The 71,640-nt window shown below is 42.5% G+C and overlaps 3 protein-coding genes across 5 annotated transcripts in view; 1 reads left to right on the forward strand and 2 right to left on the reverse strand.

Annotated features, from left to right (window-relative positions):
* Positions 1-677: 677 nt before the first annotated feature.
* Positions 678-10,631, reverse strand: NUP42 (nucleoporin 42). The gene is made up of 7 exons (XM_056857673.1): positions 10,508-10,631; positions 8,036-8,258; positions 6,696-6,790; positions 5,466-5,542; positions 5,163-5,249; positions 1,489-1,573; positions 678-1,373 (listed from the first exon to the last, which is right to left on the reverse strand). The coding sequence occupies exons 1-7, from the start codon at positions 10,629-10,631 to the stop codon at positions 796-798; spliced, it is 1,269 nt and encodes a 422-aa protein (XP_056713651.1). The 3' UTR covers positions 678-795.
* A 4,951-nt stretch (positions 10,632-15,582) lies between these two features.
* KLHL7 (kelch like family member 7) lies at positions 15,583-32,154 on the reverse strand. 2 transcript variants are annotated; one of them, XM_056857299.1, is made up of 11 exons: positions 32,035-32,154; positions 28,929-29,031; positions 27,757-27,850; positions 26,722-26,846; positions 25,769-25,944; positions 25,053-25,227; positions 23,322-23,464; positions 20,594-20,834; positions 18,947-19,148; positions 17,962-18,059; positions 15,583-15,888 (listed from the first exon to the last, which is right to left on the reverse strand). In XM_056857299.1, the coding sequence occupies exons 1-11, from the start codon at positions 32,152-32,154 to the stop codon at positions 15,605-15,607; spliced, it is 1,761 nt and encodes a 586-aa protein (XP_056713277.1). In that variant the 3' UTR covers positions 15,583-15,604. The 2 variants fall into 2 exon arrangements, with proteins under 2 accessions (XP_056713277.1, XP_056713278.1); XM_056857300.1 differs by lacking the exon at positions 32,035-32,154 and having other exon boundaries at positions 27,757-27,900.
* A 34,166-nt stretch (positions 32,155-66,320) lies between these two features.
* Positions 66,321-71,640, forward strand: part of HYCC1 (hyccin PI4KA lipid kinase complex subunit 1) — a 19,684-nt gene continuing 14,364 nt past the window's right edge. Inside the window, exons 1-4 of one of the 2 annotated variants that reach the window (XM_056857316.1) lie at positions 66,321-66,402; positions 67,856-67,957; positions 69,842-70,021; positions 71,320-71,400. In XM_056857316.1, the coding sequence (XP_056713294.1) occupies positions 66,352-66,402; positions 67,856-67,957; positions 69,842-70,021; positions 71,320-71,400 (414 nt within the window). In that variant the 5' untranslated portion in view covers positions 66,321-66,351. The remainder of the gene's footprint in view (positions 66,403-67,855; positions 67,958-69,841; positions 70,022-71,319; positions 71,401-71,640) is intronic. The other variant, XM_056857317.1, reaches the window with a different exon arrangement.

The following is a 71,640-nucleotide window of genomic DNA, read 5'->3' on the forward strand; positions in this document are numbered from 1 at the left end:
CTCTGTACATGGAAAATGTCTTACACAAGCGGTATTCTGAGTGCACCATAAGAATAGCCGAATAAGTCAGATGAGGTCCATCTAGCTCAGCTTCCTATATCCAGGCAGAGCTAGACAAGGGTCTTAGGAAGGCACACAAGCAGGGTGGGATGGGGATATTTATTTCCTGTTATCAGCAGCATCTCATCTCAAACCATGGCACAGTGTTTCATAACATGGAGGACACATTTTGGCTAGTAAGAGAATGATAGACCTGTGTTTACCTAAAACGAAGCCTTTACTGTTGTAAACATAGGGCGTAACCAAAGTTAAAAACTAACCCAATGCAACTGGAAATGCGAAGGCTGAGGACTTGTGGAGTTATACTGGAGCTCAAGGCCAAAACTATACAAAACAGTAATAAGGGACGGAAGGAGGGAGTTTGTAGGTCACATTGCAACTAGTACAATGGGAAAGGGGAACTGGCATAATTTTAGCAGAGCTAGGACATGTTTTGGATGAAATTGTTGGCAAATGGTTCATGACCGTAAGGGTATGGAAGCCAAGGCGACCAATGAGTAGAGCTTGGGTTTGTTCATTTTCAAATGATTGCCAAAGCTTTATTTTACAGTGCACTGTTCTCAACTATGTCCATTTGGGAATCCCCCAAGTTATAACAGATCACTTGTTAGTATAAATGAAAATAACTTTCCTGAAGCAATGGTGGTATGCCAGAACAAACTTCTAAATTATGAAGATATACAACTGAATAACAGGCACTGGGAACTGAAGTAATAAAGACATCCTCCAAATATTTTACACGCTTAGAAGTTCCATTGGTGGTGGCTTCAAAGGAATCTTTCCTAGTGTAAATTTCTTTGCTTCAAATTGCTTCAGCTCGTCTGCAGATAGTTCAGTCTTTGGGGTAAACAATGTTTCGGAAGTGCTGTTGGTTTGGCTTACCGATGACGCAAATGCACCACTACTCCCAACGGCAATTGCGGGGGGCTGTCCAAACAGGGTGTTCCTTGAATCCAAAGTTGGAGCAGCAGCAGCTGCTGTACTGCTAACACCAAACACTGGAGCAGACATGTTATCTGAAGAACCTGTAGGAAGTGATTGTCCAAACCCTGAAAATCCAGAAGTCCCAAAGCCTCCAGGAGAGGCAGCACTTTTAAATGAAAAGGAAGCTGCAGATGAAGCGGGTTGGTACCCAAAGCCAACTGAATGGGTAGCAGTAGTAGTAGATGAAGATGTTGCACCCAGTGTTGGATTATTCTGAACACCAGGAAGGCTCCCGAAGGCAGGTAGGCTTCCGGATGGGACGCTAGCGAGTTCTGAAGGTGGTTTGAAAGAAAGGATCCCTTGTCTGCTTTGTTCATTCGCAGGAAAGGCTGCAAAAGTAGCACACAGAAACAGCATTTATAAAAGATATGTTTACTGCATTATGCCTGAAGAAAGATCAGTAGAAAAATATAGGTAAGATTGAGTTAAGCATAAAATACTTACTTGATGCCCCGAAAGCTGCCGACGGCTGTCCACCAAACCCAAATGCAGGTGGTGGTTGATTAGCCACATTCTTGAGCTCAGAAATCTTAAAAAAAAAACAAAAAAATTAAAAAGCTGTTATCTCCTAGAAAAATAGGTTCCACAGAATATGGTTGACTGTTGTGCAGAATAACCAGATATAAACAAATGTTTGTTCAACAGAATACTACTGAAATTACCAAGGGGTAACGGTGCTAGCCAGCCGCAGCAAAATTAGAAAGGACTCCAGTGTTACCTCAGGCTAACAAAACCTATTCCCACCTGTGGAACACGGGCAGGATGGTGCTGCTGCAGTTGTCTTGTTTGGGGGCTTCCTAGAGGCACCTGGTTGGCCACTGTGTGAACAGACAGCTGGACTTGATGGGCCTTGGTCTGATCCAGCATGACTTTTCTTCTGTTCTTATCTGACAAAGTGAGTTCTGACTCACAACAGCTTGTGCCGAAATAATTTTTGTTAAGCTTTATGGTGCCACTGAATTCCTGTTCAACTGAAATTATCATCACTCTCCCAATGTTTATTTTGCCATCACAGGATGCTACGCACTGGACTCATCATGGGGAACTGACATGGTCAGACAACTTAAAAACGTCCATCAGACCAGTGATGGTTAACCCATCTGTCGGGACCCCACCTGCTTGGTCTCGAACCCCACTAGAACTGAGATTCTTTTTCTGCTTTGTGGAAGCACCTGCAGCAAGAGTGGAAGTGCAGAGGGCAAGGGCGCTGTTCCACCTGCCTCCCTTTGCACCCACAATGAGAGGAGAAGCAGGGCGGGGCATTGAGGATACTCAGCAGTACACAGGATTCCTTGTCATCACAGGCAGGTTCAGAGACAACCTTCCTTTAAAAAGCTCTCACTTGACTTCCCCCCCCCCAGTCTTTCCTCAGTCAGCTGGTTCTCCAATGCACCACATGTAGCTGCAGTATGGACCCCCCCGAGTCCATAATGTTGACTTCCTGCCTTTCTGTCATGTGAGTCAGATTATGTGACTTCCTGTCATGAGGCCCAGCTCACAGTAGGTCTCATATTGCTGCCTGAGTGTTAAAGGTTGACCTTGGGGCTGGAAAAGCTGGAAACCACTGCGGCAGATCAACAAGAAAGTGAAGGAAGGGTAGGGAACAATGATAGAGAATGGATGAATCTGATATCAACAGAGATACTGACTAGGTGAGCCACTGTGATTCCAACAACATTTTAGTGAATACCGTATATACCCATGTATAAGCCGACCCGCGTATAAGCCGAGGTGCCTAATTTCTCCCCAAAAATGGGGGGAAATTAGGCACCCGCGTATAAGCCGAGGGTCGGCTTATAACCCCTCCCCCGCCCGCAGGCTTACCTGACAGGGCTCTCCAGCGGCGAGGGTCCGGCGGCGGCGCGGCCGGGGGGGCCTGGGCAGCCTTCCTGCGGCTGCAGGAGTCTGCCCCAGGCCGCTCCCGGCGGGAGGAAGCGGCGGCGAGGCCCAGGGGGACCCGGAGCAGCCTTCCTGCGGCTGCAGGAGGCTGCCCAAGGCCCGTCCCGCCCGAAACAAATGGCGGCGGGGGGCGGGGGGGCCTTGGGCAGCCATCCTGCGGCTGCAGGAGGCTGCCCAAGGCCCCTCCCGCCCGGGAAAAATGGCGGTGGGGGGCGGGAAGGGCCGGGGCAGCCTTCCTGCGGCTGCAGGAGGCTGCCCAAGGCCCCTCCCGCCCGGGAAAAATGGCGGCGGGGGGCGGGGGGGGCCTTGGGCAGCCATCCTGCGGCTGCAGGAGGCTGCCCAAGGCCCGTCCCGCCCGAAACAAATGGCGGCGGGGGGCGGGGGGGCCTTGGGCAGCCATCCTGCGGCTGCAGGAGGCTGCCCAAGGCCCCTCCCGCCCGGGAAAAATGGCGGTGGGGGGCGGGAAGGGCCGGGGCAGCCTTCCTGCGGCTGCAGGAGGCTGCCCAAGGCCCCTCCCGCCAGAAAAAAATGGCGGCGGGGGGCGGGGGGGGCCTTGGGCAGCCATCCTGCGGCTGCAGGAGGCTGCCCAAGGCCCCTCCTGCCTGGGAAAAATGGCGGGGGGGCCGGGAAGGGCCGGGGCTGCCCAAGGCTGCCCAAGGCCCCTCCCGCCTGAAAAAATGGCGGGGGGGGCGGGAAGGGCCGGGGCAGCCTTCCTGCGGCTGCAGGAGGCTGCCCAAGGCCCCTCCCGCCAGAAACAAATGGCGGCGGGGGGCGGGGGGGGCCTTGGGCAGCCATCCTGCGGCTGCAGGAGGCTTCCCATGGCCCCTCCCGCCCGGGAAAAATGGCGGCGGGGGGTGGGAAGGGCCGGGGCAGCCATCCTGCGGCTGCAGGAGGCTGCCCAAGGCCCCTCCAACCCGGGAAAAATGGCGGCGGAGGCCGGGGGGGCCGGGGCAGCCTTCCTGCGGCTGCAGGAGGCTGCCCCAGGCCGCTCCCGGCGGCAGGAAGCGGCACGGGCCCGGCGGCGGCGGTAAGTTTCCCCCCTCCCTCCTCCCTCCCTCCCCCCGTATTGACCCGCGTATAAGCCGAGGCCGGCTTTTTCAGCCCATTTTTGGGGCTGAAAAACTCGGCTTATACGCGAATATATACGGTAAGTGGGATTTGAGAAGGTATGTGATATAAAGAAGTGATTCCGCAAACAGACATATAGGGAAGGAAGGAGCTCTGAGTCTTGGAAGCAATGTGACAGAGGGCAAGGAGACAAAGGTAGGAGCAACAGAGGGCCATCTGCAATTGAACTACTGCAAAGTAGAGACACTGAGAAGGGGAATTAGGGAAGATCAGAGAGGAACTATATTCAGGAGCAAAAAAGGGGAATACCGTAGGATCCCCCTGGCTCAGTTGGCTGCTTCTAAGAAGCAAGGGTGACCATAACAGAGAAAATGCATGATTTATAAAAGTCTCTCTTACTAGCTTAGATAACACACACTCAGCAACGGCCAACTTGCTCCAACCAGTGAGAAGGGAGGGACTGACCAAACCATTCCCTGGCCAAGCTGCTAAAGAGGGCGGGGGCACATCCACGACCATGATATGATCGTTCCCGCTACTGCTTCCCACTAGTACAGTGAGGTAGAACGGACAGAACTACATTCTGAGAAAGGCACTAGCTGGGCCAAAGACACCATATGTGGGGTTCTGCTTCACACCTAGTCAGCACCCCATACAAACTGAAAGCACACCATCTAGGGGGTCGCAGCACCATCCCTACAAAGCTGCAGCTTTCGCCCTGGAGGCCTAACATCAGAACAAGACCTGTGCTTGGTTATCATTGACCTAATCCAATAGCAGTTACTCCACGGCTCAGAGCGCAGCCAAAAGAGCCACATCCCTGGCATGAAGCCTGCACCTCAGGGAGGCTTCTAGCTTATTTACTCCCCAATGGCAGCGGTGTCGAGGGAGGAAACACTTGCCAGCTACAAGCCCCACCAAACAAGGACCTTGCCCACTTCCCTAAAACATGAGGCAAGTTCTCTACTGAGGAGCTGTGCTCAGAAGAGCCACAGGCAGTATGTCAAAGAGCCACTGGTGGCTCTCGAGCCCCTGAGTATCTCTGCTCTAATTTATTCTTCTTCCTTTTTTCCCCACAAAGAGGTCATGCCAGACCTTCACAATGAACATGTACATAGGTGTAATTCAAGCAAAGATCTTCTTTAACTCACCAATGCAGTTTTAGTAGACGCATTTATATTCTTCAACTCAAGTAATCTACTTCTCCACTGAGCGACTAACTGCTGGATTGAGTTGATCTGAAGGGGCAAAAAAGGTGTGGGAGGGGTTAGAATTTGGTAGGTCTCCACCAATCAAGGTAAGAATGAACAGAGTTTCTGAACAACGGAAATTCAAATGAGTGGACGTTTTCTTAATAAAGGAATTTCATTACTTCTCTACAATTCAAACATATTATTCTGAAAAACTTTCCCCATCTGATAGCTATTTACTCCAAACAACATGTAGAGACTTACATAATTCTGAATATTATTATTTGCACTGCAGTTATAGTATTCAAGACGTAGCTCTTCAGGAGAAAAGGCCGGAAAACCTGCAAGGAAACATTAAAAACCCTGAGACACAGAAAGAATACTGTTTCTTTTCCTAGCTATGAAAGAACAGTAAACACGTCTCGCTATAACACCTTACAAGTCAGATTTATTGCAGACAAACTATGCCTAAGAAAACTCAGAACTGCAAGCTATAACAGAATTAACTCTCTTGTCTTTCTCTTTGTTGCTTAAAACTTACTAAAGTTGTTTCAGGGAGTGTGTTGTTTTACATCAGGGCTGTAAGCTTGCAAATTCAACAATGCTCCAATAACTAGATGTTATTTCACCAAGTGTGCAATTTCATCTTCATGTTCACCAGTGTGGTGTAGTGGTTAAGAATGTTGGACTAGCATCTGGAAGACCCAGATTCAAAACTCCACTCGTGCCATGGAAGCTTGGTGGGTGACCGTCTCTCTCAGCCTGATCTACCTCACAGGATTGCTGTGAGGATAAAATGGAGAAGAGAATGATGCAAGCTGCTTTGGGTCCCACTGGGGAGAAAGATGGGGTATAAACAAATTAAATAAATGAATAAAATACAAGAAGGGGGTGGGGAGACCTAGTGGACACTCTCCAATCCCTCCTGCACCCACTGAATCTCTCCTATAAATAACCCTTGAAAACTGCCCCTTTTCTTTTTGGAGCAGAGGGTGGGGACATTTCCCAGAGAAAATCAGCATGTGAGAGGAAAAGTTACAAACCTCCAATCAGTTTTTAATCCTTCCCCCCTATCCACGTACACCCCCCACACCTGTACATTAGCATTATAAAGGAAAAATAGGCTCAGGATCCCTGCATTTCACCATGCCCCTCAACAATGCAATAACAGCAGATTAGGCCTGGCTAAACTGCCAAAAGAAGGCCTAGTCAGCAAGAAAAGCTTGAAGGACTGTATGAAGCACACCACTACTGTCTGCCTGATAAAGATGTTAGATCCAAGTATAATTCCATAATAAATGCAATTATACTCACAGCTACACTAAATGGAAATCTTAGAAGCACAGTCCACTTCAAACGCTCGTTAAAAAAAGAGACTCCTTGTATGTATTTGTATAATATACGTTTTATCATTTAATACCCATAAAGTGAGAAAGAAGTCTAAACAGTTGGGAAAAAATTAAAATAGAGAAACAACACTAGGGAAAGTTTTACCTGAAATATTAGGCTTGTCTTTCAATGGTGAATAGGAGGAAAACATCCACTGGCTTGAGGATTCCCAAACCTCCATGTCTTTCATTATAATTTCACTGGATAATATAAAGAAGTCACAAACCAAATTAATTTGGATTAGCAAAGCAAAAACCAATTTAAACCTAGATAAAAAAAACAACACTGGTAGGTCTAAAGCCTGCTGAAAGGGATATGAAGGAAAAATAAGTTATAGAATTAGCACAGCAACTTATTTCAGAAACAAAAATATGAAAATGCAGGCAACTAGAGAGTAGAGTATAGCAGGAGTCCCCAACTTTTTGAGCCTGTGGGCACATTTGGAATTCTGGCACGGCATGGGGAGCACAGGAACAAAATGGCTGCCACAGGAGGTGGAGTTTGCCACAAAATGATTGTTGCAGCTTAACCTGAGTAATACAGTGTAGATCCTTGTGCTGTGGTGGCAGCTGATGCCAAAGCAACATTATAAAAAATCTGCACAACCAATCAAATCACTAATAGTCAATCAGAATCCTTGATGGGGAAAAGCCCTACCTGGCCCCGCCCACTTCCTAAAAACACTTGCCAGGTGCCAGAAAAGGTGTCGGCGGGCCCCATGGTGCCCACAGGCCCCATGTAGGAGACCCTTGGAGTTCAGGATCAAACAGGCACACAAAGTACTTGGATAAATGTAAAGGTTTCATTTGAAATACCATTTCTCCAAGTTTTACTGCATTTTCTTTTTTAAAATATTTTATTAAATTTTTCAAAATAGTACAGAATAAGAAGGGGAAGAGGGAATGGGAACAATTGTGTTATATGTGGTTGACATTTGGAACAGGTCTTACATTTATTACCTCTATTGTTATATTCTTTTTCATTGTCTTTCAGTCTATTATCTATCTTACTAAAACTTCTCTATTATCTGTATTATAGATCACTATTATTTAATAATTAAACATTTACTCCATCATTTCTTATTCCATTTGTCTAACTCAGTTGTAATCTTAACTCTATTTACATATGTGTTTATCTTTAGTTTACAGCATATCTGTCATAAAATGCTTGCCATCTTTGTTTGTACTCTTCTGATAGTTTTTCTTTCATCCAGTTGGTTAATCTTGCCATGTCTGCATATTCATACATTTTTGTAATCCATTGTTCTAATGTTGGTGTCCTTTTTTCTTTCCAATGCATTTTCATATTCCTATAGTCACACTGGTATGGAAAGTCTAACTGCATGTAGGACTGCAACCACAGATGTTAAGAATGCAAGTTTTTTTTTTACATTTAACTAATTTTAAACCAGTTAAAAATTCAAAAGATAAACTACTGCAACTTACAGAAGCTTCTCATCCTCATTTTTAATGCCATCGCTGCTCACATCTTCATTAGAGTTTAAGGCAGCAAACCTATTTTGGGAAAAGCCCAAGTCAGCTTGGGACCCAGGGAATGTCCTTCCATGATCTCTGTTGTTGTGCCAGTTTGATGTTTTAGAAAAACTGGATGCCTGGACAATAGGGTATCTCTGATTATGGCCATCCCAGCCACCTCTTCTGCCAGAACCTTAAATTGAAAGACAAAAAGAGGACATTTATCTTCTATGAAATAAGTTTAACCTTTTAAGAAAAAAATAGCTATAATGTACAAAATCTGCTTGATATTTGCAAAAGGATAAGTGAAAGGGCATAAACAAAATAAGAACATATACATCATTACCTAATATGGAATGGTTCTAAGGCTGAGGGTTCATAAGGTTTATTTATGTTATTTATAGTCGGCCTTTCTCACTGGGACTCATGGCAGATTACATAAAGTCCATAAATCAACAAAACAGAACATCCAATAAACAATGCAATATAATTTGTATTGTAGAACTCTGGAATCAACCAGAAATCTGAACCACAGCTGATGCAAAGCATAAGTATTAACATGACATGTTAAACTATGCTAAAAATGATAGTAAGATCCTACTTACAACAACAGACAGTGCAGGCAATACACAGTCCCTAACTCTTTACCCAAGCCTCTTTCTTAACTGTTTTGTTATAGTTCGGCCCTATTACCTGTGTAAAAAAGCCCTCTTAAATAATACAGTTTTGCACAGTTTGTGGAAAGCCAGAAGGGAGCAACCAAATGTCTCACTGAAACTAGTGGGTCTTAACTGCCAAACAAAATGGTGCTACACTATCTGTTTCTTAAGCAGTATTAGAAAGTAAAAGGCCTGAAAGGGATCAGAAGCAAAACAATACAATGCCCTGAAAGCTGAAGAAGAGTTAAATTTGTTATTGAGCCATCTCTACCTCCTATTTTGAAATAGGAAAGCCCACATTTATAGCAGCAATCGTCACTTTTTCAGACCGAAGACCCACACCGCATGGGACCAACTGAGCTACGAGCATGTGACATGAAGTCACTTGACATCACAGCCATATGACAGGATAATGAGGAGTCAGAATTATGACCTCGCCAGTGCCAAGGCCAGCACTGTGGGCAGCAGGTCAAGAAAGCCACCAGCAAAAAACAGCTGAGCCCACCAGCAAAAAACAGTACATCACAGTGATGAAGTTCAAGTGTCAGAGTCACGGAGATATCCTCTGAATGGCTGAGTGCCTTGACCTTACATTCCTGCTGCTTGTCCCAACATTTGTGTGAACAGATGCATTCCTCGGGCGGGGGTGGGGTGGAGGGGGCTAACAGCCCAGCAGGTGGGTCTCAGGCTGAAAGTCCACTGTTCTTAAAAATTCAACAAGACTTTGATTACCTTCTCTTATGCCAAAAGCATTTTTAGTGTGAAAGGAATTTTGCCCATTACAGAAAAAGAGAGAAAGAACAACAGATGTAAACAGGTAACCCTATCACGGCGAAATACACCAGCATTCACACCATTTACTACACGGTGTGCAAGTATCAACAGAGTGAACTGTTCATTTCAAATACACTTTTATTATACATAGAAGCGGGAGGGATCCAAGCAAACTATGGCAAGCAGAACTGGCTCCCCAAGCAATCCATACAGAAAACTGACCCAATACAACGGACATTAAAATGCAGTGAAACATTTCTTTCGGGAGAGAATTTGCAGCTGAACTGAACCCATACATTAAAACATCTCTTAGAGATGGGAGTCTCTGCTGAGCTGGATCCAGATACTAAAATACAGTAGATTTCAGTGTGTGTGTGTGTGTAGGGGGCGGGGAGCCCTGTAGGGAGGGGATTGTCGGGTGAGCTGGAGCCAGGATCGATCCCGGGGTGTCGAGGCACTCAGCCTAGCCTAGTTACCGCAGCCACACCGGGGAGTGGTGGGTATTAAGAGTACTTTAAATTACTGTAATTTTTACTGTAACAAATATTCAAAATATTTAAAATAATTGTATGTGCTCTTGCATTTTGTATTTTTGTTATTTTTCCTTTTTTGTATTTTTTTGTTTTTATATATTATAAAAAATAATAAAAATTTATACTTATATATATATATATAATTTTTTATTATTTTTTATAATATAAAAAACAAAAAAAATACAAAAAAGGAAAAATAACTATAACAACTATATATATATATATATAACTATATATATAACTATAACTATATATAACTATATAACTATAAATATATATATATAAAACTATAACTATATGTAAAACTATAACTATATATATAACTATAACTATATCTATCTATCTATCTATCTATAAATATATAAATAAATAAAGGAAACGGGAGACCGGACGGGCAGAAAACCGCCCACCCCGCACCGAACCCGCGCCGACTGCGGAGCAGCGCGAGACGCTCCTCGCTCCGCCCGCCGCATTACCGGAGCTCGGAGAAGAAGGCTGGTTGGATCCGTCCCTGTGGCGCGGGTGCAGGTTCCAGCATTTCTCGCCAAAGAGGCAGGTGCCCCGCAGGTAGTACTGGCACACCTTGCCGGCGGAGGCCATGGCTGCCTTCTGAGGGCTAACGCAGCAAGCACACCTGGTTCTTGAGAAAACTCCCCCAGCCAGTCAGAGGCTCTTCGGCGAGACCGTTGCTAGGGCGCGTGTCGATGACGCACCGACAGTAGCGGCTCAATGAGGGCGGAAGAGAAAGGAGCGGGCGGTTGACGCCGAGGGGCTGTAGGCTTCCTGGTCCTCTCGTGTAACTTCCGGTATGCGTTGGCAGAGAGAGAACTTGACGTGAACTGTGACAATATGTGCTAAGGGGCGTTGAGCGCTGCTTTCAGTGCACGCGCGCGCTCGTTCAAACGAGGCAGGCCGTCGTAGAGATAAGCTCCCTTTTGTTAAAGCGCATCGCCAGCATGATCAACTGTCCCTCCTAGTTCGCAAACAGTTTCGAAACACAGTGGGTCGCCGTGTTAGTCTGTCTGCAGTAGTAGAAAAGAGCAAGAGTCCAGTAGCACCTTAAAGACTAACAAACATATTTTCTGGCAGGGTATGAACTTTCGTGAGCCGCAGCTCACTTCTTCAGCTCATTCATCTGAAGAAGTGAGCTGTGGCTCACGAAAGCTCCTACCCTGCCAGAAAATATTTTTGTTAGTCTTTAAGGTGCTACTGGTCTCTTGCTCTTTTCTACTACTGCAGACAGACTTTTCTACAGTTACGAAACAGTTTGTGCCTTCAAGCAAATGTCAGTGGATGCAAGCCCTCAACAAGCAGGGTTGACTTTGTCACGCCATTAATTCCCAGGGGCTCAGTTCAAACCCAACCACTGCCTGCATAGTGGCACAGGAATAAATACAGAAGCAGGCCCCACCTAAAATTTTTTTTAAACTCTAGGTTTATCTAAATGCCTCCACGTTATGACCCAGGCAGGTCTCTCTTTAGCCAGGTGCCCCCTTCTTGGTCAGATACTGTCATCTCTGGCCATAGCCCAAGAATCCCAGTTGCGTCAGAGCTTACTACATACACGGGCTAAAGGATAAAGAAAATGCCTCAGGAGCTGCTTTAAAAGTTCTCTATTACCTGGGGTGTCCGAAGGATTCCAAAGAACTATGCACTCTTTTCAGCTCCAGGAGGGAGCTGGCAGGAATGGCCACCAGGAACTGCACAAAGGACTGGTTTCAGGCAGCTGAGCCTAAACAGGTACTTAATGAAATCCAGATTGGGAGAACAATAATGACTATTCCTGAAAACACCTTTCTTGGATTAAGAGCAAAGCAGGACAAGAGGTTTCGGCCTAGAACAAAATGAATGTGGTGAGGAGGCAGACTAAGGCAGATGCCACTGACAGTATTCCAGGTGTTGAATGACTAATCCAGTGCACATCACTGTCGTGTTCCATCCAACCTGCATCTCAGCTCATACCCCTTCTCTGATGAGTAAGCCCAGTACCTGGGAGAGGATATTTTCCCGTCTGGGCCCTCCCCCTCAGCACAGTGAGATGAAATGGGGTTATTGCTCTAGGTTTAGGGGTGAAGGCTTGTTTTTTTCCCTGCCAATAGGAAATACTTCATTTTCTCCTTTCAGTGCAGGTATTTGGGAAACTTTTATGTCACCTCTTCCGAGTCCTGCTCATGACAGCTACACTTCCAACAGAGCATGATTCTCACATACATTCCTGATAGTTGTGCAAACACCCTTATAAACCTGCCTCCAGTATCTCTGCTGTATCTAAGCAACTGTATACATTTGCATCCTTTGTAGAGTGATGTTGTCCAGAATTCATTGACTTTTGGGGCAGTTTCTGTAGCAAAATGTAGCCTTGATTGGGGAGTTGGAACAGGGGAGGAGCAACTAACAGGAAACCGGAAGTTAAAAGGAGACTGAGAAAGAGCAAGCAGGCACTAGGGGGGAACTGTTGATTTTCCTTTGTGTTATAGAAGTTCAATAAACACCTTGATATACAAATACCTGAAGTCCCTGGCATTAATAAGACAGTTTCTACATGTACTAAGGCTGTCAAAGATAGGACAAGGCTGTCAAAGATAGGACATTTTGGAGGACTTTCATTCATAGGGTCGCCATGAGTCGGAAGTGACTTGACAGCACTTAACACACACACACACATGTACTAACTATACTAAAGTCCAGTAGCACCTTGAAGACCCACAAGATTACCAAGGTATAAGCTTTCAAGAATCCAAGCTTCCTTTGTCAGAACAGATGGGATTTTAAAAATATTTTAATATAGAATCTTGCCTTCACCTAGTTTCCCCTCCCCTGGAGAGGTAGACTGGTAGAAAGGTATCCTCTAACAGTGAAAGCTCAGCAGGGCACAGGCAAGAACACATTCAGCACTTAGTTTATCTTGCTTCACACAGGCACACCCTCTGGCTCTTTCACAATTCTGAAGGTATGTCCAGAACATTTACATGACCATGCTGCTCAAGTCATATTTTTATAAGCCATATGATAGTATGGAACAGCACAGATCACCTTTCATGAAAAAGAGCTTTACTACAATACCCAAAAGTAAGTAAGTGTCCCACTTATGTTTGTCTGAACTAAGCCATTAATACTGTGAATTAGAATCTCTGTTCTCTTAGAATGGTGCTTAGCATGTTTAGAATTAACTCATGTGGGTTAAGCAGCCCTGAAGCTTATGGTAATGTTTTTGTCGCTTAAACTATGGAGCCTCTGAGGCTGAAGGACTTCATGTCACAGTCACAGGTTACAAGTAGACTACCATTCCAAATGCATGTGTAATACTACAGATAGCAAGAAAGAAAACACCATTAGCTGGGTCCAGAGCCAGCACAAGACAGTTTGCCACCCCAGCCCTCTGCACTGCATATGATCCAAGAGCTACAACCTACACCTACGGGTTCTGGAGCATATTTTTACATTGCTTTGTTGGAATATTAAATGAACACTTAATGACAACCATAAGAAAAACAAATATCTTTAATTAAAAGTTCACTGACCCACAAGCCTCACTGAGGTATTTGTTTCACTTCCAAAAAGTCTGCTAATACTGAAAGTATTCAGTAATTAATAATCCATACATTTTTCAATACACAAAACAGTCCAAGAAAACATTTTTGCACAGTATTCATATACTAAGAACCAACAATAAAATGTGATTTTACATATTAGCTAGATATGTAACATGGAGAAATCTTGAACCAAGGAAAGTAATGAAAAACTACTTTCATACTAGATTGTGCATGGTTGGATTCACTGAAGATGAAAATGATCTAAAAATTCAATCCCACCTGTAGCATAGCTTAATTTTTTAAAGGAAGATTGAAACTAGAATCTTTTAGTATTGGCATTGGCATACAAAAAGGTGAGCTTTACATTTCTTCATGATGACTTCCCAGTTATTCCACTCTTGGTAAATCAATTCAGCTAGAAAAATGTGCTTCAGAATTGGTTTAATAATCCCACACTATAAAATTAAGAGCAGTCTTTAAAATATTGGATTTCTATGCCGCTATGCAGACATACACATAATTGTTTAAATTTCTACTAAACTATTAATTACAGGAATTCTAAAAGACAATAAGAAAGTACATAGAAGCAAATTTTGAACATCATAAACTATTTTAATTTAGAAAGGTGTGGGGGATGTTTCGAACTCTTAGCAGATAATCTGAAGAAAAAAATTGTGAACAGAATTTAATGCCCTCAAACATGTTTTATACTTGTGAAAAGTTATTTACCTCCTCATACGCAAGCTTTTTTTTTTTTTTTTTTACACACAATCCAGGTCATTGTCTAGGGATTCTGAAACTGCAGTTGCAAAGTACAACAGGCATATAAGGAATGTAAATGAATCACATGATTCACTCCAAGGCAAACAAGGAATTGTAAGGAATGGATATTTAGATATAAGCCACTTCCTAGATTCCATTTTTATATTCACTGATATAATCAAGAAACTAAACCAGATCAGGGACTATGCAGGTAAGGAAGGCTTGATCCACATTAACTTTCTGAATGAAAAAAGTAATGGACTGCAATGGATAATAATGCTGGGACAATTAAATTCTCCCCCCTCCCAGAAACTGGGGTTGACAGGGACAGGTTTACCCCAAGTGTACACTTGTGTTCTCATATGTAATAGCCAGCTGCCCCCTCTACTCTCTTTTGGTGTCCCAAATGAAAATAAATACTCCCATGAGGAGTAGGAGAAGCGCAATGTGTGGTCTCATTCGTTCAATGCTTATTTAAGGGAACAGGTATGTTCCTGACAGATCAGGGAAGCATACAACCCCTACAAGTATGCATTTAATGGCAGACTTCTATTATGCACACAATTGACATGAGATAGTAGAAGCAGCATGGAGTATATTGTTTTGGGCAGCTGGCATCCTGGTGTCAGTATGGGAATGTCTGGGAAGAAAAGTATCTTCCTATTGCTAGGTATGATTCCAGTAGTGTGATAAAGCACCAAAGAAAAGGGGCATATGCCCTTCGTTTGCTGAGCTAGCTCAGTACAGACACAAACCCTGTAAGTAGTTAAAGTATTCTGCTCAACAGCTTTTTCAGTTGGATACTAGGAAACATACCTCTCATCTTGTGGTGAAGCTACGCAGCAGTAAAAAAGCATATTTTTCTGAAGAACAGCAGGTTGGGCAAGCTCGCACTAGAAACATTTTTTACCCACCTTTGCTATATGAATAATCTCACCAGTTTAACTGTTCAAAATAAGAACAAAGCTTTCTTCAAATATTTGCCAATATATTATAGGCAGGGCTGGGTTTGTTTTTTTTGGCAACACTGCACATATATTTTTAAAAGACTGTTTTAATGTGTCTTCCTTTCAAGCTGGCAAAAATACTTCCAATCTTCAGACAGAAAACGGAAAAAAAATTTGCACAAGCAATTTCACATTATATACATAATGGCGACAAAATGGCATCTCAGCTCTTCCGTAGTATTCACTCTGACAAAGACATAACTAAAAATGCAGAAGCAACACGGGTGCAGAATCATTCATCCGAGAGCACCTTATGCTTTCCCCAAAGTCTTTATGTTTCTAAGGTCTCCTCATTTGCTCCACAAGTATCGACTACGCAGATTAAACAGCTTGTTACTGGGAAAGCACGGACTTTGGAATTAGCTATCCACTTATCCATTTCAGTGTTGTATTCAAGGATGTGTCCTAATCGACCTACACCCTGAAATCCAGCTAAGACATAGACGATAGAACCCACAGCGGCACATTTCACTGTTACACCTTTCCATGGCATAGGAGACACCATCTTCCACTCATTCATTTTAATGTCATAATACTCAACGTTGTCTAGACCCCCTAAAAAAACAAAACAAAACTCAAATAAGTATTAAGCAGACGTTCTTAAACTTTAACACAGCTGCAAGTCAAGGAACTTTTTAAATTTCCCCACATGTAACTGACAGAATACGCTTAATTCACCACCATAGAGATACAAGCTATGAGTGGGAATACAGGTGTATTTAAATTTTTCAGCCTCATCAAGAATTCTGCTTTTAACTACTGATTTGTATCTACTTCAGGGGAGGGGATTTCAGATGATAAAGAGAAGGCCTCGGGGAAATTTGAAAGGACAACCATGTGTGTGGTGGTCATGGATTAATTTTCTTGCAAAAAGAATAATAATTATCTTTGTTTTGCTCCTTTACATTTTTCACCCTTTTTAATCACATCGAGCAACGTAAATGAATTCTGTTTTTGACTTCCAAAAGTTGGAATCAGAGTATCTCACAAGTTTGTGTTAACAACTGTTAATGTTATTCAAGTGTACCTAATCATGGATGAGGGTAAATGCACTGTACCTAATAATGAATGTGTGTACCGTATATACTCGCGTATAAGCCGAGTTTTTCAGCCCCAAAAATGGGCTGAAAAAGCCGGCCTCAGCTTATACGCGGGTCAATACGGGGGGAGGGAGGGAGGAGGGAGGGGGGAACTTACCGCCGCCGCCGGGCCCGTGCCGCTTCCTGCCGCCGGGAGCGGCCGGTGGCAGCCTCCTGCAGCTGCAGGATGGCTGCCCCGGCCCTTCCCGCCCCCATTTTTTCGGGCGGGAGGGGCCATGGGAAGCCTCCTGCAGCCGCAGGATGGCTGCCCCGGCCCTTCCCGCCCCCACCACCATTTTTCCCGGGCGGGAGGGGCCATGGGAAGCCTCCTGCAGCCGCAGGAAGGCTGCCCCGGCCCCCCGGCCCCCACCGCCATTTTTCCCGGGCGGGAGGGGCCATGGGAAGCCTCCTGCAGCCGCAGGATGGCTGCCCCGGCCCTTCCCGCCCCCGCCGCCATTTTTTTCGGGCGGGAGGGGCCATGGGAAGCCTCCTGCAGCCGCAGGAAGGCTGCCCCGGCCCTTCCCGCCCCCGCCGCAATTTTTTTCGGGCGGGAGGGGCCATGGGAAGCCTCCTGCAGCCGCAGGAAGGCTGCCCCGGCCCCCCGGCCCCCACCGCCATTTTTCCCGGGCGGGAGGGGCCATGGGAAGCCTCCTGCAGCCGCAGGAAGGCTGCCCCGGCCCTTCCCGCCCCCGCCGCCATTTTTTTCGGGCAGGAGGGGCCATGGGAAGCCTCCTGCAGCCGCAGGATGGCTGCCCAAGGCCCCCCCGCCCCCCCCGCCATTTTTTTCGGGCAGGAGGGGCCATGGGAAGCCTCCTGCAGCCGCAGGAAGGCTGCCCCGGCCCCCCGGCCCCCACCGCCATTTTTCCCGGGCGGGAGGGGCCATGGGAAGCCTCCTGCAGCCGCAGGATGGCTGCCCAAGGCCCCCCCCGCCCCCGCCGCCATTTTTTTCGGGCGGGAGGGGCCTTGGGCAGCCTCCTGCAGCCGCAGGAAGGCTGCTCCGGGTCCCCCTGGGCCTCGCCGCCGCTTCCTCCCGCCGGGAGCGGCCTGGGGCAGCCTCCTGCAGCCGCAGGAAGGCTGCCCAGGCCCCCTCGGGCCGCGCCGCCGCCGGACCCTCGCCGCTGGAGAGCCGTCAGGTAAGCCTGCGGGGGGGGGGGAGGGGTTATAAGCCGACCCTCGGCTTATACGCGGGTGCCTAATTTTTCCCCATTTTTGGGGAGAAATTAGGCACCTCGGCTTATACGCGGGTCGGCTTATACATGGGTATATACACTGTCAGCTGTGCTTGGTACATATTTATTTCAATAGCAAACCATATACATTAATTATTCTGATATCACTGGAATCTTACATCTGAAAAACTTCCCCCCAACATATACAAGCAGACAACTCATTCTACCATGACGCTGATAGCCCAATCTTTTGCATCAACAAGTGTGCCTGAGATAACACTGTCACACTCCCACAAAGCTTTGTTGTTTGGGCTCAACCATCACCATGTTATCCTAGGCATAACAGATCTTATGATCAGGAAACAGAATTTAATACATACCTAAGCCATTTTGTCCCCCCACAGCAAATATTTTGTCTTTCACAAATACCAGTCCATGATTCTTTCGAGCTTCAAGCATCGGACAGAGCTCTGTCCACCTGAAATTATTAAATGCATGTAGTTTACTCAATTGGTTGCTACAGGTTTCTCCTCTGGGTCACTAAGTGTGCGGAGGAAAGGGCTTCCTTACTCCTCCCCCTTTATTTTTCAAAAGAAAAGGTCAAAGACGCCTAACAGATACAAATAGTACATATATCTGGTGATAGCAGATCTATGGAAGTGAGTTGGCTGCCTCACCCTCTCCTGCAGAGTGGCTGACTGCTAACATAGTGCGAAAGGTGAGAGGCCAGGCAACACTTGGCCAGGTATGCAGATGGAAGGATGCTTACTTTCCCTCTCTCTTGCAGTGTGACTGGCTGCTGATGCAGTCTGAGACTGCCACCTTCAGTCTTCTCTTATTGATTTTTCCACCATCACAACAGAGAACAGAAGAGCTGCTACTCGATTTAAACTGAGCACACAAGCAACTAATTTTATGGTGCATTACATGTTTGTTCCATATAAAAATGAAATGGCAGACTTCAGGGAAATCCCTACCAGTTCTTCTGGGTTAAGGAAACAGTAAAGCACATGAACACATGAAGCTGCCTTGCACCGAATCAGACCCTTGGTCCATGAAAGACAGCATTGTCTACTCAGATCGGCAGCAGCTCCTCAGGGTCTCAGGTAGAGGTCTTTCACATTACCCACTTGCCTAGTCCCTTTAACCAGAGATGCTAGGGATTGAACCTGGGACCTTCTGCATGCCAAGCACATGCTCTACCACTAAGCCACGGCCTCTCCCCAAGAAAGCACTTGGGGAGTAGAAAGCACTATTTCCATGTACAGTTCAGGAGTTAAGCTTTTTTACTTTGCAGTTTAAGCATGTGAATATATAAAAATAAACACGAGACATTACTGATGGAATACTAAGATCTGTACATACGTTTCTGTTGCTGGATCATAAACTTCACAAGAACTCAAGACTCTTCCGGAAACATTGTTTCCCAAACTTCCTCCACATACATAAATCAGACCATTTGCCTCTACCATCCCATGACTGCACCGTTGAGTCAGCATGCTGGGCTTTGTGTGCCAGCTTTCTGTTCTTGTATCATAGCATTCAAACAAATATAAAGCAGAATTTCCTTTAAATAGAAAGGTACATGATTTCATTTAGACACCATTTAAAAAAACAAACACCATCCTAAACAGTAAAACCACTATTGCGCTATGTGTCTTACCCTACTACATTCGGCAGTCTGTAGTATTTCACAAAGTAATTACACACATAAAGCGATCATGTTGTAGGCTCCTTAACACAAAAACATATCTCTTTTGTAATGTGCAGCCACAATCGCTCCTAAAGTCTTAAGGCCTCAATGATACATTATGGTAAGAGATAGTCGACTAATGAAGTTTTAATTATTAAATGCATCACAGAGGTTAGGACATTTTACCCTTTTAAAAATCTAAATCCCTGTCCCCCCTTTACTATTAGGGATGTGTGTTGGGGGGAGGGAGAGCGAGACAGGCCTCCCAATACTGCTCTCTCCACAGCAGCCTCCTTCAATCTCTGAAGAATAATGCTTGATGAAAGTTGAAGGTATGCATCAACTCTTTATAGGGTCAAGACTTTGGATTCCAAAGCATGGGCTAATAACCAGTTTGAATAACTGGTTTAACAAATTTGGCAGGACACATCTTGCATTTGGGACTGTGCTGGCTGAGATATAAGAATTCAAGCCAAAATTACTGTAGACACTTATCATTGTTTGAGGGCACAGACTTCTGTGTTTATATCTCTGATAAAGCTGGTCTGCCCCCAGAAAACAAATGAATCTGACAACATTACAGAACTATCGGGGGGGGGGGGGGTTGACAGTTAAAACACTGACCTAGGCAGCTATTTCTCTGACAAGTTAATTCAGTGCTGACTAAAGTTTTTGGCATGTGCAATAAGTTAAATCCAAAGTACGTAATACTATAATATGTGCCACAGCACATATACAGTCCTACGTAACTCAGCATAGTTTCACCTCTAGTCTATTAAGTCAAGCAGCACAGCAGCAGAAGAAGAGTTGGTTTTTATACCCTGCTTTTTCTCTACCTTTAAGGAGTCTCAAAGTGGCTTACTATCGCCTTCCACTCCCAACAACAGGCACCTTGTGAGGTGGGTGGGGCTAAGAGAATTCGGAGAACTGTGACTGGTTCAAGGTCACCAAGCAAGCTTCACATGTAGGAGTCAGGTATCAAACTCGGTTCACGAGATTAGAGTTCGCCGCTCATGTGGAGGCGTAAAGAATCAAATCCAGTTCTCCAGGTTAGAGTCCACTGCTCCAAACCACTACACCATGCTGGCTGTTATAAAGGAGGCCAGAACATAGGTCCAATTCTCTACCACAATCATATACATTCCTAGGTTATATTGGTATAAATCAACAAGTCCTTAAGATCCACACTGATAAAAAAAGAAGACGACCTCCAATCCATTTAGTGCCTCTTTTAAACCAAAGGAATATTCAATACAGAGTAACATTAGAAGTTGCATGAGGCTTTAAGAGTCCCACCACCAGTCGTGAGACTGACTTACCTACTTCCGAACCACCAGATGTATAAATTTTACCCTCTGCTGCACATGCTGCAAGGCTATCACGAGGTGTTGGAGGCCCCAGTTTGGAATACCAGCTATCTTTTACAACATTGTAGCAGTCCATTCGCTTTATAGGAAACAGCTGGGAACCACCCAAAATATAAACTACATTGTCCCAAAAGACACAAGCTGCATCCCTCCGCTTTTCAAAGGGACATCGGATGTCTGTCCAGCTGTAATCCTGTATGGGGGGGGGGGGGAGAAGGAATGGTAGGCATTTTATAGATCATGCCGATATACACTGTACAGACTTCAAAATTCTTTACAAAGATTTTTTTGACAGTCTATTTACACATTCTTATTTAAAAACTCAAGAGTGCCCTAATATAGTTAATGAAAGCCCAGTGCAAGTTCCTTTCTGATAACTGTGGGCTGGTTTTGAACAGAATGGATATTCTGAGACATGAAGTGGACTAACTGCAACAAGAGTCTCTGGATAGATCTGCGGCAAAGCGGGGCTACCTTGGAATAAAACAAAACACGCAACAGATATCATTGCAATTCTGCTTTGATTTAAGACTGGCCTAGGTACTGGTCTACTTTTCTTGTTGGGGCAAGATCCATCTTGCAATTACCTACTTTGTGTTCATTTCTTGGGTTTAGTACCTTTCCACAGTAGGCCCAAGATAATTCGGCAGCTACTGAGAACACAAACAGTGATGCTGTTTATCATTAGAGGTGTGAGTTGTATTTGTGCTAAATATGAAGGTGATTTAGTATGGTAATGTCTTCTGTAACAATGAAGTACTTAAATTGAAAGATTATACCTTTGGCTTGCGTGATGGATTGTTTGCTGGAAATGCAAGTGACTTAAGGTTAGATTTTGGGCTGAAGTTTTGGATCACCTTTCCTCGAACACAAGCACTAAGTTGAACCTAGTTCTAGTTATGGATGTTATCATGTGGGAAACATTTTATGTAATGATGAAAAATTTATTTCACTGTGCTGTTAGCAGCAATTAGTTTTATCACTGTAGTTTCGCGGCTTCCTTAAATTTTATGCATTTAGTAACCAAAAGCAACGAACTCTGATCTCTGTCAATGATCAGACCATCAAAGATTGCTGATCTCTCTTCTCTACTTCTTTCCTTCCCTTGGAAATCAAGTCTTCTAGTTTTGTATGCTCAAGGGCAGGGCTGATGGGGGTCTTTATTTTTTAGATGCATAGCGCTTGCCACTAGGTTTATGCTTTGAATTTTAATTGATGCAAGCCACTTTTGGGAGATGGATTTTGTCTGAGACATGAGATAAAAATAAAATATAGAAATAGTGAGGATAGGTGACAGCCAATTTGACTCCATCCCCCCTCTATTTTACCACAAACATGGCATATTATTTCAGAAGTTAAATCGGTTTTTTAAAATGGGAACAGAAAAATGGTCAAGAAAGAATGCATTCTAGACTGAAAAGAGGAGGAGGAGTAATACAAAAGGAAGAAGATAGCAGCCCTTAAAAACTATAATTAGGTAAAGCAGAACTGGCAAAAACTTGTTGTCATGACAACCAAGAGCTCATCCTCTATGCCACAAATTATATATAATCTAACTACCATGGTTAGCACTAATAAAACTACAAATGGTGCTGCCAAAAATACCTGCAGCAATATTAGCAGAGGAAGAAAGTGTTCTCACATACGCACACACACCTACACAGCTGGATTCCCAACAGATGGGAGAACTGCTGGAGCAAGCCCAACAAATAAATGAGAGATGAGCACAATCCACCAAGCAGCTGTATTGCACTCACAACCAGGTGGTTACAAATGGTAGCCAAAAGCAACATCAGTTTAGTTATAGCCAAGTGAAAGTACAGGATAAAAACACAGGTTTGAACACTTATGCCTAGTTACTAAGATTTTCTCCTTGTACTCTCTCTAAAAGCATTCTGTGAATTTAGTAATTTAGGATGGTTGCATGCAAAGCTCCTAGGAACCTGAAGGGTGTGTTCTCATGGGTATGAGCCTCTACTTAATGTAAAGCCTATGCGCAGGACTGGACTCTGACCTCGTCACATCAAAGAGATAGTGCCTTGGGTCAAGGATCTGTTAAGCAATCCGGGAGCCAGTCCACCAGCAAAAGGAGTATTAGAGGAGGCACACTTGGGCTCAGGGGATGTGCTTCTTATAAGCATAACTTTTTCCACCTCCCTTCCATGGTAAATTTTCATACAGTCCCAATCTGTTCCTTTAATACTTATTATTTCTAGATATCAACGTACAATGATTATATAAGAACAGACATCTGTTCCAAGCAGTGAAGAAAACCCTTATGTACTTGTAAGCAGAACTGAAGTTGCTATAGAAACCTTAAAATAACCCCATACTCCAGAAAACTTCCTAATGTAATCTTGACATTCCTCATTAGCATTGTTGATTACTATGTACTACCCCCGCCTTCATTTAACAAAAATATCTTCATGTGTTCATGAGAAATCATAAGCGCTATATGGACTACAGCAAATGATGTAGCTGCCCCAGCTCTTTTACTTATTTGGATTTACAGCCAGTATAGTCCAAAGGGTGCAAGGTAAATATGGAAATTCCTGTAAAGTAAAAAAGAGCAAAAGAATCGTGACACATGCAACAATGCTTCAAATTACAGGAGGAGGGGGGAGATGATTTTTTTTAAAGCTGAAAACCATCTACTCAAATTCTGAAAGGTAAGAATTACCTTGGGATTAAAATATCGACACGACTGTGGCTGTGATCCTCCAAACAAGGCAATACGGTAATCATGCTTTTTCCTTCGTGGTCGAGTGCCATCCACTAGTTCTTCTCTGTCCTCTGGAGAAAGCAGATGGTATCTCATTCCACCTAAACCAAACAGAACACTGGCTGATTCTATGTCACTGAACGGTAATTTGTTTCCTGCAGAGGGTTCACATTAGTTCCAGGAGGAAAGCAAAAAGGTTTAGGCCAAATTTCCACCTAGTTAAAAATTTCTATATATACAACCTCTGTCAAATCCAGAAAAAATGACAGAAAACAATATATTTCCTTAATTTGCAAAATTAGGTTTCTCGTATGCAGGATTTACAGTGCAATCCTCAACAGACTTCAATGGACTCAAATGGTATAGTTCTGCTTAAGACTGTACTGTTAGTTATACAAGTCAAACAAGGAATTATCTGTACAGTTATAAAGAGTGGCTGCAATGGCATAAGGCTTGCAGATTATCAAACTACTAAATGCATATTAAACAAATATTTCGACATCCAACATGGCTTAGTGAGAGCTAAATACTTCCAACCATCCACAGAAGATGGGACCTAAAATGGTTTGACTTGAGATTGGCTCAATAAAGTTAACCGCTTTCACAATTTAACTCAAGTTTCTTCATAAAATGTATTTAATATTTCATCATTTACATTTCATGGAAATCCATTCAAATGAGGGAACTAATGCAGTTCCTTCCACATAGAAACATTTTCCTTGTCATAAACAGGAAAACTGCCTAAATTTTTTACCTAATATGTTTTAGTTTGTTTACACTTTAGTTGTAGCATCAGTTTGCTTTAAAGTCCCAGATGGTAGTGCGTAGGTTTACAGTTCTTAAATAGCTGAAAGAAATGTCATTACGGAGGCTATTGTGACATGGAGATTTTTGCTAATTCTGTTCTAAACGTGAGAAATTAAACATCTGAGCTACTTTTAAAGATGTGCTAATTCTTCCAGTTATACATAATTCTGGGGGATGGGTTTATGTAACAAATTAATATGGTATCCTCTGAGCAAACTCCTTCTGCTGTCGTATTATGTGCTTGCGTCCATTAAGTCTGTTGTCATAAACACCATATAAGTGTCAGCAGATGACCCCGTGTTCTAGTATTATGAGAGAGGGAGAAAAGCTCCTCCCTGTCCACTCTCTCCAAACCATGCATAATTTTATAGACCTCTATCATGTCTCTCCTTAGCCACCTACTTTCCAAGCTAAACAGCCCTAAGCGTCCTAAACCCTACACAAACTTATTTGGGAACATCCCACTGAACACAGGAGGACTCATTGCCACGGATACTCATAGCATTGGACTGTTAGTGGCCCTGCAGCCAAAGAGGAAGAACAAGCAGTTGCTGCCCTCCTCACTGTGGCTCTCACTCACCAATATTGTGTCAGCAGTACTACATGGCTCCATAATGGAAGCTGGGGGGGGGGGGGAGGGGACAGAACGTCAAAGAGGTGGGCTGCAGATTGATGGGGCTGCAGATTGAAGGGGCTGCATTCTACACATTAACTGTCAATCTTTGGCTCCAAAATTTCTAAATTCAGGGCCACCCATTAGCTTTAGTTCAGCTTCCCAGCACAAAAAAAAGAAGAAAAGCAAAGCAAATTAAATTTGCAATAGATAAGCAATAAAGAAAATTACCCAGAATGTTGAAAGCACACCTTAGAAGATAAACTTACTGATAACCATTTTAAGGCACTCAGGATTGTCCTGAATAAGTGGTTCAGCCTGCACAGTTTTACTGAGGAAATTCTTCGAAATTAAAGGAAACCTGACTTTAGCAAGAATGTCAACCATATATGGCTGGCGGTTTGGCTCATCATATTTTAGCCATCTGACTGCAGCATCATAAACCTGGGTAGAGGGGCAAAAAACACATCTGATTATACATACACATAGGAATATAAAGCAATCAAACCTGAAAGCAAGGTGTAAATAAACGAGCAATTCCAAATTATGTGCAAGATCCCTCACTTTTGCCACCACCTGCCAGCCAAGGCAGGTCATTCAATTTATATCCAGCTTTCTTGCCAACTCAAAATGGCTTATAGCATTTTTTTGTAAATGTAATATTCTTGTACCACAAGTGGCTCACAATCTAGGACATTACATGGTTTGGAGAACACAGTAAATAACAAACCAAGCCAGCCCTAAACACCCTACCATGCTGTAAGTAACCAGAACCCAAAGCCATTAAAACGGCAATATTTTCTGCAAGCAGCCCCATGGTAAATGGTTATTCATTGAAGAGGTGCTGTACAGCAGGCTGGGAGGGGAGCAGAGCTGTCCCAAGTGGCAGTGATGGTGTCCCAGTGCACAACATACCTGGTTTTAATTACTGTGTTGGTTAACTAAAAATTAAATGCTAAGTAAACAGATAACTGGACCCTCTCACCTGATCTTCTGCTCGTACAGTCAGTGTGTCTTGGTTCAGGAGATGTGTCACACGTTTAACATCCAACTGCAGAAATTCATCTGTCTTGTAAACTTCAGTGAAGTGCTGATGGATAAAGTCATCCGCAGTTGCTTTCAATTCTGGGCAGTCAAGACATTCTGCTAACACACTTATACCTAAAGACAAGTGGTATGACCATTATATAAAGCATATTGGAAGTCTGCAAGTAAATGAAATATTTAATATACAAAAATTATTAGTCATATATACATTGGCAAAATGAAGTACCAAAACACTGCTTTCTTGTGAAATTCCATAATTATATAATTGTTGTGATAGGATAGCCAATTGAGAGAAGGCGGTCATGCCATCTCCTAAATCTGCTAGCAAAGGCTTAACCCTAGAAACTTACAAGTTAAATGGTAGTCAGTTTCTGCAGAAAAAAACATAGTTCATCCCTGTTTACCTTAAGAAGAAGAATTGGTTTTTATATGCCAACTTTCTCTGCGACTTAAGGAAGAATCAAACCAGCTTACAATCGCCTTCCCTTCCCCTCCCCACAACAGACACCCTGTGAGGTAGGTGAGGCTGAGAGTGACTAGCCCAAGGTCACCCAGCTGGCTTCATGTTTAGAAGTGGGGAAACCAACCCTGTTCACCAGATTAGCATCCTCTGCTCATGTGGGGGAGTGGGGAATCAAACTCAGTTCTCCAGATTAGAGTCCACCGCTGCAAACCACCGCTCTTAACTACTACACCACCCTATATCACTGCATATGTCTGCAGGAAATTAATATGTTCCCAAATCTTCAATAATTTGGCACAAAATCTCCAATTAGGAATAATGTCCTGCAATCTAACAGCCAAAAATATTAATTACAAGCTGTTGTTCTCTTGGAAAATATAACTTCCTTCTTGAATCAATGTATCTATAACAAAATTACATCATCTTACCAAGACAATTCGAAGCATCAACTTGCTCTTTTAAAAAATCCACACACATTTTTTTCACAGGTTCAATCTGATACTGATTTGCCGCATCTAGCAATGACTGCACATTGTTGCTGTTTACAGAAATTCTGAAAAATGTATTAGATAACATTATCACAACAGAAGACTTTCAATAAGAAGTGGAAACAAATATGCACATACTTTTATCAAAATATACTTACTGTATTCCAACCAGATCTGTATCAAGTTTACTATACTATATTGTTCAGCCATAGAAGACTACCCACCTTAAAACAGAAAGTCATGAAAAGGAGAGGGGCAGCCAACTACTTCACCACATAGCTATTCCTAGTTCAACTGAACTAATCCCAAACCTATCACTTTAGCCATTTAAGATAAACTACGCTGTGATAGAAAAGGAGGGAGCAGACAGGTGAAGACACCATAAAATATCTGTCCCTGGTTCACCTGCCTTTTCTTGCACATACTCTCATTTGTGACAAGGTCTTGCTTGTTTATATTTTGTTTGCTTTTCTGTTTTGAGTTTTGTATTTTAAAATTATGCTTTATAATCTGTTCTCTCTTTAAACACCTACAAATCTTCTCATGGGTCCATTATTTTTATGCTTTTTAATTTTTAAATTGAGAGGTGTTTTTATGTTTTAGATGGAATGTTGCATTTAACAAATATTGTGAGCCACCTAAGCTCTGATCAAAAATTAGGATTTTTTCCTTATTGTACTTGCATAAAAAGAAGGAAACAACATATTTTCACGAATGTATTTGCTGTTGTTCAACCTAATTCAAAGACTTTCTGCATCAACAAACATATTTTTAGTTTAACAGGGAGTAAATACGTTCCAGAATATGTTGCAGGCAGTTATACTGTGGCTAACAGCTGGTAACAAGATGCCAGGTTTTAAGAACTACAATGAATAAAGTATTAAAATAGCATCATCCTTCTCAAACACTTAATTCTTTCTGGTCTTCACATGTAGCTATCTGATTAGCAGATATTTAGATGTTAAATAAAACTACCTTGCAGTATATGCAAATTCCACAAGCTGCTCGATAATATCTGGCTCTGCATCTTTTAATTCCACTTCAAATGACTTTGATTCAATCATATTTGCTGTAATTAGATAAGAAACACTGTCATTTTACTCTGATAGTTTTTAAATCCTACCTCTCAAAGAGATGAATAAATTTCACAGTAAAATCTCACAGGGTTCCAAGGAAAGGTAAGGAACAACAACATGATTTACCAGAAGTTACTGTCAGAATGGGCAAAAGAATTCAGATTAGCCAAGGCCCCATCTAACGTTCTATGTGCTAAAGATATTTTCCTAATTAATGCCAAAGTTTTGCTTAAAGTAAAACTTATCAAAAATAGGAGGAACATATTTTAAAATATCCAGAACGTTCAATTTCACAAAGTACGTTTTCAAGATTTAAGTACTTTTCACAGTATTTTTACTTTTGTTTAGCCTACCTAACACTTATAGCACTGCTTTAGTCACTCACAACATATACAATAGCTCGTGCTTTTAGCAGAAACTTCAAATCAAGTTAGTAAAGGAAACAAAGCTGTACAGTACTGTCTAGCTGCGAGAAAAATCCTCCCCCATGTCTGATCTCAGAAGCTAAGCAGCGTCAGCCCTGGTTAGTATTTGGACAGGAGACCACCAAGGAAGTCCAGGGTTGCTACAAAGAGGCAGGCAATGGCAAACCACCTCTGAACATCTATTGCCTTGAAAACCCTATGGGATCATCATAAGTCGGCTGTAACTTGACAGGACTTTCTACTGCCCCCACTCAAATGTCATCAGAAATATGAAACAAGTTCACAGTTGCACACACCAGTGTCTGCCCTAATGACATCTAAAGGTGAAAACTAGAGACAAGAAGATGTCACTTCTACTGAAGCAGTTTGATACAGGGACAATTTTGCATTGACTCTGCAGCTCATAAAGTTCCTTAAGAAATCACATACCGTAAAAGAACATTCAATGGATCCCATCTGGTACAGCAACACTGATAGAAGAGATTAAAAAATAGTATGCGGAACAGTGGAACAAGGCTCAAGAAGTTTTACTTATATATGACTAAGCCAACTATCCCCTTCTTTGTAGGCCAGACCAGGCCAGTACACAGCACAGAGATTAAAAAAAAAAACAACCTCTAGTAAAGCTGCATTGGAGAAGACTTACTAGTAAACATCAAGTTAAAGAAGTGACTGGCAGATGCAAGAACAACACGATGAGCTGGAATCTTCCTTTCCTGGACCATGAGAACGACATCGCAAAGAGTTTTCTAAGGAATAACAACATAACAGTATGGGCCAAAGGCAAGCAAGAACATTTCAAACATTCACTGTAATCTGTAGAAGTTATAATAGCCTTTGCTGAAACATCAATGACATAATGTAAGGGAAATACATTGCTAGCATTGCCAAAAAGAGAAACATGCACTTAATCTGTACTGGGCAATAGAACTAATCAGTTTCAACACCCATCTGCCACTCATGAGCTTCCAACACAACAAAATAGGGGGGAATAATTAGAAAAAGGAGGAGAAGGAACTAAGAAGAGTTTTCAAGATGCTGGTCTCATTTAAAAACAACTGAATTATCCTCTATCACAAGAGTCCGCAACCTTTTTGAGCCTGAGGATACCTTTGGCATTTGGATCCAGGGTGACGGGCACAACCACAAAATGGCTGCCATAGTAAAGGCAGAGCCAACCACAAAATGTTAGGGAGTTAGGGTATGCATAACTCTAATAGTAACTCTAACATTTCAGGTAGAACTGGTGTCCCCACCCTTTTTGAGGCTGTGGGTACCTTTGGAATTCTGACATGGCGGGCATAGCCACAAAAGGGCTACCACAGGAAGCTGAGACAGCCACAAAATTACCCTTCAGTCACGCAGTGAAGATCCTTTTGCTGTGGTGGCAGCTGCTGCCAAATAAATGTCTTTTTAAAATCTGCACAGCTAATCAAATCTCCAATGGTCAATCAGAAGCCTTGCTGATAAAATCCCCACCCACTATCTAAAAACACTTGGTGGGCACCAGGAAAGGTGTTAGTGGGCACCACGGTGTCAACAGGCACCACATTGGGGATCCCTGAGATAGAAGAGCTGTTTAACAGGATGCTTTTAAAAATGGATATACTGTGGTTTTTTCTTCTTCAAATATGCACAGCTTACTTTCAGTCAGACAATGAAGATTCAGGTGCTGCGATGGCAGCTGCTACCAAAGCAATATGTTTAAAGATCTGCACAATCCAATCAGAAACCTTGTTGGACAAAAGACCCATCTGGCCACTTTCTAAAAACACTTGGCAGGCGCCAAGAAAGGTGTCAGTGGGTGCCACGCTGCCCACAGGCACTACTTTGGGTACCCATGCTCTATCAGTATTTTACTTCAACTGCAGAAGTGATAATTGAATAACAAGAAAAAGGACCAGAATTTCCTGTTGTCTTCATTTAGACATCCTAAAAAAGCATTTGAAACAAATGAGTACCCCTTATAGTAATAGTTCACAGTTGTCAGAATGTCAATTCTACAGTTTGTGTAGTGTTTTGATTCCAAAATACATTTTTTAAAATCCCTCAGAGAAGAAAGCACAAGTTATAGAGCTAAAAAGTTTTCATACCCTAAATTGATTCCGTAACTATAGCAATTTACTACAACAGAACTGGAAAAACAGGTAGTAGAATCAGGGTATATTCAAGTGATCATCTATCACAGTTAACAGGTCCTTCACCGACCCGATTCCCATTTTACTCAGAACTTTAACAAGAGAAAAAGGAGGATCGGAAAAATATCACACCTTACAGCGATGCTACTTTCTATACATTGACCAGTAACATTAAGAGGTGTCCTGCTGGATCAGACCAGTGGTTCATCTAGTGTAACATCCTGTTTCACGCAGTGGCCAGCCAGTTACCCTCAAGGGCCAACCAACAGGGCACAGCCTCCTTTTGGTGTTGCCTTCTAGAACTGACATTTCACATGCTCCCTTTAGTCATTGGTGGACCTCTCCTCCATCAATCTGCCCAATCCCTGTTTAAAGGAATCTATGCTAGTGCCCACCACTACTTCCTATAACAATTAATTAACCCAAATATTCAATTCATCGTGCCCTATACTTAGTCAAATAGGTTACATTGACCAAATCATGCCAAATCTTAGAACATATAGCCAATATTTTTTTCTCTTTCTGATATGGTGGAGGTGGACTCCCTCGAACACAGCCTATCAACAGTGGACATGGCTGCTGAGAACAAGCAGAACCTACACATGGGCACCACCAAGAACTCATGCTCGTGGCATTTCTGTATCCCAGGAGTCATCCATAGAAAGACAATATACTAGACACCACTTAACATGAGTTAGTGACACTTAAGGCACCTTACAAAACACATAGTTAAACTGTGCTGGCGGTGTGGGAGTTCCTCCTCTTGTAGCCAGTGTATCCTTATAAGGATGACAGCTCCTTCTGAAAGCTAACAAGGTAAAGTAATGGCCTGGTTTGGCACTTAGCTGGTGTGGCACAATGGGTAAGAAACAAGAGTTTCCACCACAATCCCATTATATAGCCTCAGGATCCCAGCATCAACCCCCCCCAAACACTCTATTTAAAATACGGAGCGACAACACTGTCCCACCTTATAGGAGTAGAAAAGGACAAGAGTCCAGTAGCACCTTAAAGACTAACAAAAATATTTTCTGGTAGGGTAGAATAGGATCTGAAGAAGTGAGCTGTGGCTCACGAAAGCTCATACCCTACCAGAAAATATTTTTGTTAGTCTTTAAGGTGCTACTGGACTCGTGCCCTTTTCTACTACCGCAGACAGACTAACACGGCTACCCTCTGTGAATTATCACCTAGATAAGGTAATAGAAAAGAGCAAGAGTCCAGTAGCACCTTAAAGACTAACTAAGGTGCTACTGGACTCTTGCTCTTTTCTACTACTGCAGACAGACTAACACGGCTACCCACTGAAAAATATTTTCTGGCAGGGTATGAGCTTTCGTGAGCCACAGCTCACTTCTTCAGAAAGCTCATACCCTGCCAGAAAATATGTTTGTGAGTCTTTAAGGTGCTACTGGGCTCTTGCCCTTTTCTACTACCGCAGACAGACCAACAAGGCGACCCACTGTGAACCACCTTATAGGGTTGCTGTAAATGTCAATCTAGTTTAGCGGGCACCACTCAACGCTAGTGTAGGGGTGCTCCGATAGGACATCAGAAGAAAGAGGCCCTGCCGAACGGTCTCTCCTCAATTTAGGCCCTCTCTCAAGGTCTTACTTGTTTTCGCATGGCGTTCATGACTCCCATAAAACTGGCCAGCAACTTGGCCTCCTCCCGAGCCGCCAGTTTCTTCTCCGTTTTCTTCTTGTTGCTTTTTTCCGCCGCCGAGGCCGCCATGCTCCCCTCGCCCGCCGCCTCCCGCCGCCGAAGAAGCGAGGGCCGCTCGAGGGCCGGCGCGGGGAGGGTCACGCACGCCGCGGCGGCGAAGGAGCCGGCGGCAGGGGGCCCGCAGCGACTCTGGCCCCTCGCTTTGAAGGGGCGCCGGAGCCCCGCGGAGACAGCCCGGCCGCCCCTACACACACACCTCTCTCGCGACAGGCCCCGGCGGCCAATCAGAACACGGCTCGCCGCCCCGCACACCTGGAGGCAGCCCGCGGCATCGCCCCGCCGACGCAACGGCGCGCCCCTCTGCCAGGAACGCCGAGTTCTCGGAGGCGAGAGCGAGGCGCGGAGGTAAACAAAGGGCTGAGCCGGCAGGCGCGCGCACTGCCGTCACGGCGCAGGCGTGCGTGCCCATCACAAACAAAGAAGCGAGGAAAAGGGAACCTGGGCGAGCGCGCATGTGCAGCGATTCGGGACGTCGGGTCGGCTTTAAAGGCACTCTTGCGATGCAGTACCAGTGTAACCCTATAGACGCTGTCCTTCAGTGTGACTCCTCTGAAGGTGCCTGCCACAGCTGCTGGCGAAACGTCAGGAGAGAAAATACCAGGACCACGGTCACGCGGCCCGGATAACCTACAAGAACCTATGGAGGGTGCCCTTAGTCAATCACACCTGGGGGATTTCTCAAGAAAAAATGGATAAAGAGGATAGGGTCATTTGCCAATAGTTTTGCTGCTGCAAGAATTACAATAGCCAAAGTTTGGAAGCAAGTAAATAAACCTTTGATCAGCGACTGGAGAGAGAAATTATGGATTTATATAAGGATGGCCAAATTAACAGAATTCCTACATGGAAAAGATATGGAAGAATTAAAAAAAAAAACATGGATGAAGGCCGTCACATATTGGGATAAACTGGCAAAAATGGATTTTACTATATTAGTTAATGAGTTATAGAAATAAGTGTAACTTTTTTTTTTTTACTTTACTGTTAATAATGTAATTTTCAAACTGTCTAGACACTTCTCCGGAAGCCTGGCGATGGGTCACTTTTTTGGTGGGTGGTGGGTCAAAAGGATATTATGAATTTTGTAATTTTGATTATATTAAGTAGAATATATAACTGATATTCTTTTGTATTTTCTTTTTATTATTGTGTTTGTTTTTTGTGATATATATATATAAATAAATAAAAAGTAAATCACACCCGAAAAGGATTTACAGGGCAATCCTACACATGAAGCTGCCTTATACTGAATCAGACTCTTGGTCCATCAAAGTCAGTACAGACCGGCAGCGACTCTCCAGGGTCTCAGGCAGAGGTCTTTCACATCACCTACCTGCCTAGTCCCTTTAACTGGAGATGCTGGGGATTGAACCTGGGACCTTCTGCATGCCAAGCAGATGCTCTACCCCTAGAGCTACACCCCTTACCCCTCAAAATTATTGCTGAGCCAGCCAGGAGTCGAATCCGTAGTCAGATGTGTTATCCATTGCCCCACTGGCCCTGCTTAATCCTCAAAAGAGACACAACTGTCTAACACTATTGACTTCGGTGGATTCAGAATGGCTGGCACTGCATGTAGTCCAGTTCTAAGCGCTTCCTTCCTAGCAAGTATACTCGTCACTAGACTCCAACGTCATTTACTTGGAAATAAGAGTCTACTATATTAACTGGATTGACTTCCAAATAAGTGCATGTAGGATTGCAGCCATGCAGCCCGATTCTATGCATACTCAGTAGTAACACCCCCTGAGTCTAATTGGACTGTTGCTTCTTTCTAGAAGTAACAGAAGTTGGCTAAACTTTTGCTGGGAAAATCTGCCAAATATTTAATAAATATTTGAAATTAACATTGATAAGAGTAAGGCTTTGTTTAATTAATTATCTGCTTGTTCCCATGACTTTTGAGCCTGTTTAATTTAAAGCCCAACAGCTGCCGCCTGCTAAGCAAAGCTATATTTACATTCTATCAATAGATAGAATGTTTAAAGATAGAACAGTTCTGTTTTTTGGTTTAGAAGAACTACATCTTATTGGCTCAATTCTTAATCCTCATTAGGTTTGCCCAGCTATAAATACTCTCAAAATATGGATAACAGCTACACATGGCTGAGAGAGATTGAAGAGAGCTGTGACTAGCCCAAGGTCACCCAGCTGGCTTCATGTGTAGGAGTGGGGAAACAAATCCAATTCACCAGATTAGCCTCCGCCGCTCATGTGGAGTAGTGGGGAATCAAACCCGATTCTCCAGATCAGAGTCCACCGCTCTAAACCACCACCCCACACTGGGTACCCAGAGATACCTGCAGCATAGATTTCTCTCGTATAGTTTAAAAAGGTAAAGGTCCCCTGTGCAAGCACCAGGTCATGGGGTGACGTCACATCCCGACATTTACTAGGCAGACTGTTTACGGGGTGGTTTGCCAGTGCCTTCCTCAGTCATCTTCCCTTTACCCCCAGCAAGCTGGGTACTCATTTGACCGACCTCAGAAGGATGGAAGGCTGAGTCAACCTTGAGCCAGTTACCTGAAACCAGCTTCCGTTGGGATCGAACTCAGGTCGTGAGCAGAGCTTGGACTGCAGTACTGCAGCTTACCACTTTGCGCCACAGGGCTCCTCTCATGTAGTTTAGGGCCCTTATTATTGCCATTGCAAAATGGGAACGATCTGTGTCGCAACAGCTCCTGCATCACAACATAATTGGGAAAGGAGTCCTCCAGTAAATGGACTGTTCATTTCCCTCACAGAACCTGCAGTATTTATTGGATTTCTTTCCCTGAATTTTCACCCTGAGCAGCTAGTGCTGTGAAAAGCAGCCCTGAGGGCTTACAGCCCTCAGTTTGTCTCATGTTTCCCCATACTTCAACTACAGTCCTCAGGCTGCTATCTTCTGACTGTTCCTTCACTTCTTCATTGCAGCTCCTTGAATAAGCTCTTTGAAAGAAGAACATACAATATTTGAATTACAAGTAACAATGGTATTTACCGTATATACTCAAGTATAAGCCGAGTTTTTTAGCCATGATTTTTGGCTTAAAAAACTCACCTCAGCTTATACTCGGGTCAATAAGGTAATTCGCCTGCTGGGCCCTCTCCCAGCGCGCTCCCGCCAGCCAGCTGATGGGTGGGCTGTCCCGCCTTCTACCCCCCACCCCACCCGATTGTGCCTTCTGCGCGGCGGCTGCTTCTTACCCCACCCCACCCGATTGTGCCTTCTGCGCGATCGTGATCGCGCCTTTTGCGCGATCGTTGTGCCTTCTGCGCCGCGGCGGCGGTTTCTTTACCCCCACCCCCCACCTCACCCGGGCCGGTCCTCCCGCTTGCCAGCTGACCCTGCGGGGCCTCCTGCGCGCAGGGAGGGGGCCGTTGCCGCAGTCAGGTAAGCCTGCGGGGGGGGGTGCATTTCCCCCTCGGCTTATACGTGGGTGCCTAATTTTTCCCCATTTTTGGGGTGAAATTAGGCACCTCGGCTTATACTCGGGTCGGCTTATACCCGAGTATATACTACCTAAGCGTTTCAGAAGCAGGTGTGTATTAATGTGTACCAAAAATGAATAGCATTATAGATTTATACCAGAAAACAAATATTTTATTTTGATTAAATGTACACTTGAATATTATTTGTTCACTTGGGTTTATTATGTCATTACTATCCCATGTGTCAACAAATTTGTGAGGCAGCTCACAACATTTCCATAAAAATGCAATAAAACCATGTTGTTATAGTTAAAATCAGAGCGGAAAACACAACCTATTACCAATAGCAACAGCAACAATAGCTGCTTCCCAAAATGCAAGGACATAGACAACAACAATAAAAAGAAATAGAACTGCTTCATAATTACCTATTGCCATAGCACTAAGAAAATAAAAATGTCTTCACTAAACTCAGAAAACGCTTCACATCAAGTTTTACATATGGAAAGTAAATGCAACATCTTATCACATTTTCCCTGGTTGTATTCCTGGTTAATTTTTTAAAACCATTTACACTGTAGTTGGCATTTTGCTTTGATGTAGTTTAATGGCATTTGGAAACTTGTATGCTATATTTGACTCATACTATTTTAGTGTTGCCATGCCGTCGTTGTTTTTAATGAAAGCACTAAGGAGTAAGTCATTAGCAATAAATAGAGACTGGGCATTTTTAGAAAATGGCTAGTCTGGTAAAAATCCAGCCAGCTTGCAATCCTAACTCAGTTGCTTCCAGTCAATTTCATATCACCAAGAACTCTTTGAAACAAACTATGTATTCACATTAAAACAAAAGCATCGAGCCATATAAAGTACATATCTATTAATCCACCCATTGTTCCTTTTAAGTCTTATCATATTACAATGTCTATTCCAGTAAGAGACAAATAGATCCCGTATTTGATCAAAAGAGATATAGACTGAGAGTCTATTCCACTGTCAAAGTATAACCATTATTTTATCTATCTCTGACACATCAAAAGTTCTAAAAAAAATTATACGTCAATGGAAAGCTACCATAAACTCAGTTTAGACAGAACACAACACTATGGTTTAACTATGGTTAGTTTATGAACTCAGACTTTGGCTTGCAGATAATCAATCAGATCCTGCTTTCCCTGGCAAATGCTGGTTTCGCCACCTTTGGTTGCCCCCCCCCCAACCCGAACAATATTCCAGCCAGCATGTTGATGTTTGTACATCAAGCAAAATCAGAATAAAGACTAACTAATAACTAAGTGGTGTCAAGTCACAACCAATTTATGGCTACCCCTCTTGGGGTTTTCAAGGTAAGAGGTGAGCAGAGGTGGCTTGCCATTGATTTCCTCTGCATAGCAGCCCTTGTCCTCTAGTGGTCTCCAATCTAAATTCTAACCATGGCCAGCTGGTGAGTTGTGACCAGCTCAAGCTAGTCTGGGTTATTCAGACTGCTTAATAAAGACAACCAGTGGTTAATAACCACCTTGAAACTGTGGTTTCACATCTTTGTTTGTCAGACCCTAACTAATCTTGGACTCTATCTAACTAACTGCATTTGGACAATTATACTAACCATAGTTGCCTCTGCTTTCACAGTGGCAACAGATGGAAGCTGATAAATCATTACCATGTGGATGCAAATTTTGTTTACTCAAACCATGCTTTCATATGACATCTGAACTGAGCCACAGAGACTGATTCTGTGCTTCACTGTTCCAAGACATTCAGCAGATGACTTTGAATCAGTGCTAGAAAGTCATCCACCTTCTGGCCTGTGGCAACAGTGGTTTTGTCAGGGCCAGACTTTAGGGCAGAGGTCTGAGCCCTTGGCTCGCAGGCATTGCATGGAGTTCCCAAAAGCAGGCTGTAATGTTGCATTTGAAGCATACATTACCATCTGGAGGGAGCATAAGGCCACTAAGCACAGATTCTAAAATAATCTAACAGCATCATGGCATGACAGCAGCAATTGCCAGCGGTGTTACCATGCTGGCAAAAAGCCTCGGTCCCATGAAGAAGGGCTGTGTAAGGACCATATTGAGTACAACTCCACCTGCAGTCTTTAGTATGGCATCATAAAGATCAGATCTCTGTGGGGTGAAAACATATTTCCACTTAATGGGAGTGAAGGCATTTTAGAATGTTGCTTGACCTGTTATGTATGGCACAAGGGCCCGCTTGCATCACAGGAGCTAAATAGGATTGGACTGATAGCATCATTGTACACAGTGCATCTCTCTGAGAGATTCTCCAGACAATCCTCATTGCAAAATAACTGCATTCTTGCTTCTTTGTAGTTGCAAGGGGACCTGGAACTGGCTGCATCAACAATAGCATGCATAAAACCAGGGAAAAGCAACACTATCTGGACTCAAAAACTACTTTCACCAGTAGATGTCATTGTGGTAATGGTTATAGATATATAATAAAGACAGTAGGTAGCCAAGCTGCAGTGCAATTTATTTTAGTGAAGTGACACCCCTTTCTATGCCCACTGACTTCAACTAACTTGAAAGGGTACACCACTGATTAGGACTGTATTTTTAATCTATTAGGGAAAGAATTAAAAAAAAAACCAACAACAGCATCAATAGTAGTGTACAGTCTTTTGATTAGAACCAAACTTGGTGAGACTCAGTAAGATCTGAGATACCCTACTGGGGAAATATACAGGTTGTCTGTATGACGTCTAGGGTTGCCAGATTTTAAACTGTTCCCTTCTAACTGTCCCTTTAATATCTGTTATTTCATGGCATGAAAAGTTTCTATTGCCCATTTCCACTCATTAAACCTCTACTAAAGGGACAGGACATTTCCCCCCCTATCCAGTTGGCAGCCTTATCAGGCATTGTGGTAAGGCAATTGTTCCACATCACTAAACTTCTGAGGTTCAGAAAACTGCTCTTCCAGTCCCTGAGCTCAGCAGTTTTCCACCATTGCACTACAGAGGCAGAATTTTTCCAATTGTTTATCTTCCTCCTAGGCAATTCCTCACAAGCCTACAATTTGTTAGCTAACTAAGATACATTCTGTTTACATCTTTCACTCTTTTAAGCCTTGTGTTAATTTTACTACATCTCTGGCAATGCTTACAGAAATCTACATAACAAACATTGACAAACAATTAATTAATAAAAATTTCGATTAGGTTTATTTTTCTAGGGTTCATGGGCTATTACAATGCCATCATGTGCGGCCAGCTGTTTAGGAAATACTTATATTATTGTTCTTTACTTTGTTGGATTTTACAAGCTCCTGAAATACCTCAATAAGCCTTGAAGTTTGCAAATGCACTTTTGTGAACCTAAAATTTACAATCCAGTCTGTCTTTCAGGATATCTTCAACTATGCATTACATAAGACAACTCATGCCAGTATATCACATAAATATAATTAAAGGATGATGTATATAATGATAGAGAACAAAAAACGTGATATTTTCATATTGATCAAATATCACAAGAAATCTGTGGTGAGACATCTGATGCCTGCAAAACCTATTTATTTTATGCTCATTGGTGTTACCACTGTAAATGTATTCAATATGATATAGTAGGGCCAAAGTGAGCATAGAAGTGCCAAATAATTGCTTTAAAAGATAAATGCTTTATGAGGACAGAGGTACCAGGAAGAAGTAGTTGTATAAAAGGTCCATCTGACTTCAAAACCTAAGCTACCTGCAGATGGGAGGGGTACCCACTTGCTAGGAGACAAGTGGCACATGACTCATGTGTGTTCCTTGAGGGTGATCATCACCATTTCTTGAGCAAAATCACCTGGGCAGTGCTGGCTAGGCCAAAAGCAGAACAAGAACACCATTTTCCTCCTTGCAGGTAACTCTGCTTTCCATGTCCCACTCAGCGGGATGCTAGCCAAGTAAGACTCAGCACCGTACACATTCTGTATGCTGCAGGGAGAGGATGAAGGGGGGCAGAGGAAATGTGAACTGGGGCACATGGGACCTGCTGGCTGCATACCAGATTTAGATTAAAAGGTTTTTGCTTAGGGTGTTATGTATAGCCATGGCAGCACTGGGCAATTCCTCTGCGTCAAATGCAGGGAGAGGCTGTGATGTAGATATATGGGAATGAGCTAGCATCTCTGATTATTTTTGATGGCAAGACTGGTTTTCAGTATTGCAATTAGTTCCAAGCCCAGTTAGACGTGAATTGCTGAGTGTCTTCCAGGATTGGCCAGGGATCTTGAAGGATTCCCCCCCATCTTCTAGGCATGGAGTAGGGGTCACTGTGTGTGTGTGTGTGGGGGGGGGGGAGGTAGTTGTGAATTTCTTGCATTGTGCAGGTGGTTGGACTAGATGACCCTGGTGGTCCCTTCCAATTCCATGATTCTATTCTCCTGCATTTTTGAAACGTAAGTGGAGAAGCCACCTTTAGTATGAAAGAAGACTAGAGGACACTTCACTGAATAAGAGCTCACTTGTTATAAGACAGTAAGTGCAACCCAGAAAAAGTCTTGCCTTCATTTGAAATCAAGTGTACATAATTTAATTTAGTTTGTTCTTAGTGACTGTGGTTTAGCAACATCTCTGTGCACGTGCAAAAAGGGTTGTGCCTATAGAGTTGTGACAGCAGGAATTGTACTGTGCATATACACTCTAACACATTCTGGGGTGTGGAGGGGCCCAGTGAGAGATGATGCTACACGACAGCTAATGACTTATTTAAAAATGCTCTTTTAGTATGAAGCCTATCGATATCCAAGTTGTTTTGTTTGTACTTGCTGTTCTGAAGTTCTAAGGATCTGCTCTTCACTTGATATATTCATGCTATTATCAGACACTGTCAGACATGTATGCAGCATTTAATAACTGGGGTAACTCCATTCTGATTCTGATTAATAAAAACTATTGGCATAAGCTTAGATAACAGGGTGTGGGAGGCTGTTTGTGAAGGACAGAAGTGGGAGGATTTCCAAAGTGTTTTCAAGGACTGCACACTGATAAAAGGAAGGAGGCTGCCTTGGGAAACAACACAGATCAGATTTACGGCAGAGAAAAAAGAAAAGTGAGGGTGGGGGGACAGAAACAGATTTCCTGGTTTGTTTCTTTGTGCTAGCTCTGAACAAAGAAAGGAGGGGGAATCTGTTCTGGATTCTTTGACACTGGGTTGGTTTTTTTTTTGTAAGATCAGGTGCTGAGGGCTTGGAAACAGCTTACAGCATTGTCGGAGTATTGTTGAAGCCCTACTCCAAGGACCTTGGCGTAACACTAGCAGGCAAGTTGTTACCCCATGCAATGATTCTTGCACCCAACATCTCATTTTAATTGTGCTATCCACTCTTTCTTCTGCAACTTTAGTATATCAGAGATCTATAGCCCACATGCACATTGCACTGGCATGCTAACAGTGCATGTGTAGCAGTCCAGTTTAAAGAAGACTCTGGGCACAAGCAGGGTTGCCAGGGTAAAGTCTTCTTGTCTGCCAGCATCGCATTTAAATCAGTCCCTTTGCTGATCTTTTAAGGGGGAAGAAGACTTCCAAGGGACTATGCAGTTTTACTTCTTGCCTTCCCTGCAGGAGGCAAGGCCTTTAAAATGTCCAGGTTACATGCACAGCACTTGTAGGGTTGCCAACTCCCATTTGGGGTATTCCAGGATATTTGTGGCTGGTAAGGGCAGAGTTTAGGGAGGGGAGGGGAGAGGGCCAGTGGGAATGTCATGCCATAGAATTTGCCATCTAAAGCTCTAGGGGAGCTTTCCTCCAGGGGAAAAATCTCTGTAGCCTGGGGATCGGTTGCAATTCCAGAACTCCAGGCTCCTCTTGGAGGATGGCAACCCTTTCATACAGATATAAAGAGCACCGTATAAAGATACAACACTGACATTGCAATCCTAAATGGAATTACACCATTCTCAGCAGAATGACTTAGAGTTAGAATGGTGCAACTATGCTTAGGTAAGCTAATTAATCATTTAGGTTAACGAATTATAAACAGGTCCTCTCAGAGATCCAGAGAGGCCTGAGCCACTTATATCTTTTGAGGCCATACTAAAAAAAGTAAAACAATGCATATAAAAACAAGCGGTGACACTTATGATATGCCAAAAATGAACAAGTGTCTAAACTGGAGGCCCCCTTGGAACTTGAGGCCTAGGCCAAATGGCCCTATTGCTTCCCCAGTTGGCCCTAATTACAAACCTTATGTTAGATTGATTACAAAGATGGCCTTGATTACTTCAACAGAGGAGTTAAAAACATATTACTTTAAATATAAGTATTTACAAAACTAATTAATAATAGATGTCATTGAAAGCAATCACACACTGGACTTCTGTGATCTTAACTCTAGATGTAATTTAGAGTTAAGATGCAGCTGTGTAGGGGGGATCATAAAGCTCAAGGACATTCCTATGAGGAAGGGCAAATTTAACTCTTCCTTGCTTTTGCATGTATTGAAAATGCCCCCCATCACGCTGCACTAAAACCCAGAGGTTTCCTTTTTTTTCAGTGACTGAAAATCTATCCTAGAACCAGTACTCTGCAAGAAAAGAGTATTTTAAACTTTCTCTTCTGATCATGTATCAGAAAGAGGAGGGGAGGAGCTGGGGTTGAGGCACATGTGCCTGCCCCAAACCTAATTTTCCCCTTTCAATCCAAGATACTAGGTGCTGTTAGGGACTTTGCCTTAGGGTTGTCAACCTCCAGGTAGTAGCTAGAGATCTTCTGCTATTACAAGTGATCTCCAGCCGATTGAGACCAGTTCACCTGGAGAAAATGGCTGCTTAGGCAATTGGACTCTATGGCTTTGAAGTCCCTCCCATCCCCAAACCCCACCCTCCTCAGCCTCCACCCCAAAAACCTCCTGCCCGTGGCGAAGAGGGACCTGGCAACCCTAGCCTCACTTGAAATGGGAGAATATTAATTAGGCTCGGAGGAAGCACTTTTACCCATTCTAATTAATCCCCCACCCAGACTTTTTTTTAGCTTCAAAGCAGTCACAGTCCTTAAAAATATATGGCATATTTCAGTGTAGTGGTGGAAAGTGCCATCAAGTCACAGCTGACTTATGGTGACTCCATAGGGTTTTCAAGGCAAGAGACATTCGGAGGTGGTTTGCCATTGCCTGCCTCTGCATGGGCTGAGAGTTCTGAGAGAACTGTGACTATCTCGAGGTTACCCAGCAGGCTTCACGGGGATGTGTGTGTCCCCTAAATCCCTACTTTCTCTACCATCAATACACCATAAGGTCCTCACGTAGGTCAACATTTCTCCCTTTCGGCTTTTTCAACTGACACTCAGCTGCTCTCAATGTTCTGTGCCTCCTAGAGAGCAATGAGCACACTCAATACTTATCCAGTCACTATTTGGCAACAGAAGTAGTCCCCGATGTATTCAGAAACCCTTACTGTGTTGGTGGGTGGCCCCATTTTGTTAATAGGCATAGGATCAACAAGTATGTTATTAGAAGGAGTAATTATGTTAAAATGCTGTACCGAATGTTGATCACGCTGAAACAATTGCTAAGCTTCTGCAGTTGTTTTCTGCAGTTCTTTCTAAAAGGTCAGAAATAATCTACAAAGTTGAAGGTGAAACTATGTCTTCTTTTATGTTCACATCCTGTCCACTGCCGCAAAGATACAGAGTGGGTTATCAGAATACAGAAGTAGAATTCTTTGAAGAGTTATTCTCTGCTTTAATGTGTAAGCACTTTTTTCTGACTCCTACGCCTTACATTTGCATAGAAATGTATCATTTGTGAATGATAACACACTAATATCTCTATGGAATAGATTTAATCACAAACAGATGTAGAACATGCAGCAGCTGTAGAAGCTAGCAGTATTCTTCAGATGCTTCATGGCAGTATGTCTAAGATATCTAAATAGAGACTGGCTCAACAGCCCAGAATTATATGTTGTTATATGTTACAATATATGTTGTGTATGTTAAGTGCTATCAAGTCGCTTCCAATTTATGGCAACCCTATGAATTAATGACCTCCAAAATGTTCTATCGTTAACAGCCTTGCTCAGGTCTTGTAAACTGAGAGCTGTGGCTTCCTTTACTGAGTCAATCCATCTCATGTTGGGTCTTCCTCTTTTCCTTCAGTTTTGCCTAGCATTTTTTCCAGTGAGTCTGGTCTTCTCATAATGTGACCAAAGTATGACATCAGTTTAGTCACTTTAGCTTCTCGGAAGAGTGCAGGATCTAGAACCCACTTGTTTTTTTAGTAGGTCACAGGTATCCATAAAACTCTCCTCCAACACCACATTTCAAAGGAATCAACTTTTGTCCTGTCAGCTTTCTTCATTATCCAGCTTTCACGCCCATATGTAGTAATGGGGAATACTATAGTATGAACTGTCTTGATCTTGGTTGCCAGCCACACATCCTTACACTTAAGGATCTTTTCTAGCTCCTTCATGCCTGCCCTTCCCAGTCTCAACTCTTTCTGATTTCTTGGTTGCAATCTTCTTTTTTATTGATGGACTAGAAAACCAAGGACTAGAAAATCTTGAACAATTTCAATTTCTTCATTGTCAAACTTAAAGTTTTGTAATTCCTAGTAATTGTTACTTTTGTCTTGTTGATGTTCAGCTATAATCCTATTTTGGCATTTTCTGCTTTAACCTTCATCAGTAGTAGTTTCAAGTCTTCCCTGTTCTCTGCCAGTAATGCAGTGTCATCTGCATATCTCAAATTGTTAATGTTCTTTCCACCAATTTTCACTCCCTCTTCATCTAAATCTAATCCAGTTTTCTTTATGATATGTTCTGCATATAGATTGAAAAGATAAGGAGATAAACTGCATCCTTGTCTCACCTCTTTGCCAATTGGTAACCATTCTATTTCTACATATACTCTCCTAACAGTAGTCTCTTTATTATATGTTAAGTATATTATATTATGACTCTTTTGTTGCCTTGATGTTTGCTTGCATTGTTTCTCAGTTTTCCAATCCTAGCCCCACTGCATTGTTTTGTTCTTTAGTGATATTTGCAGTTTGATTGAATTGTTTTTATCGTATTTTGTAATCCACCTTAAATATCAGTAAGAAAGGTAATAATAATTAATATATTAAATACGTGGCTGAGGCTAAAAACTTTACCTAACCATTTTGAAACATGTCAACATAAGAGGAAACTGACACACAAGTTTAAGAGATTAGCAGAAAGTCGATAGTAAAAATAAAACTTTTATTGATCCAAAGAATCTGAAACTATAATCATTTGCCTTTTTTTGACAGAGAGAGATCAGAATCACCAACCAGCAAAGAGGTTTATGGCAGCTAATGTAAGTTCCATGAGCATTAAGATGCTTTTACTGGTTCATTCAAATTAAATTTGTAAAATATAATTTTGACAAATAATGGCATATAAGTGCCTTCTCCAGTCGTCTTCACCATGTCTACAAAGCCATCATAATATGTACCCGTTAATGGGAGATATGCTGTGATTAACCTAATTTTCACTGGAGTGCTTGACGTAAAGAAAAATACTGAGATCTGCAGAGCATTTAAAAGTGTTCAAAGTGCTTCACACACTTTCTTACCATAATTTTTACAATAACCTTGCTAAGTATTGTTATCCCCTGCATTGCAAATATAAGCCTGAGGCTACCTAATGTGTTCCTAGCAGAGGTAAGGCTTGAACTGGAGCCTTGCTGATTTGTCCGCCCAGTGCTATCCTAAGAACACTGTCCTAGGAGTAAGCCCCACAGAATATGAGACTCCTACTCAAATCTACCCAGTCACTACCATACATTAGTTGTCATTACTAGCTTTCTTTTTCAAAGGGCAAGATTCCATTTTAGCAGCTGAAAAACCAGACAACATAAAGATTACATGGATTTCTTCTCTGTCATCACAATTACTTCTCCCTTCATCCATTATCCAGTCAGCCTTAGAATACACAAATGATTTGGAGGGAACTACTCAGACTGCTTTCCTTTCCTGAAACGCTCAGCTGACATGTTAATCAGCATTGCTGCCCTCTGGAGGGTTGTGATGAACAAATTCTACCCTTCCTTGTAATTCAAATCAACTTTCATTAGCCCGGGGAATAGAAATGTCATATTAGCATATTTGATTTTCACAAACACAGTCTCTGTATTTCTCACCTGGAATATATTGATTGGTTGAAATCACCATGGTTCAGTCTGGACATCCTTTACCAAATCCGAATGAAAAGGTGGTGTGGGACTCCCGCCATCCCAGGAGGTGTTCCCATGGTGAGAGGGGTTTGGAAGCTGCCTAAAGGCAGCTCTGCCCCCTAGAATGCCCCAGAACACCACCTGGGACACCAGCACAGGGACATGCACCAGGAGAACGCTGGCGGGAAGCTGTGCCAGCATCCGTGGGCTGCGTTGCCACCGCAGTCCAGGGGGGCCGGCATAAGTGCCCCAATGCCAGTGTCCATGCCAGTTTGCATGGCGCAAGTGGCATGGACATCAGCATAGGGGTCACACCGGCTCTTGAGCATTCGGGCCCTCCCTTCAGGAATGCATTGTAAGGACACATTCCTGGGAGTAAGCCCTATTTAGTAGGTGTCCAAGCAGACCTAGGATTGACCTCTATGTCCCAGAGCACTCAGTGGGACTGATCATGCTTCATTTGGCTAGATTATGATTACCAACATTAATCTTAATCCTCCTGATGTAGTTTGCAGGTGCCTCTCAGCAAGCTGGGCCCTTTCCTATGACCTGACTCATAAGTCTACAGCTGTAAAGGAAATAGACAAGATAATTATACAGCAAAACTATTGCATGCTTTCTTTGAGTTCTTTTCTTTCCCAGCTTCTAGCAATGCATTCTGAGTCTGATTCTTCTGTCACTGAAATGGTTGTTGATAGTAGTACCCAAAAGTGTATGGTGTGCTTTCTGTATGAGAAAGAGAATGGGAGAACTAAATCCACTAGGTCTGTTCCAAAATTACCCCATTCAAAGTTTTGCTTAAATATAACTTTGCAATTCTTGACGGCTGTTTTTAAAGTTGTCTGTAAAAGTCCTAACTCCTTTTTGCCTTTGAAAGGTTCTATAGTTTTTGTATCTTATGTTGAAAAGCCCAGTCTCTTATATCTGGTAGCCACAACACTAAATACTGATCCAAGAGCAGTTTATTGAGACCTGTGTAGGTCTCAGATAGAGGGAAATGTATGAATGTATATTTTTACATATTAAAATTCAGTGGCCTTCTTTATAAATTATTAAATTACTGGACACATAAAGGGCGATGAGTCAGGATTAAAGTATAGGCTTAACCAACAATCATCAGTGTATAAAGCAGAGGGGCATTCAGAGCAAGTGAGATGCAGAGGTGGTCTGCAGTTGCCTTCCTCTGCAGTCCTCCTTGGTGGTCTCCAATCCAAGTGCTGACCCTGCTTAACTTCTGAGATCTGATGAGATCAGGCTATCATGCCACCTTCCCTCCCATTCAAAACATTACAATTGAATTATTCCCCTTGGTTACATTGTGTGAGAAAGAGAGAAATGGGGAGGAGAGACCTAACTCAAGATAAAAAATACTAACAAGGAAACATCCAGGTTAGGATGTGAGTTATAGGCAAGCTTTTCTACCTCTGAGTCATCTATAAAATTGAACAAACAGTGAGTAATCTAATCCTTATTAATCCTTAAAAGTGCAATTTAGTTATATATGGAAGAGTAATGCAGTCTTTTTTAAATCTCCAAAGCATCTTTGGGTAAGGTAAATTACATAAAACACTTTTGGATGATGTAAAATTGTGTTCATATTATGATACAGAATATAATTTTACAAGGATAGTAAATCAACCTCTTTTCACCCATATGTGTTCAAAAAACATATGCAATTTATGTAATCTATGTTAGGAGATACCAGATGGGTTTTCATAGTGACTGATTTTGTAAGCCTGTAATAATCTAAAACATGTTATTCATTTCCAGAGAACCTAAGAGATTTAATACATACAATTTTGGAGGAAAAAAAACCCTCTCATTGGTCAAAACTACTCATCCAAATAGACTAAAGGAAGTATAGTTAATTGTGAAGACTTCTAGAGGTAAAATTCAAAAGCCTGGCAGAATCTGCCCCCACCCCATTACAAGGTGATTATGGCTGCAAACTGAATAAAATGACACATTACTGAGCAGACTTGCTTAGAATTGTTCCCTGTTATGGCTCCTATAGTTATGAGATGTGAAATGGCCTCCATGGTTATTTGGTGTTTGGTGGAGGTGTGATACCTTGGAGATGTCATGAATCGATCTGGGGGTAGTTGGTGAAATTCGATTAGGTAGCCCTGTTCGATGGACTGCAGAACCCAGGCATCCGTCTGGGAACTGCGCCATCATGGGAGAAAGTGCTGAAGTCTTCCCCCCACCGCCATAGTTATGGCGTCAATGTTTGTTCCCCTTGGGGAACTTATCAAATCTGTCAAATTTGTCCCCCCTGAATGGCTGGGATTGGGGGGGGGGCAGCTGAATTTGTTAAATCTACGAAAGGAGCCTCGTTGGGATGACCAGGAGGGGCGCCTTTGGTCTTGTCTAAAACGAGACAGTGTGTGCGAGGAACGAAAGGTTTGAGAGAAGTGGTCGTTTTTAAAATCCTTTCTTTGATTTCTGAGCATATATTTATTTTTGTCTTTGGTATCAGTTAGCATCTGATCCAACCTTTCCCCAAAGAGTTTTCTTCCTTTAAAGGGATGAGCTAAGAGAATGGCTTTGGAATGATAGTCGACTTGCCATAGTCTCAGCCAGAGGGCTTGTCTGATGGCAGTGTTGGAGGCTACAGCCCTAGAGGCAAAGGTTAGTGTATCCAGGGAGGCGTCTGCCACGAAGGACAATGCCTGCAATACTCTGGACAGGCCTTCGGCGACTCTTTTATCTGCTTTGGGTAGTAGTTTGATGATTTTCTTCGTCCAGGCATTTGTGGCTCTAGCAACGAGAGCAATAGCAGTGGAGGCTTGGATGGACAAGGCCGAGGCTTCGTGAACCTTTCTAGAAAGGGAGTCCATTTTCCTATCTAGCATGTCCTTAATAAACACCCCCATCCTCTGTGAAAAAATCAATGGACTGAAGTGCAGTGATGGGGGCATCCACCACGAGTAATTCCAGCATGCTCATAGCATCAGGAGCCCTGTCGTACAACCTTTTCGCCAGGCCTGAGGACTGTTTGTTATGTAAGGGTTTGTCCCATTCGGCTCTGATTAGGTTCTCAAAGTGTTCTGGCATAGGAACCTTCAGTACGTGGGAGTCCCCTTGGGGAAAATAATCCCCCCCCCCCCGTTTTGCTTTAGATTTAGGCTCCTCAGAGGTATCGGGCTCATCCAGGAGGTCTAGGGCAAAGAGAGCCTTAGCCAGAAAGGACTGGTAATCCTCAGGAGCGAACAATCTGGGTTGTTGTTCCTGAACTACTGGGAGTTCTTCATCAGATATGAATTCTCCTTCCTCTAATTCGTCAGCCACTGAGCCCCTATTGACTACAGATGCATCATCTCCCAAGTCCAATGCATGCCTATTGGGAGCAGCTTTTAAAGCAGCTTTTGTTAGCCACTGCTTATTTGCTATGGACTGAGTGCAGCAGGGATCTGCAGAGGACAGGGAAGACGTTTCTGAAGCAAGGGATTCCCCCCCCTGATGCTGGACAGATAAGACCAAAGCCTGAAGCTTTTGGAAGTGGCTAGTAAAGGTGTGCTCAATCAAGGCATTCACCTTTTCCTCAGGGTCTGGGAAGGGGCCCCACTCTCTTTCGAAGGTGGGGTTACTTTACCCTCTGATGTCTTGGTAGAGCGCTTAGAGCTGTGGTGATCCGAGGAACCGGCAGGGACCTTGGAGGTCGAGGCGGCACTCAGTTTAGTATGGCACCTGCGGTTCGTTCTTTTCCTGCTCTTTTTGCCGCCATTCGCGCTAGCCTTCTCCGCTCCCTTTCTTCCTTCCTTTTCGGCTGTTAGGCAGGGCGGCGGGGCTTTTGCTGATTCCCCGTCTGAAAGACCACCGGGCGGCTAACAGGGGGGCTCGCTCGGGGCTGATTGCTAAACGTCTCGTCGTGATCGTTGTCTGAAAGCAGCTCCACTTCTTTCTGCCGCAAAGTGGCGGCGGCCATTTTACATGCGCACCCTTCCGCTCTTTCTCTCCCTGTTCGGTGCGAGCTGACAGAAGTCGCCAAAAAGGCGAACGGGAGACCAAACCGTAACGCGGACCGAAACAAAAGGAAGGACAGGAGGGAAACAGATTGGAAGGGCCAAAAAGGAATCTAAATCTCCTAAGAAGTCTACTATCTAGTTCCCAGCTAGGGCTGGGTACGTCCTCTCTCCGGCAAAGGCAGGAGAATAACTGGAAGTAGGTGGGCGTTCCTCGCCCCGAGACAGGAAGCTGTTTTAGAATTAGTCCTGCCTCTCCTAGCAAATGGTGAGAAACACCAACGCTGCAAGATGACCTTCGTTCAGAGCAGGAAACACATGGATACTCTTCTTTAAAAATATATTGATTGTCTGGGTTTTTAAAAACATTTATCCCTTGCTGAGTTGGCTGTGGACTCCAACTGAGATGCTTCAGAGGAGGAACACGGGGAGCCAGAATCATGGCTTGGAGGAGATCAGGAAACTCAGAAGACCCCCTGAATGGTAGATGACTCTGTCCCATCTGTTCCAGAAGCTACCTGCCCCTGAGGAGCCTGCAGTTGAGGCCTCTCCACCAGAACTTCCCTTTGTTCCCTCTCCCCCAGTTTCTGGGGCAACTAAGCACCAGACCGAGACTCAGCCTCCAAGCCCACTAGGATCAACCTTCACCAAGAAGGAGCAGCAGAGGCTGTAGACTCCTATTGAAATAGCCAATAACAGGCATAGTGCCAGAGTAACAAGCTGTGCACCAGCTGTGGAACCACCCAGTTCTTTGTTGGATTTTGGCCTAGTTAAGACCTCACCAGGAGAGTTCCAAAAACGGCCTCCAGAACATCTGAGACTGCTTTGTCTCAGTCTATTTAAGCTGAGGGCAAGGAAGGGAGTGCTGCTGGATCGACCAGTTCATGAGGCCACAACCTCTTGGGTGCGAGATCCAGCGCCAAACCCTGCCAAGTGATAACCTGCAGGGTAAGTCTTGACTCTCAGGAGACAAGCAGATCAGGGAACTTGTCGTTGGAGCACATGGAACCCCTGGCGGTGTGCGTAGGAGTCCCAGGCAGTCTCCTTTTAAATGACTTCATTTTATTTTCTGAATGCCAATAATGGGCTGGATGAGGGTGAACAGGCTGAAACTTAATCCTGACAAGACAGAGGTTTTCTGGGTTAGTAGAAGATAGACTAGGGACTTCAGCGCTCTCCTGTCTTGGATGGTGTTGCTCTCCCCTTGAAAAGCCAGGTTTGCAGCTTGAGAAGTACCACTTAACACAGCAGTCACCTGACCTGGATGGCCCAGGCTAGCCTGATCTCGTCAGATCTCAGAAGCTAAGCAGGGTCGGCCCTGGTTAGTAATACCAGGGTTGCTGTGCAGAGGAAGGCACTGGCAAACCACCTCTGTTAGTCTCTTGCCATGAAAACCCCAAAAGGGGTCGCCATAAGTCAGCTGCGACTTGACGGCACTTCACACACACAAACACCTCAGAAAGCCAGGTGGCTGCAATGGTTTGGAGTGTTTTTGCCCAGCTTTGACTGGTGCATCAGCTGCATCCATTCCTGGTTCAGTCAGATGTAGCCACAGAAATCCATGCCTTACTGCAGTATGAACACATGAAGCTGCCTTATACTGAATCAGACCCTCGGTCCATCAAAGTCAGTATTGTCTACTCAGACCGGCAGCGGCTCTCCAGGGTCTCAGGCAGAGGTCTTTCACATCACCTACCTACCTAGTCCCTTTAACTGGTGATGCCGGGGATTGAACCTGGGACCTTCTGCATGCCAAGCAGATGCTCTACCACTGAGCCACAGCCCCTCTACTTGGGGCTATGCTCTACTTGGGGTTATCTTTAAAGAGTGTTTGGAGGCTGCCCATAGTGTTGAGTGCTGTGTGGTTAGACTGCTGGTCAAGGCCGGCAATTGGGAGCATGTGACCCTGATATTACAGCAATTACCTTGCTACTGATCCACTCTGGAGCCCAATTCAAGGTATCATGTTTGACCTTTAAAGCCCTACATGACGTGCCTAGGGTATCTGAAGGACCATCTTCTCACTTATGTTCCTGCCTGGGAATTAAGATCACAGGGAAGATGCTCTCCTGATTGTCCCATCAATCAAAGAGAGAGGGCCTTTTCTGTGGCAGCCCCATCATTACGAACCTCCCCAAGGAGATGTGCCAGCCAGACCCCATACTTTTGATTTTTATGAGGGAGTTGATGGTTTTATTTAGGACTGCATTTGATTAAGTTACTGCCAATCCTAAAGTGTGGTTTTAATGTATTCTATTTCGTGTATTTTTTCCCAGTATTGTAAGCTGCTTTGAGGGAGAAAGGTGGCTAATAAAAAGTTCTACATAAAATTTATCCTATATCTAGTTGGGGGGGGGGGTTTCTCTAATTTTCTTATTTATGGCAGGTAGTGCAGGACGAGATATAATTCTACTGTGTTTTGACATTTTGACGGTGGGGGGTGAAGCATTTTCGGGGGTTAGGGTTTAGCACTTTAAATGTCCCCTCCCGCCTTCACATGAGTGTTGCAAGCGACCTGATTCTTACACACCAGTATGGCCCAGCAGCGTCCAGTTTGACCTTCTTCACGGGGTCGTGAGGAAGATAATGCCACAACGGTGAAGCACGTGGGGCGTTGAAGAATAATTTAGAAAACGTAGCCCTTGGTGTAACTCTAGTGCTGTGGAGGCAGGCTGATCGCTGGGCGACGTCCAGGGCGACTCCGGCTTTGCAGAGGCGACAGATGGGATTGGCCGCTGCCTAAGCTTCCCCCCCGATCCGCGACGGACAAAGCAGCCGACGGCCGCCAGGATGGAGACCTTCACCTCCTTTGACCTCAGCGAAGCCGATTGTATTGCGTATTGTCAATCAGCTGATGACGGCACAATCGAAGTCCCACCCAACCCCCAAGTATTATTCCGACAACGCGCCAGTTAACTCACATTTCATCTGCTCTCTCTCTCTCTCTCTCGGAGTGGGGTAGTCCCACCCCTTTGGAGGAAAAAGGAGGCGGGATCCAGCATAGCTCCCGCCCGCTGCGAGCTTCGATTGGTCGGGGAGGCGGTCGCGGCGCCACGATTGGCTTTCCTTCCGGCCTCTCAGCAATCAGCCCAGCTGGGCGGTGCGGGCGGCTGCCGTGCTCCAAGTCTCTCTCTCTGTCAGCCAGTCCTTTCTTTCTTCGCCCAGCACTTTTACTGGCTTCCCTCAGCGAGCGGGCGAAGAATAGCTCCGTGAGGAGCGAGCCGAGCCGGCGCGGCGCCAGCTACAGAAGGAGGGGTGAGCCGAGTTCCTGGTGCTGAGGAAACTTCTGTTTTCTTGACGAAGAAAAGAATTCCCCCCCTCCCGCCGTTGGTTGGGACAGTTGGAACCGACCGTTGAGTAACGGCTGTCTGCAGAGAGCGGCGGGTTTCTTTCTCGAGAATTCGCAGGTCGGAGTCGCTTCCTCCCCTCTCTCGAAGCACGTTTCTCCTTCTCGATACCTTCTCTCTCTCTCTCCCCCCCCCCGCTTTTCTTCCCTCCCCGTTTCGGAAGGCGAACTGCGAAGCGGGGTCCGAGGGAGCGTCTGCTGCCCTCTAGTCCCGACCCGAGGCGACAACAGGGACGGGGGGCGGGGCAGGTCGAGAAGGCGGCGGGGGGAGGGGTCGTCAGCACTGGAGGCCCCTCGTGTCTGCGGGCGAGTCGGTGTGCGTGCGCGCTTGCACGTGTAGAGGGAAGAGCGTGTCGGAATGCCGGTGGACGAGCGTCAAGCTTTTTCTCTCGCTGGAGGCTCCCGCCGGAAGGGGACCTGGGGGGCTAGCTTGCCTTTTTGGCGTCTCCTTGCTCTTAAGCATCAGGGCTTATTTATTAAGCATCAGGGTTTATTTATTTATTTTGCATAATTTGACTCGAGAGCGAGCCCCGTTGCAGCCCGGGAGTCCTTGGGTGAGTTTGCATGGGATTGGGCTGCACGTGTCCCAGCGTAGCCGAGCCTGTGCTGAACGTGGCCAGTTTCTTGTCGGATACAGTTTCCACCGAGAAGAGGCTGGCCCACGGCTAAGATTCAGAAGAACTGGCGTGGATTTTTATTTGTTTTACTGACGCTGGTGTTATTTTGCGGCGGCGTTCTCTCTCTCCCCCACCCCCGAATAGTCTTTCTCCCCCCCCCCCCAAACTGCTTAGATGTTTGAGTATAGGCACCATCGTTCCTTTTAAAAAAAGTAGTTCATCGGGCCATAAAAGTAAGTTGGCTTGGATGGTAGAAAATTCCGTATGGAAATTCACAAGTAGGAAATTTCGTGTAATTTGGTCTTCTGCCAAGACGACTTAAGGAAGACCCTGGAAATAACTGGCATGGAGATTCTTCTTCGGACCTTTAACTATTACTGGAGTGGATAGCTGTAAAACTGATTTCTGGTGCCTAGAAATAATTTCTTCCTAGCATACTAACATTCGCTTTCCAGTAAGAGAAAAAGCACCGTATCATCGACCATTTTATGGTAATAGGTATTTGCTAACCTAAAAGCATTGATGCTTTGCTGAAATATCATCAGGCGTTTCCATATATCCTGAGAAAATGTTGCACTATTCCAATGAAATTTGCTCTTATAAGTATGTATATGTGCTGAAGCCTGTAACTTTAAATTTGGTGTTGATGTTATCTTCATGGTATATAGGTTACCTTTCTCTAATCTCTATTAATTCAGTCTTCTCATGTAGATTATGTTCTGAGCTGTGATCTTTAAGCCTCTGTGTAGGCAGAAATCTGTGTCTGTATATTTTAGTCTCATGTAGGTATGTTCTGATCTTTAAATCTCTGCATAGGCAGAAATCTGTGTCCATATATTTTAATCTCCTTGTACAATGTTGAAATCTTGGATACTTGCCCTGAAAAGTAATTGAGTGAAACTTAAACTTGAAAACACATACTTTTTCATTCTGTCTTGAAATAAATATTCTCCATTGAAATATAAGGCCATATGTTTCAAATCAAAGGCAGAGTGAACGGATCGTTTTTTAAATGGCTACTTGGCATTCTCTGTATATTCACTTAACATATAGTTGACACACGAATGAAAGGTGAAGTATGACATTTATGAAGTACGTTCTAGTATAATGCTGACTCTTCAATGATAGCATGGGCATCCCTATTATATGAGGTGTTGCCATAAATGAGAGCCCTTTGTAATTTTTTAAAGGAACTTAGTTTTGTACATCTTTCAGAAAGCATGTACTGCATGTATGTAAGTTAAATATTTTAATGAACATATAGTTGAATTATCTTCTCTTGAGGCATTCCTGAAAGTACTGTGCCAAATGCATGTTTGCTTCTTGAGATTGGTTAGAAATTACATTTGGTCCACATTGCAGTCCCTAGAATTTTAACTGTCAGCTGCATACTCCAGTGGGCACCAGGAGCCCCACACGTAGAACCTATAGGTCACAGGATATCCATGGGAGCAATTGAGTGGCTTTGCAGGTCCAGTGATCATCCAGAGAAAATATTCAGAGCACTACACACACCATGTTTGTATGGGTGGTCAGGGTAAAAAAAAAAGGTGTAATCAGTCAGGAGACCTTAATTTCCAGGCAATGGGCAAGACACTAGGTCCCGCCCATGGGAGATAATGAGATGACTCACTTCCATAGACAGAAGAATATTGTGCCATTGCAGATGTACTATTCTGGATTATTTTTTAGCTCTGCCAGTACAGGATTCAGAAGTGATTTTACTCCTGCCCATGAGCATACATTCTGGATAGGATTGCACTATTGGGCAGTATTTAGGCATTGAGAGAAAACTAGAGTATATTATGAATATGACACTGATCTATTTTCAAGCACACCTGATCGCTCCTTCCTTTGATGTGACTGTGAGACCTGAAATTGAAAACTTTTTGGTTTAAGAAGCATTTGATCGAACCTCAGTTTGTTGTGCTATCCAGATTGGTGCACTTCAACATATTTAGGCTGGTTTCTTGCCCATAAACCAGTTTGTGGTCCTGTGTAGAGTTCCTCTAGTCAAACTGTGCATGGCATTGTACTTTTAGTCTTACATTCTTTTTACTCACGATAGGAACAAATGTTGAGATGGTTTGAAGTATAAAACTGTTTCTGAATCCCACTATTGCAGTCATTCCAGTAGAATGTACTTGCATAAAAGCATTTAATGCTTGGTAATATTTGCCTCTGTGAACTTTGTAAATGATGTTACAGGCAACTGAAGTATGGAACCTCCAGACTTACCACTGAGTAACTGCTGCATAACTACTGTAACTTCAGAATGCTTGCTTTCCTAGGTTTAAAATTTTTCATGGTGTTCCCAAGATTTGCTTCCCTTGGTGCACTCACTCACAGAATGTTCTGGTTCCTCTATAATTGTAGGGCCAGCCATAAGCCACCATATAACTTCTGTGGTAGAAGACATTTTGTTGATGTCTCAGATATGGATGAAAAACACAATACACAGATATGGATGAAAAACACAATACACATATGTGCTTGACTGGTGCTGTGAACTTGAAAACATTTACTAAACATGCAGCATTGCATTTCTAAAAGCTCTGCTAATTTGTAGATTTTGCTTTTCCAGTTCCTATAATTGATTCTTTACTAACACTCTGAGATACTGGTTAAGATCAAGGATACTTGTTGGTCTGTATTGTACAAACATGAGTCCAAGAGAGTACTTCCATAATGAAAGTGAATTTTTCAGTCAGTTGTGGTATAGTGGTAAAGAGCGGTGGTTTGGAGCGGTGGACTCTGATATGGAGAGCTGGGTTTGATTCCCCACTCCTCCATGTGAGTGGCAGACACTAATCTGGTGAACTGGATTTATTTCCCCACTCCTACACTCTCTCAGCTCTGCCTAACTCACATGGTGTCTGTTGTGGGGAGGGAAAGGGAAGGTGATTGTAAGCCGGTTTGATTCTTCCTTAAGCGGTAGAGAAAGTCGGCATATAAAAACCAACTCTTCTTCTATATGTATATTTAAAGTATTGAATTCCAACTTGAAGATTGATTGTGGAAGATTCTTTGTTGTTGTATAATGCACTTTAGTTCATGTAGTTCACTATTTCACAATTGTCTTTATTTGAGAATTGCTTTATAAATCACCATGGCATGCTTCAGATACAACAATAAACTGTAGTTTGTCATTCTGTGAATGAGCCTAGGAGATCCTCTGGCTTAGAACATAAGAAAGGCCCTGCTGGATCAGACCAAGGCCCATCAAGTCCAGCAGTCTGTTCACACAGTGGCCAACCAGGTGCCTCTAGGAAGCCACAAACTAGACGACTGCAGCAGCAGCATCCTGCCTGTGTTCCACAGCACCCAAAATAATAGGCATGCTCCTCTGATACTAGAGAGAATAGGTATGCAGCATGTAAAAGGTAAAGGTAAAGGTCCCCTGTGCAAGCCCCGGGTCATTCCTGACCCATGGGGCGACGTCACATCCCGACGTTTCCTAGGCAGACTTTGTTTGCGGGGTGGTTTGCCAGTGCCTTCCCCAGTCATCTTCCCTTTACCCCCAGCGAGCTGGGTACCATTCTAACTAATAGCCATGAATACCCCTTTCCTCCATGAATATGTCTACTCCCCTCTTAAAGCCCTCCAAGCTGGCAGCCATCACCACATCCTGGGGCAGGGAGTTCCACAATTTAACTATGCGTTGTGTGAAAAAATACTTCCTTTTATCTGTTTTGAATCTCTCACCCTCCAGCTTCAGCAGATGATCCCGTGTTCTAGTATTGAGGGAGAGGCTTGTTCAAAAATTAAACACTTCTGAGTTTTTGTTTGATCTACAAGCTTTGGTTCAAATCATGGTGTGAATCCTAGTTTGGAAGGAAGAGAACAAAGCATAGCTTGTGGTTTTAGATGAGTTTTCCATATCAAAATCTCTTCCATGTAACCCAGTAAGGAAGCTTTACAAATTTTACTTTTAGACCTAGAGAGTAACTGGGGTATATGTGGCTAAACAGACTATTATGTTAAAATATTGTGGGCTTATTTGAATGGCAGGCTCTCATGTTCACTTTATTTTACAATCCACTCATTCCTGAGCCATGTCCCATATGCATTGTGTACAACTGACTTTTCAGTGAAGATGCAGAGTTGATGAGCAATGATTATCAGAAATTAATCTTAGTAATGAAGTTGAATTACTACATAGGGAAACCTTGCAAATGAGGTTCCTGGAGAAAATTAAATTTCTTCTTGAAAATATGTTATATTACATAAAATGACATATATGACCACACCCAACTTCTGCTGTTTTCTTTCCAGAGTCAACTTTTTGGAGACTGTTTTATAAAAACAAGACTCTGCATGTGTGTGTGTGTGTATGTAATATAGTAGTCTAGATTTCTGATTATTTTGTAAGCATATGAATGATTTGTGTTCTATATTCTCGCTTTCAATATTGTAAATTATTTAAAGGACAGTTAATTAATACTTTATATATTTTCTAATATATATGGTAATAGCCATTGTGTTGTGGAATGTACAGTTAAACCTGAAAAGCTAACACATTTTCCTGATGACAAAGAATTGGTGTGGGAAGATGCACGTCTCCAAAGAATTTTAGCTTGTGTTGTAATCTTTGCAAACATGTCCCGACTTTCTAATTTCCCCTTTTGATTTCCCCTTTCTAATTTGTAGAATTCTGGATATTACTGAACACCATTTTTACATTGGTCTTAATTTTTTTCAGGATACAGATGAATTGCTCCCCCCTACCCATGTTGCACCCAGTTTTTACTTTTAGTCAATTTATTACATCTTGATTACTCATAAACAATATCTCTTTGTTAACTCATTTTCTCCATGGCTGCCTTGTTACAATCCCAGTACTGCCTTCTGTAGGGCTAGTGCTGTTTTATTCAGCATGATAATCATTGGAGATAAGGCAATCACAAAGAATTCTTCCAAAATAAATTTTACTGTAAAACAGAGTGGCAAAAGATAGTTGTAAAAAATTCCATAACTAAACTCTAGTTCACAAAAATGTAGGTTGGAGTAAAAATCGTAAGAGTCTTGTTTCACTTGTGGCACTTGAAAGACTAACATCTAAAGTAAGATTCTGTTTATATTTGCCTGGTTTCATGTATCAGCATAAAAATTGTAGTCAATAATCTGATTCAGCTCTTGTTCAACAAGCTGTTTTGAGCCATTACTTTGGCAGTTGTAATGATTGTAGTAATTACCACTGTTTACATTACAGTCCAAAGATCAACAGTCAGTTTATTGTGGAAGAATAGCAAAAACACTAACTGGGACAAGTAAATAGATTTGGTACAAGCATGGAGAACCAGCCAGATTCCTGAGAGAAGGGAATCTCATAGTTCCTTCCAAGTCAGCTTCTGAGCCCATGCTGGCACTGGCAGGGTGATCACTAGGTTTTTGTGAGCTGGAATCCAGGCAGGTGCCCTTTCAGTCTCAGCCACTCCTGAAGACCTCACTGGCTAGTTGATCAGGATTTACTTGAAGCCGAAAAACATGCAGAAAGTGCTTTCAGCTCTAAACCACTACTGAAGAAGCCCACCAGCTCACTCATCTATTTCCTTCCTTCTGATGGTTCATTGTCCCCCCCCCCTTTATTTACTTCAACTTTTTAATTAATTTTTTGTAGTTCTTCTTGAGTTCTAAATAACTAGTTATGTTGGCTGAGTTTTGTGATTCTGCAAACATTGCTGGCTTCTTTTTTTGTGGTGTTTAATCCCCATGGCGCAGAGTGGTAAGCTGCAGTACTGCAGTCCAGACTCTGCTCACGACCTGAGTTCAGTCTTGACGGAAGTTGGTTTCAGGTAGCTGGCTCAAGGTTGACTCAGCCTTCCATCCTTCCGAGGTCGGTAAAATGAGGACCCAGCTTGCTGGGGGTAAAGGGAAGATGTCTGGGGAAGGCACTGGCAAACCACCCCGTAAAAGTCTGCCTAGAAAACGTTGGGATGTGATGTCACCCCATGGGTCAGGAATGACCCGGTGCTTGCACAGGGGACCTTTACCTTTTTAATCCCCAATGTTTTGTTGTTGTTCAGCTCTTCTGATTTGCAGGAACATCTGCTCTAGCCCTGTATGGCCTATTGTGTTTTTTGTTGCATCTGACAATTATTAAAGTAAAAAAGCTGAGTTTCTAATTAAAATACCACATTATAAATGTGTGTGCATTCTGACTTTCAACAACTGCAACCATAATGTTTCGTGGCTTTCTGCTGCTGTAACTGAATGGGTGTTTGCTTCTGCATTTCATAAAACTTTGTGTCTATGATGGTTTGTACATAATTCTTCAAAAATTAGTAGCACTATATAGTAAGATTATAGATCTCAACCTTTTAGTGTAATCTGCTTTGTTTTCTATTAATGTAAAATACATATCGTATTTCAGAATAAGTAGTTCAAATTGTGACTAGAGTTTTTAACACACATTCTAGCTACTACTTGTGGTTACAGTTTCATCAGCATCTAGTAATCTGACAAAAAGAACTATCTTCATATTCTGTGAACAGTAAACTGGACTGCATTGGCATGAAATTATAAAGGAGTGGAGGATGGGACAGAGCCAGTTTAAATACTCTGGTTATCAAATCCAGCTGCTTTTGGATCTGAGGTATCTGAAATATCAAATCATAAGTAGTGTATAGTAAGTGAGAAAGCAATTGAATGTGTACACTGTTGTATCGTATGTCTAAATATGTTATGGCTAAGACCGTGCTGGCTAGATATAGGTTAAAAAATTTATGAATACAGAAAAAAATTGAAGGAATTTAAGTATAAGGCATTAAAATATTCAACTTGAAGCAAAAGTATACAGTATCTAGTATATTGTCAAGAGTGTGAATAAGCAAGTGTGTGAATATCCCTGCAGAAATAATTCATCCTATAAAAGGATACTTTGGATGATTACCTAGTAATGGATATGGGAATTGGAGTAGTACTGTTTTTCTTTTGTAAATTGTGGGCCTGAACTTGCGAAACTGAATAAAAGCAGTAAGTTGACATTACAACGGTACCACAAAAGCTGTGGTTCCTTAAATAATACTGTGTTGTTTTCTTGAAAAGGTCTTTGGGTGACTCATACTCTTTAATAAACTATATTGTAACATTGCTACTTAGACACATTTTTCTCTTCACTTCCCCATTACAGGGCTTTTGAAGTTCCCTTGTGCCTGTGTAAAGTTATATCTGCAAAGGAGTAGAAAATGCTTTGAGCATTCTAAAGAGCTACTTGATTAGATTCAAATTACTTCAGTTGCCATTTTATTAAATGTAATTTACCTTAAACAAAAGTTTTCTAGATGAGTCACTTGATCGTACAGTTATAAATACACTGCAGGCAAGAGTTCTTGATCTGTGTGCTTTCATTATAGTACAAATACTAACAGACTGAAATGGATGATAGCCTTCTGTTTGTCCTCTTGCTCCCAAGTGTCCAGTTTCGCAAGTTTTATTATGCATATAGTGTGATATGTAGCAGTGCTTCACATAAATTGTACAACTTGTTCTATGAACTGTATGCATATTTTCCCCTTGGGATTTATGATATGGGAGAAGTGGGTCAAAGCATGAGGCAAGAAATGATGACATGGAAAATCAGGGTGGATTGGCCATTAAGACCACAGGGAAAAGTCCCAGTGGATCAATGGCCTGAGGGCTGGCACCCCTGAGCAAGGCCAGACTCCCCTTTATGCAGGACATCCATACTTGAGGTGGGAGGGAGCTGCCACTGCTGCAAGCCCATACCATGACAGGAGCCTCCACTGCTGGTTCCATGAGCCACCAGCCTGTAGTGCCAGTGCAAAAGAACCCTAAATAATTAGTGATGTCAGGTGACCTTTTTTCTGGCTTGCAGCATGTCAGCAACTAAGATCCATAGCTATGAGTAGGCTAAAGAATAACAACTTAGAGGAGAGAATTGAGAATCTACAACATTGATTAATGTAATTAGAAAAAATAACCAGAGAAGCAACTAATGTGACACTAGGAAACTGGTCTAAAGAAACAGAAACAGAAAACTAGAAGTTAGATTGTCCAGAATGAGAACCAAAGACATAATTTGAAATTTCAGGGGATCTCAGAAAATATTGAATGCAGATATTTGGTAGGTTTTTGGAGGACATGTTAAGAACATATTTGAGATCAGAAACTAGTACTGAAGTTGGAATTGAAGCTGCTAATGGTATTGATCAAATGCTGCCAGATCCTTAGGGAAACCTAGGGATGTTTGGGCTACTTCTGTAACACTCTGGATTAAGGATGCTATTTTAAAGACCATGTGGAGTGGTAAAAAACTACTGGTGGATGATCAAGAAATACTAGTCTTGGCAGATCTTCAGCCAGACATGTCGGCAAAGATTCATCAATTTAATTTTTTTACCATGAAACTGCAGCATCCGTTAATCACTTTAATGTCCGAAATCGATACTCTGAGGTATAACTGGTATTATCCACCTTCCGATTAAATGTTTGTATTCAAAATGACAGGGTAGTGGTTAAAACAGTAGAGGAGGCTACACAACTGTTAGTCATTTGAAAAATCCTTAACTGAAGAGAATTCTTAATAGTAAAAATTCATAAACAGACTAGATATTTAATGAGGTTTTTTTTCTATAGCTCTTTCTACTAGTTTCTGTGTTGGGTATATGTGCATGTCTTGAATAATAATTTAGAAGTATTTTTAAAAAATTCTCTATGCATCAAATGTCTCCGTTCTCTGAATAAAAGAAGAAAGTATGCTAGACTTTTGAAGAATGAACATGTGGATATTTTTTTCTTGCAAGAAGCTCATTTGAGGTAGGGAGATGTACTACTAGGGTATAGGATTCTGAGCACTGTTTTTGAGCCTTCCTACTCAGTTAAGAGAAGTGAAGTAGCAATTATACTCTGCAGTCCTTGTGTAACTGTTACTTCAATTGGAGGATTGCAAAGGAATATATTTGATTTTAAAGTGTTCAATATATAATAAGATTTACACATTTATTTGAATCTGTGGCCCAATCAAGCCTAGCATAATTCTGAATAAAACTGGCAGTTCTGTAGAGGGTCATATTATTCTTGGCTGTGATTTTAATTGAATAATGGAATCCAAGTTGGAGAGGACACCCAAAGATCAGGGTACTAAGCTGTCCCTAAAACCTCTTTGAAATCAGTGACTCATCACCTGCTATTAGATGCATGGAGAATATTGAATCTGGATGGCAGAGATTACACATTTTACTCATCCCCACTTAGATCATATTCAAGAAGAGATTTTTTTGGTGCCTCTCCAATGTTTCTGTCTTGTATCAAAATTATGACATGCTGAGCTTATGCCAGTTGTGCTGGCCTATAAAATTGGAGGTAACTTTTTTCAGCAACAGAGAACATCAAACTGGCAGCTTCATAGTGAGGACATCCAAGAAACAGTCAAAATGAATATTGATTGATTTTTCAATAATGATGTTAGGTGTCCAGTAATTTGTGACACTTTAAAGACATATCAGATGAATCCTTGTTAATTTAACTTAAAATTTAGGGAAAAGGCTATATTGCAAGAACAAACTTGTAGAGCAAATTGAAGGTCAGGAAATGATACACAAAATTGCACATATTTGATAGAATTATCCTCTTAATAACTCAGTCGGAACTCAGAAGGTCATAAATCGGAAGCTCTGGCGAGCAGAATTAAACAAATATTTTGAGTTTGGTAACAAACTATCCAATTTACTGTCTCAAGCTTCTTAGGAAAGAAAGAAGGGAAAATCTTATTACATCTGTGACATTTACGAATATACTGAAGCAATTTAAATATTTTATGAGCAATTATACCATTTGGTTAAGTCAAGTATTCAGGCTAACTGGGAATTTCTAGAGAAAATTAATATTCCTAAAGTAAGGCAACAAAACACAGAGCAATCCAGAAGGGAGTAGTAGTTAGGTGATGGCTGGGGACTGTGCAGTTTCTCTGCCTCCTGAGAGACTTCCCAGCCCAAAAATAAAAGTAAAAAATGTTATTTTTACAAAACCCTGTAAAAAGGTATTTTGCAGGCATAACTCAGCGCCTGCAAAATGTGGCAGTTCTGGGGCGAAAGGGCTTTGGGAGCTGACTAATGTCAGCTGCGCCCCTGAGAACGCCACCGTGGACAACGGTGAAGGCACTTCCGCTGGAAAAATGCTGCTAGAGAAGCAGCGCCAGTGCCCAAGCCTCACATTACGGTGTCACTCCCTGGAGCTGGTGTAAGTGGCCCTGCTCTGGCATCCGTGCCACTTTGGACAGCACAAGTGGCATGGATGCCAGCATGGGGTTCACACCAGTTCCTAAGTAACTCCACCACCCCTCTTCAGGATTGCACGGTTAGTGTGTTTGGAAGCACTGATCTGTAACAGAGGTAGTAGCATCTATTGAGCTACAAAAAGGTGTTAAAGTGCCAGGTCCTGATGGTCTGATGCCAGAACTTTACACGTTTTTCATGGATAAACTTAAACATCTGGTAATGACTTTAATATCCGCAATTGATACTCTGCTTCAGATTCCTGTATCCTGAAAGGAAGCTAAAATCATAGTTCTTGCCAAACCTGGAAAAAGTCCATCTCAGGCTCTTCTCATCCAATTTCATTATTAAATACAGATTTTAAGGCTCTTCTCATCCAATTTCATTATTAAATACAGATTTTAAAATCTGGTCTTCTGTAGTAGGGAAGATGCTACTTACTAAAATTATCATTAACTGTATTCATTCTGACCAAAAAGATTTTGGTGGAATTAGACTACATGTACGTCATCTAATATTAAGAGAGTTCTGAATGTTATACATAAAGCAAACCATTATCTGGATGGAGTGATGCTGGCATTTCTCAATGCTGAGAAGCCTTTTGATGGGATTACCTATACATTACCTTTTTATGGTCTTGGAAGCTTTTAATCTTGGTGGTAACTTTAAAAAGTGGACTTCTCTTATATATGAGTATTCAATTAGAATAGCTGTTAATGGAGAAGTCTCAGGCAAACTTTCTACAGAGAAATGCAACATGTTTGTCCGTTTTTACCTCTTCTGTTTGTTTTAGTGATGGAATCATGGCTATAGAATTTAGAAATAATAAAGAATATGAGGTACTTCATGGGAAACGTCTCTAAATTTGTATGTATGTGGTTCTTTATGGGAAACAAGTCTCTAAAAATGTCTGTATGTGGATGATATCACTTTAACTAGACCAACTGAATCAATTATTGTAATAAAGGATGATCATCTTGTTTGGTAAGAGTTCAGGTTATAAGGTCAATTTAACTAAATCAGACTGGCTGGGTTCTAATGTCTGATGCTTGTAAAAATAGCATTTTAAGCTCTGAGTCCATGGAGGAATCAACTTGTGAAATATCTTGTGGTCTGGATTCTATATAATATTGAACCTTTAGCAGAATTCAATCACTGTAACTTTTTGATAAACTAAAGAGTTTCTTTTTTCTAGAAGGTTGCCTTTATCTTGGATGGGTAGAATTGTAAGTGTCAAAGTGAACATCCTACTGAAAATTATTTTTCTCTTTATTAACATACCATTGTATTTAATACCTTATACTTTTTCATTCTGGGAAAAGGTAATAAGCGGTTTTGTTTGGCTAGATAAAAACCCCTAGAATTGCTATGAATCTACTTATGCACCAATTAGCAGAGGAGGTCTTGGGGTTACAAACTTAAAACTGAGTTATAGAGGCTTGGATAGCTATCAGATAATTCGGTTCTTGTAGGTTATCCAGGTAAAATTTTATATCAGATAATTATTCTAAAATGGGTTTTATTTCCTCTAGATAATTATAGGTTGAAAGATCTAATTTGGTTACAGCAAAAAATTTTGAGTACTACTTGAATGGTATAAGGTAAAATATTACTAGGTCCTGGGCTCTCCCCACTGACTTCCATCTTCTATAACAAACAATCACAACAACTCCAGACTTAGGGGTTGCAGTACCCCTAAAGGAGCAAGTCCACAGCTCAGGGATGCTGTTAGAACCGTTTTTGCAGATGAATATTCAGGCATCATCTGTGACGTATAGCATCTTTGACCAACTGACTCGCCAGCTATGACTTCCTGGAATAGTGAGACCTGGCCATAATTATCTGTTCTCTGATCATATCCAGGTTAGGTTACTACAATATGCTCTTTGTGAGGCTACCGTGGAAGATTCCCAAACCTTGGTTAAAGATGCAGCTGCAAGATTGCCAGTTTGGAAATATAGATATATATTTCTATGCCATGTTAAGCTTCTCCAGGAAGTTTAACATGGCATACATGCTGCCTTTCCCCTTTTAACCTCACCCTGTGAAGTAGGATAGGCTGAGTTAACTGCCCAGGATCACTCAATGAACTTCATAGCTGGGTGAGGATTTCAACCCAAGTTTCCTTCATCTTAGTTGGAGATACTGGCCACTACATCTGTTTGCTTTCTAGCGAATCTTGCCAGTATTCAAGGAACTACACTAGCAGTCAGTTTCTTTCAGGGCATAATTCAAATGTTGGCTCTCTTAAAAGTATACATCTTGGAACAGTTGTAGTGCTATTTTAATGCACCATTTAAAGCAAGAAGCATTTATTGTTATACACAGCAATAGAAACAGTGTACTTGCTCTTAGGGTAGATATGTACTCGTTAGTGCCTGCAGGTTTTTTTTTGCAGAGAACAAATGTATTTCAAAATAAGCACTTGCTTTTTTTTCCTATAAATTTAAAGGTTAGAAACTGCAGAACAAATGTTGGAAGATGTTGGCTGTGGATACAGGGATTGTAGAAGAATGGTTATCGGAATTCAAGGTAATTTTCAGTATTGCTTTAAATATTTAATCCTAGTAATTTCTTGTAATAGCATGCAATATTTATTTCCATTTTGCTTGAAATAGTACTGTAACTGCACTGAGATTCATTTGTGTCAAAACTTGATGCAGTGCGTGAGTTGTGAAGGATAAAATCCATTTGAATTTGGTTTTTTTATCTGATTTTATAGGTCTTTTCACCCTGGATGATTATCTGCACTGGGAGATAAACATGGGAAATGTATCTCTGCCGGGTCTTTTTGGATCTTTCAGTATCATTGACAATAGACAATGCTGGGTGGGTGAGGGCACCTAAGACTGGCTTTGCTGGGAGTAGTACTATGTGCTGCCTGTCCCTTTGTTTTCTTTTTTTGCTGCCAAGTCACAGCTGACTTGTGGCGACCCCGTAGGGTTTTCAAGGCTTGCCATTGCTTGCATGTTTATCACAACCCTGGTATTCCTTGGAGGTCTCCCATCCAAATACTTGCCAGGGTTGACCCTGCTTAGCTTCTGAGATCTAATGAGATCAGGCTAGCCTGGGCTATTCAGGTTAGGGCTCTTGTCCATTATCAGCACACATATTGTGGTCAGCAAATGGTGACCAAGCTGTTAGTGATGAAGCTTTGCCAAGAGAAGGCAGCACAAAGGCACCCAAGGTAGCATCCAGGGATTCTGCTTGGTGGCAAGAAGCAAGCCAAAGACAGACGAGGGTTTTAGAGCAAGCCCACCTTAATTTCAATTTCCCCCTGTATTATGAACGCATGAAGCTGCCTTATACTGAATCAGAGCATTGTTCCTTCAAGGTAAATATTATCTACTTAGGCCGGCAGCTCTCTCCAGGGTCTCAAGTAAAGGTCTTTCATATCACCTAGTTCCTGATCCTTTAAAGTTGAGATGCTAGAAATTCTGCTTTGATCCTTTTACATGGCAAGCAGCCCTTCCCCACAACTTAAGTTGAGAAAGAAATGAACTGAGGATGGATGGATGTCAGAATAACAGTCTACATGGAAAAATCCCTTCCTTTATTTTTTCCAAAGGCACAAGAATTTAAACAAGGAGTAGAATATTTCTAGCTTTGTTTTGAATCAATATGATTTCAGGAAAAATATAAAAATAGGAATACAAAAGAGGTCTTAATGTGGTGATTAGTTTGGAATCGTCTAATGTATATATTATAAACAGTAGAAATTTGGTGCATTTTGACCAATAATAATAATTAGTATAATGGGGAAATTTCCCCCATCTATCTTTGATATAGTGTCTCGAAAGTGAAATATCATTTTCAAAGGTGCTAAATGTTCTTTTAAAATTGAATTACTTTTATAAGGTTTATTTTCTTGACACCAACAGAATTCAGTATTTCTCAGATTAAGTTGTCTTATGTAGAAGGGAAACTCTTCTACGGTTTAATACATTTATATATTGGATTAATGTCTGTAAAATGTTTCTGTTAGACAGCACCAGAAGCATCCATACCAAGCTATGCTAAAAATCTGAAAAACAAGAGTTCTCTGGTTTCATCTTTATACAAAGTTATTCAGGATCCACAGAGTGAGGTAGGTAAATATGTACAGAACTACACTGGGGGCTTCAGCAAGTTATGAAAATAAATTCTACAAGTTTTATAAAACAGCAAAATCATAAAGAGAGTGAAGCATTAGACAGCATGATGAGAAGTATGAAGAACACAAAAGCCTTCATAGCACCCTGCTTCAGTCCCCTTCCATGAAGAGGGTGATGCATTTAATTTATAGACCCAGACACTGGAAATTTAATCTTAAATTATCCTTCCTCTCAGCTGATGCTACTCTACTTGGGTGTTCACGGGGCAAAGCAGACAAATTAGATTGGAGCTTTTGTTTGAAAGGGGAATAGTCTTCCCTACTCACCAGACTGCTTTGAAATGGGTAGGCAAGTTTCTTGTATTTCAGAGTTCCAGAAAGTTCACTAGTTTTTTCCCTCTGTTGCAGTCTTTGGCCTTTTATGCATGGGTAGTTTGCGTCACGATCACTGCCGGACTACTTTGGGGTGTCATTGGAGTTATGCATGATTTTTCTGACCTTTAGAAATCACCTCGCTCTCCCCCTTTTTCAGGATGCTGTTTTACTGCGAGGTTAAGGTCTGCGTCGAGCCCAATTCGATCACTAATCCTGTGCATAGGCTTGCTTTGGGTTTATTTCCCTACACCCATTCTCGCTTCTCTCTCCCGCTTGTTTTTCCTTCTCATCTAACCCCTCCCCTCAGAAGCCATCTTTTTTTTGTTTGCGAGTACAGGAGAGGACTCTGAAATAGTCACAAATGATCTATGAAGCTGCTTATTTGGTCAGTTTCACAGCAAGCGTTAGTTTCATATCTCCACTGATCCAACAGGATTTTTTTGTTTGCAAGTACAGGATTATGGAGAGGATGCTGAAATAGTCACAAACAATCTATGAGGCTGCTTATTTGGTCAGTTTCACAGAGAGTGTTAGTCAGTTTCAGACCTCGGCCAATGGAACAGTTTTTTTGTTTGCCAGTGCAAGACCCCTGCATTGAGATAGCTAGAAACAAGTGTGTGTGTGTGTTCTCCAGACCCTTCTCTGCTTTGGCTGTAAAATGGCCACTAAGATCAAATGAAAGAATCCCACTGCAGGCCTGGTAGGGGCTGGTGACATATTTCAGAAAAATATACTACAGCCAATTACAAAGCAGTGTTTTCTGGGGGAGGAACTCCGCATATTCTCTGGGGGTGTATAATTGATCACAAGGTACTCCTGGAATTTCTTCAGGGAAAAATGCCCCTGTGCATCGTGTTTTGAGAATTCGACTGCAAATACTGTGCAGTTAGAGAGCAGCAGATCCAGCGGAAACAGACCATGCATAAAAGGCCATTGTCTTTTCATTCTCTTCTTGTTCTTTCATTGGGGTTTTCAATAAAAAGAGGATATTTGTCTCACAGTTATCACAAAGATCTGTAATCTCCTTCAGTTGAAGCTGGAAATTTTGACCATCTGATAAGGTAGCAAAAGTGGAGGCAACAAAAAGTTACATTCATCTGTTATGTTTATTTTACCTGGTTAGTTATTGCTGAACTTTACGGGTGAAATTGTATCATTATTCCCCCTTTGTGCCTCTCCTTTCTCCTTGCTTCAGTGGCCTCTCTTCCTCCTTCATAACCATTATTATGCCCCTCCTCCCCAATTCCGCTGCTTGGGTTAATACTACATACTTGTCATGACTCTTCTTTTTCACCAATTACATGTTAAGCAGAAATTGAAAAACTTGTCTGTGTTTATTGTAGGGGGAAAGCTGGACTTAGGAAAACAAATGAGGTAAACTAAGTGCAGGAGATTGCTTGATAAACATTCATATCTTTTGAAAATGGAACAATGTTGCCCCTTCAATAGTAGTATTTTGAGATGTTACAGTATTTACATAACCATTTAATGCTGCTGTTTCAGTTGCTGGAGCCAGTCTGTCATCAGCTGTTTGAGTTCTATCGTAGTGGTGAGGAACTGCTTCTACAATTCACACTGCAGTTTCTTCCAGAATTGATGTGGTGCTATCTTGCTGTTTCTGCAAGCAAAGATCTACAAAGCAGTGGGTGCATAGAAGCACTTCTTCTAGGAGTTTACAATTTGGTTTGTATTCACATCTGATACATTAGTTTGTCTGTCTGGGGATAAGGTGCAAATCATTCACATTAGCAGAAATTATTCTGACTCACAGTTTTGTTGGGAATGAAGCTTTAAAATCTTGACTATTAACAAGTACTTGTGGCAATTAATTGCTGAAGCCAGTTAACCTTTTGTTTCAGCGGTTTAAGTGAAGACAGCTAGTTTAAAAAAGTTAACTACTGGTTGTTTGATCATTAAGCTTTCTTGGTGTTGCATCTTTGTATTGTTGTCACCACATTGTTATGGTAGCATTAGGGACAGCTACTATTTGGAGTATGTCAAAGGAAATGGTCTAATTTCCAGAGGGAAACAGGGTTGGAGTTAGGGTTCTATTCTCTCAAATATGTTTCCTCACCTTTCCCCAGAATCTCTTGGTATCTAATGTACAGTGTTGAATGGAAAGTGAATCTGGGGAAGAGGGGCTATGGTGATGGGGGGCTCTGTTTACAGTCTCCTTCATGTAATCAGTTTAAAAGACATGTAAGATCTTCTTACTGTAGAAACCACATTTTTTTCTGGTACCAATCTAGATATGACAGAGGTGTCTGGGTGGGGATTCACATGTCCATCCATTCTTGTGTAGAATGTAAGTTATCTCCCCCCCACCCCCGAAAATGGAGCATGCATGTGAGGGGAGCTAAACCCTACTCCTTTCCCCAAGTTTAGCATACTCTTGTTTGAGGCATTCCCCCCCCCCCCATTTTTCTAGCTCTGAAGTGAACTGTCTGTAAGAATAATGCTTGAAACGAGATTGTAGGGTCGGGGAGAGGAGGCGCAAGTGTCTGACTTCTACCACATTCACCTCAATGAGTTATGGTATGGAAAGGGAAAGGGGAAAAAACCCACATGTATTCCAAAAAGAATTCCAGAAGCCAAGTAATGCAAGAGACTATTATGGCACAGCACTAAACAGAGCACAAACTGATACAGAATCTAATTGGGTAAAATCTACCTATTGTAGTCCCGACCAGTGGACACTTATAATGACCAGCCATAGCAAGGTTCGGTTTTATAAAGGAACACTTTACAGGATAATTTTTATTTTTCCAACTATAAATCTACCTCTCTGGGACAGTCTGCGTTTAGTGACTTCTATAATGATTGTCTTTAAAAATAAGTTTGTTATGATTTTGTAGTGCTATGCATAGCTAGGTCTGTAGAAATGTTTGAATAACCTGTTCATTTGAAAATTATAGGAATTGTGTATAGACAGCTTAGAGCACTGAATGCAGTGTAACTTGTATTTCTCTTATATCTTACAGGAAATAGTTGACAGACAGGGGCACAGTAGGGTATTAAGTTTTACAATTCCATCCTTATCTAAACCTTCAGTATATCATGAAGTAAGTTTAATTTCTGTTTTTAATTGATGAATGTAATGTTATTGTAGCATGTCTCATGTGAGTGTAATTTGGCTCAGATTTCATCCTCTTAGTGATAAAAGCACACTTTTGATTCTAGAAATCATGCTGGTGATACAGCTGCAAAGACTAGTTCCTCTGTCACAGAGGCAGAAGTGCCCCAGCTGAACCCAGAGCACCTCTGCTTTGCAAAATAGTGAACTGACTCCAAAGAGTCTAAAA

Source organism: Euleptes europaea, chromosome 11, assembly GCF_029931775.1.
Source record: "Euleptes europaea isolate rEulEur1 chromosome 11, rEulEur1.hap1, whole genome shotgun sequence".
Classification (NCBI taxonomy): Eukaryota; Metazoa; Chordata; class Lepidosauria; order Squamata; family Sphaerodactylidae; genus Euleptes; species Euleptes europaea.

Coding starts and splice junctions, on each gene's coding strand:
- NUP42 (XM_056857673.1), bottom strand. CDS start 10,631: ATGGCCTCCGCCGGCAAGGTGTGCCAGTACTACCTGCGGGGCACCTGC. Junction 8,259..10,507: donor GCCTTCTTCTCCGAGCTCCG/GTAATGCGGCGG, acceptor TTTCAATTTAAG/GTTCTGGCAGAAGAGGTGGC. Junction 5,543..6,695: donor AGACAAGCCTAATATTTCAG/GTAAAACTTTCC, acceptor GTTTCCTTGCAG/GTTTTCCGGCCTTTTCTCCT.
- KLHL7 (XM_056857299.1), bottom strand. CDS start 32,154: ATGGCGGCCTCGGCGGCGGAAAAAAGCAACAAGAAGAAAACGGAGAAG. Junction 29,032..32,034: donor TGAACGCCATGCGAAAACAA/GTAAGACCTTGA, acceptor GTTATTCCTTAG/AAAACTCTTTGCGATGTCGT. Junction 27,851..28,928: donor CTTTAACTTGATGTTTACTA/GTAAGTCTTCTC, acceptor ATCTAATTACAG/CAAATATGATTGAATCAAAG.